Here is a 72,089-nt window from a genome sequence, read left to right on the forward strand (position 1 = left end):
TTCTCATTAGTCCATGTGCATTCTGGATCAGATCTCCAAAGACACTAAACACTGAGGAACAGGAAGAAAAGAGTTCAAACTGGACTGAATTTAATACAGACATTTCAGGTTGGACACATTTGTTCAGGTTAGTCACATTTTATTGGTACAGGAGAGTTTGGAAATGGAAAGAGTTTCAGAATTTAATGTGATTTTTTGCACTAAAATTTGAAGTTGTCATTATTTACAGGCATAATGTTAGGTGTTTTTTGGGGTGTTTTTTAGGTGGCAAAAGACAAACATTTGTAGTTGTCACTATTTACAGACATAATGTAATATTATTTGTTCCATCAAACCCAGTAGTAAATCTGCAGTCCTTCTTTTGTGTGGGTTCTTCTGCTGTTATTATTGGACTGTAGATCAGATTGGTCTGGATGTGGAACCCACACTAACATGAGTTCCACAGCCTGGACTGTGGAATTTAGACACTTTGGAAATTCATCCCAGGGGTGGGACTGGAACCTTTGGGGGGACGCATGTTTGACAGCCCTGGTTTAAATAGTTTGTCTCGGTTCAACTGGACTAGTTTAGCTTTTCTAAACCAGGTTCGACTGGACTGATCTGGTCCTGATCTGGACCTCTAATCTACCCTCTAATCTGTCAGTTCAGTCTCAAACCCAGTTGGATCCACCTGACTAACTCAGACCACCTGAACATGGAACTACCATCCACCTGGGGCTGGGGCCTGGACTCATGAGCGTCACAATAAGGGTCCGTGTGAAACACAAGAGTGGAACCAATGTCTAACAGCACAGACATGAAGGAAAGCAAGGTTCACCTGAGGACACATGGAATGGAAGGAAAACTAAAATAAAATTAAAGCTGCAAGCAGCATTGGGTGGGACCTTGCACTGGGCGATCCGCCTCCCCCGCAATCCGCCTCCCGTGACCGTTGACATCTCAGCTCCACTCACACCTCTCCGTCCCCATACCAGTTCCCACCCTTTAGTGTCTGTCCTCCTTACATCTGTACAGAACACCAGCGACCCTCTGCTGAAACCACCATCACCTTTAAATGAGACTTTTATTTTGGAAACCCTACTGTGTGTATGTGCATTTGTTTTGTATGTGAGAGAAAGAATCAGTTTGAAAAATGAATTGAAAGTGTATGAATAACTGAGCATAAAAGTGATGATTTATCACATTTAAGGCTTTTATTTTGGAAAAACCTTATTGTGTGAGCATGTGTGTCTGTGAGAAAGAGTACTTTTGAATGAAGAAACATTGTACAAACAGTTGAGCGTTTGGTCAGAAAAATGAAAAGAAGTTATGTAATAGACATTATGTATTATTTTTAATAGGGGTTTTATTTTGAAAAAATGTACTCCGTGTACTTTGTAATGTGTGCAAAATGTCCAATATCCACAATACAATGCAGTAAAACCTGTTTTAAAATGTGAGGGGGGAAAAAAAAAAAAAACAGTCCTTGCCCAGGGTTTGAACCCAGGTCCTTCTGTCCAATAGACCACAGCTCCAACCACTGGACCATTGTCAGATACACAAATAGCTGTGCTACTCAGCCTTATATAGGGATTTTGTCATTGTAAAAAGTGAAATTAAACATACTCTTCAAAAAATTGCAATTATTCCATAACCATAGGTCGTATCTGAAAAACTCTTTCACTTTTGGATTCTGCAGACATGTGGGAATTTAATGAGGTATAACTTTTTTGTTAAAAGTCTGAAATGAATAAGCAGTAATTGCAGAAACATAGAGTAACTTTCAAAGGCAGATTGCCAACTTCCTGTTGGAGTTAGCTCATGAGTGTCAGTGTATGATTTGTCGGGCTCAATCAGACCAACATTTTGGCATTTGTTTCATGTTTCTGTGACATTCCTACTGGCCGCTAGGGCAGATTTTGTGTGTTTTTTAGTACATAGGTGGCGCTACAGAGTCCATTTTGGCACCCAAGGGGTTAAATTTGATATTGAATCAAAGTGTTCACCAGCCATGACATACATAGCAAATTTGGTGAGTTTTGGAGCATGTTAAGGGGGTCAAATGGCAGTCTAAAGTGGAAAAAGTATGAAAATAAACAAATTGTTATAAATCAATAACCGTACATCCTATCTCAAAAATTTTTGCATGTGAGAGTTGTGCTGAGTCCCGTGAACAGATAGATATGTCACATGTGGGGAAAAACTCCAAAGTGAAAAATGAGTTCCAGACATCGCAACTTTGCGGGCTTCTAAAAAAAAACTAAGACAGTTATGGAAAAAGTACGAGACCACTTTTTTGACGAGGGTTCACTACCTTTTGGTGCTATTTAGAAGTCAATACAACAAACGGTGTCATCGGAGTTAGTTTTAAAATTTTTTATTTTGAAAGGCATATTGCGAACTTCCTGTTGGAGTTAGGTCATAACTGTCAGTGTATCATTTGTAGTGCTTCATCCAACAAAGTTTTTGGCACTGGTTCCACGTCTCTATGACATTCCTACTGGCCACTAGGGCCATTATGGTGTTTTTTCACATAGGTGGCGCTAGAGAGCACTTATGGGGTTAATTTTTTCATTTGATCGAATTTTTCACCAGGCCTGACATGTGTGCCAAATTTGGTGAGTTTTTGAGCATGTTTAGGGGGTCAAAATCCAGTTCAAAGTGACGATAGTATAATAAAAACGAACGAAAAACAATAGGGCCTTGCTTGTAGGCAAAGCCTCTCACTGTGTGAGAGGGCCTTACCTTTCGGCTCGGTCCCTAATGACTGGACTGGACTGGACTAGAGTGGAGTGGACTGGACTAGAGTGGACTGGACTGTCTTCATCTGTGGACCCTTTCAGGTCTACGGTGGACTGGACTGGACTGTCTTGGACCTCCTCCTCCTCATCAGGTCCAGGTGCTCCAGGTCCACATCAGCTGTGTGTTGTCCGTCCTTCGTCCATTGACTGTTTCTTCTGGTTTGTTTTTTTCCATGTGTCTCTTGTATCTTTTCCTGTGGTTTGTCCAGAAGCTTAAACTTATGCAGAAAGTGTTTTCACACTGTATACGAACCGAACCGAACCAGGCTGTGAAGGGATAATTGTGCCTGTAGTTAACTAGTGTGTCCTGTTAGACTGAACACACACCGATCAATAACCCATTAGAACTGATCTGTGTGTCATTAATATTTGAACAGCTACAGTGGAAAAGACACAAACACAACTAATGACTGAGCAGACGCCGGACAGGAGAAGAAAACTAACACCAAAAAAACACACAAAAAAATAACAAAAAACAACAATAGACACCAAAAAACACAAAAAAAAACACCAAAAAAACACCAAAAAACACCAAAAAAACACCAAAAAACACAAAAAAACCCACCAAAAAAAACACCAAAAAACACAAAAAAAACACACAAAAAATAACAAAAAACAACAATAGACACCAAAAAACACAAAAAAACACCAAAAAACACAAAAAAAACCAAAAAACACCAAAAAACAAAAAAAAACACCAAAAAAAAAAAAACACCAAAAAACCCCCACCAAAAAACACCAAAAAACAAAAAACCCCACCAAAAAACACACAAAAAAACCCCCACCAAAAAACACCAGAAGTAGTTCTATCAGTATTAGTAATAGTATCAGTAACAGTAATAGTATCAGTAATAGTATCAGTAATAGTAATAGTATCAGTAATAGTATCAGTAATAGTAATAGTATCAGTACTATTGGAGTCCTTCTGTTCCTCTGATATTTGAACAGTGGGTTCATTGTGTGTGTATATGTGTGTGTGTGTGTGTGTGTGTGTATGTGTGTGTGTGTGTGTGTGTGTGTGTGTACATTCCACCCACACCTACACACACTCATGACCTTTGTGACCCTACCCTGACCCTCTGGCCAACACACACACACACACACACACACACACACACACACACACACACACACACTGACCTATATATGGACAGTAGCATCAGTTGTAGGTCAGAGTAAATGTGAACACCATGACAACCCTACTGTCCTACTGTCCTACTGTCCCCACTCTGGACACACTGTCCTACTGTCCCCACCCTGGACACACTGTCCTACTGTCCCCACTCTGACTGTCCTACTGTCCCCACCCTGGACACACTGTCCTACTGTCCCCACCCTGGACACACTGTCCTACTGTCCCCACTCTGGACACACTGTCCTACTGTCCCCACCCTGGACACACTGTCCTACTGTCCCCACTCTGGACACACTGTCCTACTGTCCCCACTCTGGACACACTGTCCTACTGTCCCCACCCTGGACACACTGTCCTACTGTCCCCACCCTGGACACACTGTCCTACTGTCCCCACCCTGGACACACTGTCCTACTGTCCCCACCCTGGACACACTGTCCTACTGTCCCCACTCTGGACACACTGTCCTACTGTCCCCACCCTGGACACACTGTCCTACTGTCCCCACTCTGGACACACTGTCCTACTGTCCCCACTCTGGACACACTGTCCTACTGTCCCCACCCTGGACACACTGTCCTACTGTCCCCACTCTGGACACACTGTCCTACTGTCCCCACTCTGGACACACTGTCCTACTGTCCCCACCCTGGACACACTGTCCTACTGTCATTGAACACAACCCAAAAACCCAAAACTCCCACTGTCAGTGAACACAACCCTAAACTCCCACTGTCTATATTTTATTTATTATTATTTATTGAACTCCAATCCTGTTCTGATGTTAGTTGTGAACTAATAGAATCTGAACATTTGAACAGGATCTGAAACTGGAATGTCTGTAAAACAGAATTTCAGTTTGAACTCAGGAACATTTTGATAGAATGTTAGATCCTGTTGGGATCAAATACAAATGTGTTTAGGATTTGTGCACATTTCTGCTGGAATTCAGTTCTTCCAGGAAATAATCATTTAAAAAAAAGGAACAAAACAAATTAAAAATTGCCTTTTTAACAGTATCACGATATATTGTATGGTGTTCCTAGTATTGTGATTTGAATGGTATCACCAGATAGTTACTAGTCCACAGTCCTGACCTGTACTGTATCAGAGCCAGTGTGTCCAGGACCTGAGCCCTTCAGGACAGAGCCTCTGACATCACATCCTGTTTACTGTCAATATTCACTCTGTTCAGCCACAGGAACAGCTGCTCACATTTCCATGACACAGGAGTACTACCGTGTAAAAGCAGATCATTCCTCCTAAAATATGGATGTTTCAGTGTTTTACAGCAGCGCAGACCCAGTAGACCAGATCCACATCAATGAGTCCAGTCCAGATCCAGTCAAGTCCAGTCCAGTCCAGTCCAGAACTCACATCAGTGAAACAAATGAGCAGAACATGGAGCAGCGTAAAAAGGTTCTAAACCAGGGCTGTCAAACATGCGCCCCCCAGAGGTTCCAGTCCCACCCCTGGGATGAATTTACACAGTGTCTAAATTCCACAGTCCAGGCTGTGGACCTCATGTTAGTGTGGGTTCCACATCCAGACCAATCTGATCTACAGTCCAATAAGAACAGCAGAAGAACCCACACAAAAGAACCACTGCAGATTTACTACTGGGTTTGATGGAACAAATAATGTGACATTATGTCTGTAAATAATAACAACTGTAAATGTTTAACTTTGTTTTAGTGAAAAAAATCACATTAAATTATGAAAATATTTACATTCACAAACCATTCTGTAACAATAAAATGTGAATAATCTGAACAAATGTGCCCAACCTGAAATGTCTTTAAAGAAGCAAATGTCAGTTTAACAATATTCTGCTCGTTACTAAATGTTTTGTGTATTTGTAATTATCGTGTAAATTGTAATGTACATGTGTGAATGATAAACTCAGACAGAATATTGTTAAAATTGCACTTATTCTTCTTAAGTTGCACTTCATTATTTTTTGTAGGTTATTCTTCTGTTTAGGGATGTAATGATTGCTGGTATAATGATAAACGGCAGTAAAATCACAGACGGTTAGTATTACCATTTAAATTCTAATTCTCATGATAACTGTGTTTGATTCACTTTAGGGGAAAAAAACCCTATGGAAAGATCTGCTCTAATGTCAAATATTTGAGTATAGTTTGAATTTATTACAATTTTAATTTTCTGCACCTAATGTTTGAACCAATATTCACTTTTAAAGTCTGTGAAAAGGTTCGTTAAACATCTGTGTGTTATTTATGCAATAAATTATATACATTTTTCAAATCGGATTTTATTTTTTGTGTGTGTTTTCTGTCCTTTTGTGTTTTTATAGTAGGTTAAAGTGAAAAAATAACAGACAGATGATCTAGATGAAGTTGTGCTGAAAAAACAGATCCCAAACATGGGTATAGTAAACATTTGTTTCTATAGTATATAAAGGCCAAATCAAAAGGACTGAAAAACAGACAGAATAGACTCAGACCACTAAGGGTTAATATGGGAATGTTTCTGACACAGAAGGGACATTGGGACTATTATTTTATTTTATTTTATTTTTATTTATTTATTTATTTATTTCGAATACAGCTTGGTTAAATTATTTCAGTGTGTGTATTAGTACTTTTTGAACATTTTGAGCACATGGAAATGGAAATATTTACAGAATTTAATGTTATTTTTTTCACTAAAACAAAGACAAACATTTGTAGTTGTCATTATTTATAGACATAATGTCATATTATTTGTTCCATCCAACCCAGTAGTAAATCTGCAGTGGTTCTTTTGTGTGGGTTCTTCTGCTGTTCTTATTGGACTGTAGATCAGATTGGTCTGGATGTGGAACCCACACTAACATGAGTTCCACAGCCTGGACTGTGGAATTCCGACACTTTGGAAATTCATCCCAGGGGTGGGACTGGAACCTTTGGGGGGTGCATGTTTGACAGGCCTGGGTTAGGGTCTTCCAGAGGCATTTTCAGGACAGATTGGACACAGATCATGTCTCAGATATGAAGGAGCAGTTTCAGACAAACGGCCTCTGTCTGTATGATGTCACAGCTTCACCGAGGTCAAAGGTCAAGCATGAGAAACTATGTGACTGTTGGATTCAACCCCCCCCCCCCAAACAGACACAAAGCTCACACACATGCACATGCACACAGTCATCACCATAGAGTCATTTATGTCCAGGCCACCATTATGGGATGTCCAACCGCTGACGTCATGGACACGGACATCAGTTTGTCATTAGTGTGTAGAATGAACGATGAGACGGCTGGACAAAGGCCACACACACACACACACACACACACACACATACACATACACATACATACACATACATACAGACGTATACATACATGCACACACATACATACATATACACACACACATACATACACATACATGTACACATATACATACACACACACATACATACACACATATACATACACACATACAAATACACATACACATACATGCAGACGTATACATACATGCACACACACATACATACATATACACACACATACATACACATACACACACACATACATACACATATACATACACACATACAAATACACATACATGCAGACATATACATACATGCACACACACATGCAGACATACATGCATATACACACATACACACACACACGAATATACACACATATACACACACACGCACGCACATACACGTACATACACATACATGCAGACGTATACATACATGCACATACACACACACATACATACACATACATGTACACATATACATACACACACACATACATACACCCATATACATACACATACACAAATACACATACATGCAGACATATACATACATGCACACACACATGCAGAAATACATGCATATACACACATACACACATATACACACATACATACACACGCACACACACTCACACACACACACACAGTTATCCCTGTGGCTTATATTTTGTCATATACAGGTGGTTCTGTTGGGTTCATGTCCATCACAGATGTTAAACATGTGGCCCGTGGGCCAAATCCAGCCCACCAAATGTTCCAGTCCAGCCCACTTTGGTGGACCCTGAGCCTGCCCCGGTGAACATGTTCTGTCCGGGCCTTGAACCTGAACACATGGACCCACTGGGCTGAAGGGGGGACACACTTCTACACATTCAACACAAATCACAGTCTGTTAATGACCAATAAAATGAAACCACAACACATTTAAACGAGTGTCAGTAAACGCCACAGTCTGAGTGTGTGTGTGTGTGTGTGTGTGTGTGTGTGTGTGTGTGTGTGTCTAATACTCTACTGCACAGGTGTCAAACATGCGTCCCGGGGGCCAAAACCGTCCCGCCAAAGTTTACAATCTGGCCCGCGGGATGAATTTGCAAAGTGCAAGTTAGGGCATCAAACTCAAAAGTAATATCATAACACCAATTTTTACCTCCAGCAAGGAGGTTCTGTTTTTGCCAGGGTTTGTTTGTCTGTCTGTTTGTCTGTCCGTTAGTGTGCAACATAACTCAAAAAGTTATGGACAGATTTGGATGAAATTTTCAGGGTTTGTTGGAAATGGGATAAGGAAGAAATGATTAAATTTTGGTGGTGATCGGGGGTGGGGGGGCCCACGGGGGGGGCCACTGATCAGCCTTGGCGGAGGTCTGCGCTCTCCAAGTGCTTCTAGTTTCTCTTTGATTTAGTGCAAAAAACATTAAATTATGAAAACAGTTGCATTAAGAAACTATCCTTTAACAATAAAATGTGAATAACCTGTACAAATATGAACAACCTGAAATGTCTGAAGAAAATTAAGTGCAATTTTAACACTATTCTGGCTGTTACTAAATGTTTTGTGTCTTTGTAGATCTGATCTGTAATGCATATGTACAAATGATGAGTCAAGGCAGAATATTGATAAAAGTGTACTTATATTTCTTAACAAATTTCATTTTTTTCAGGTTATTCACATCCTTTTTGTTTGGATAGTTTGTAAATGTAAATATTGGTATAATTTAATGTTATTTTTTGCACTAAAACATTTTGCAGTTGTCATTATTTATTAGCTGTCATGCTGTTATTGTACTGGTCTGGCCCACTTCAGGTAAAATTGGACTGAATGTGGCCCCCAGAAGAAAATGAGCTTGACACCCCTGCTCTACTGGATCATGTACAGTGACCTTTGACCTCAACCCTGACAACTGCATTAGTAAATGTGGACGAAGCCCAGCACTGATGGAGGTTCTGAGGAGAACCAGAACACACACACACACACACACACATATACATATACATATACATGCACATACACACACACGCACACACACACACATACATATACATGCACATACACACACATATACACACACACACATATCCTGTTGCAGTCTCTTATATTCACTCATATCACACAGGTTTGGTCCAGACTTGTATCCACTCAGTTCTAGTGCATTTGTAAACCCACAGCAGACTGTGGTGGGTCTGCTTCTACAGATCCAGGCTCAGTTAGTCCAGAACCACAGCACCAACACCAACAGGGTCAGGTTCAGATCCACAACTCAGCCCATGCACAGGGAAGGACCTACCTGGGCCTGGGGCACCCCCTGTAGGCAGCCAAACATTCTACACAACACCTGCAGGACGGGGAGGGGGAGGGGGACAGGGACAGGGACAGGGAGGGAGGGGGATGGGGGCGGGGAAGGGGAGGGACCACAGGACAAACAGCACTGGGATGAGCCCATGGAACTCTGGGAAATGTGTGTGTGTACAATAGTGTATATGTGTGACTATGTTGTGAATGACTTGATCTGAAAATGTTCACACAAACTCCACTCTGACTTGTCCAACTACTGTTTCTCACACTCAAAAACACCTCAGGAATCAACAGAATTGATAAGGAATTGGATTGTTAAGCAGAACTGCTAATGGCACTGATATTATTGAATTTCCACCTCTGGTGCAGATATGTCTTATATCCATAAGGTTCCACCTTTAATGCACATTTGTATGTTTGATGTTTACATGTTCATATTTGAATGTTTCTGTAACAGACAGTACATTGTGCATGTTACTTTAGTAGTTTTTTTTTTTTAAACTACTACTTGGTTATATTCTTTCAGTGTGTGTATCAGTACTTTTTGAACATTTTGAACACATTACAACAACACCGTGATAATAATAATAACGATAAGTGTAATAATTTTGGTCACAATAACCGTGATAGGACATTTTCATATGGTTTCCTCCTTAGTGTGTACAGGTGCATGAGGACAGGTGTGGGGACATGAGCGGGTTCCCTGAACGTCACACACACACAGCAGCATCAGCAGGAACCAGAGGAGGGTTACCATGGCAACCCAGCCCCAAGAGCCAGTGCATCAGTCTGGACTGATCTAGATCTGCTGATAACACATGTAGAGGACACACACACACAGACACACACTCACAAACGCACACAGACACACACACACACAGCAGACCAGCTGACACCCCAACGCTCCTCCCTTCCACATGAGTGTGTGTTTGACGGTAACTGTCCTGTTTCCAACGTTCCATCGGTGTTCTCTCCGTTCTTTCAGACACACACACACACGCACACACACAGATCTCATAAAACAGTGTTGGATGTCACTCCAGTTCTTATGGCCGTTGCTGTGTTATACCTACACATTTTCCACCTGTTGTGTGTTATTATTAACACCTTTGGATCATGTGTTCACTTACACCAGGGTCTCCTGTTCACATAACCCTAACCCTCAGCATGTGACATTTAACACATCGATTCAGGTCGGACAGGGGGCGAATAACGGCGTGAACATCCACACAGAAAGCTCATAATGCGCACAGATAACAGTTTGTTCAGCAGGTTAACCCTGCTGTCCCGGCTCCAGAAAACCTTGAAGTCCAGTCCAGGTTTTCCCTGCACTAACTGTGAAACCGTGGCAGCGACTGCATTTAAGACACTCACTGAAACTGACACGACAGCGCCAACCAGAGGACGGGCTGCACGTCTTTACTGTCTGTCATTTGGACGGACAGGGCCGTAAAAATTCTGTCATAACACATTATTATCTGTCATTTCAAATGTAGTTTTTTAAAGACAGGGTGACATGTTTAGTAGGATTTAATGTTCAAAACCATGTGTATGATGCACCAACTGTAGGTGCTGATGAACCAACCAATCAGGACTCCCATTAATACACACACCACTTTGAATTAGTGTGTTATCTGTAGCATTAGAAACTCTGCACATGTATGTTCACACTGTGTCCAATAGCACACACTGAGGGATAGGGTTAGGGTTAGGGTCAGGGTTAGGGTCAGGGTCAGGGTTAGGGTCAGGGTTAGGGTCAGGGTCAGGGTCAGGGTCAGGGTCAGGGTTAGGGTCAGGGTCAGGGTTAGGGTTAGGGTCAGGGTTAGGGTCAGGGTCAGGGTCAGGTTCAGGTTCAGGGTCAGGGTCAGGGTTAGGGTCAGGGTCAGGGTCAGGGTTAGGGTCAGGTTCAGGGTCAGGTTCAGGTTCAGGTTCAGGGTCAGGGTTAGGGTCAGGGTCAGGTTCAGGGTCAGGGTTAGGGTCAGGGTCAGGTTCAGGGTCAGGTTCAGGTTCAGGTTCAGGGTCAGGGTCAGGGTTAGGGTCAGGGTCAGGGTCAGGGTTAGGGTCAGGGTCAGGGTCAGGGTTAGGGTCAGGTTCAGGGTCAGGGTCAGGGTTAGGGTTAGGGTCAGGGTCAGGTTCTTGCCCATACACAGCTGTAGTGATGAAGTCTACAGGCAGTACCAGGTAACCAAACCGCTGCCACTGTCTGAAAAATGAAGGACCTACAGTCTGACCCTCAGGCCTGGAGGGAAACTGACCCCTGGACAAACCACGTCTGGAGGAACCACATCAACCCTGTTCTGTGAACATGCAGGAGGGCCCCCCCCCCCCGGTCCTCCAGAGGCTCCTGTGTGTTTTTCTAGGCCGTCAGAAGTGGAGTAGGCTAATGAGCATCCAGCCTGATTCTGCTCCAGCGTCCAGTGGGCGGGGCTACGCACTCAGCTGACTAGGGCTGTGTATCAACAACAATCTGACGATACGATCCACATCACATCACAATACTAGGATCACCATACAATATATCACAATATACAATGATACTATTAAAAAGGCAATATTTACCTCCACCAAGGAGGTTATGTTTTTGCCAGCGTTGGTTTGTCTGTGTGTGTGTGTGCGTGTGTGTGTGTGTGTGTGTGCGTGTGTGTGTGTGTGTGTGTGTGCGTGTGTGTGTGCAAGATAACTCAAAAATGTACGGACAAATTTGGATGAAAATTTCAGGAAATGTTGATACTGGCACAAGGAAGAAATGATTAAATGTTGGTGGTGATCGGGGGTGGGGGGGCCACAGGGGCCCACTGATCTGCCTTGGCGGAGGTCTGCGACCTCCAAGTGCTTCTAGTTTTCATTTGTTTTGTTTTTTTTTTTTTTAATGATTAATTCCTGGAAGAATTGAATTCCAGCAGAAATCTGCACAAATCCTAAACACATTTGTATTTGATCCCAACAGGATCTAATGTTCTATCACCAAATGTTCCAACTGTGTTCAAACTGAAATTCTGTTTTCCAGACATTCCAGTTTCAGATCCTGTTCAAATGTTCAGATTCTATTAGTTCACAACGAACATCAGAACAGGATTGGAGTTCAATCCCAACAAAGGAACCAACATCTGCCTCTCAGACAGTAAAAAGTATGGTGGCCCAGAGGTGCAACAGCCCAAAAAATTATCCACTCTCCAGCGACACTTGACTGTTCACAATACGTTGTGTTTTTACTTCAGTAAAAGGTTTTTTATGCCATTGGTGTGGTTGACTGTACTGAAACTGTAGCGGACCTACAGGACACAGGCTTTATTTCTGTCTGCGTTACATCATCACAGCAGGAGTAACGGTGGGAGACGACGGTAACATGAGGCGGAAGAATCCTGACCTGGTTTTACTGCCACGGTCCTCCAGACAGGACCAGGATGGGTCTGACAGACAGACGGCCCCCCCAAAACAGATGGACCAACACAGGCCTACACAAACACCCCCCCCACTCTGACAGACAGACCGACACAGGCCTACACAAACACCCCCCACCCCCAAACAGACGGACCAACACAGGCCTACACAACCCCCCCCCCCCCCCCCCCAACAGAAAGACCGACACAGGCCTACACAAACACCCCCCCCCCCCCCAAACAGACGGACCAACACAGGCCTACACAAACACCCCCCACCCCCAAACAGACGGACCAACACAGGCCTACACAAACACACACCCCCCAAAACAGACGGACCGACACAGGCCTACACAACCCCCCCACCCCACCCCCCAACAGAAAGACCGACACAGGCCTACACAAACACCCCCCCCCCCAAAACAGATGGACCGACACAGGCCTACACAACCCCCCCACCCCACCCCCCAACAGAAAGACCAACACAGGCCTACACAAACACCCCCCCCCCCCAAAACAGACGGACCGACACAGGCCTACACAACCCCCCCACCCCACCCCCCAACAGACGGACCGACACAGGCCTACACAAACACCCCCCTCCACCTGGTCCTCCATTTCTGTTGAAGACACTGGTGCACATGAGTGTAAATCTGTTTTATCAGGGTGACGTTGTGGATTTCCAATCAGTCAACCTTCTATTGGCCTGAACACACACACACACAGACACACACACACACACAGGCTGATGTGCAGTCCTATTACTGGAGCAGTCAGCAGGAAATGTGTGTTAAAAGCTTCTCTCAGCACAAACTCTTGGTGGATGGTTACTGCAGATTTTCACATCACACACTCTGGACACACAACTACCTGGGTTTACACACACACACACACACAACAGGCGATATATGGAATATATATGGAGTCATATTCAGTTCATCTGCACTAACACTGTACTGTACAGGAAACACTGCATCAGTTATCACAAAACAACATTTAATGCACTATGGAATACTAACACTACTACTAATAATAATACTAACACTACTACTAATAATAATAATACTAATAATACTAATAATAATGCAGTAATAATGCAGTAAATATCATGTATAGTATATCCTGTGTAGTACGCAGTATGTAGTATCCAGTATGTAGTGTGTGTGTAGTGTGTGTGTAGTATGTGTATAGTATGTAGTATCCAGTCAGTGAGACAGAGGGTGAAAACATCGGAGGGGGGTACAGTCCGTGCACCGCCCCGTTCCCCTATTGTATTATAAGTAGGACAGAAAGTGACACACGTGTGCAGTTACCACCCAACACACATGCATCCCCTGGCTGAACTGCACGCGTGCGGACGAGTACCCCCTACACGCACCAACAAAACGGACGCGCGTGCACCCCCCCATCCCACACCACCACACCAACAGATGAATTCCACAGGAAACACTGACTGTATCCAATGGATCAATAAATCAATCATTAAGGAATATGACATGGTTTTATCATTAAGTGTATAAACAGTATTTAGCTTTTATTCTTACAGACCGTACTGAAAAAGAAACTCAGGTTCTCAGGAAAATCGCCGCTTATCAATTAATCGTCAATCGATCGATAAGATCAACCAACTAATGATTAATGGATTAATCAATAATTTGCATCCCTAGTCACAGCACGTCCAAACATCCTTACAATGATGCTAAAACCACAACACACACACACACACCAGGATGCCTATATGTGAGGGACACAGGTCTCTGGTTGCCCCTGGCAACTCCCTGCTGAGAACAAGAGGAGGGAGAGGAAATTGAGATGCAAGGTGTGTGTGTGTGTGTGTGTGTGTGTGTGTGTGTGTGTGTGTGTGTGTGTGTGTGTGTGTGTGTGTCAGTGCTTCCATCTCTGTGCAGTGATGATTAATCTGGAGCTGAAGGCTCCAGCGCCGTCACATAAACATCCATAATCCTGCACTGATCACAGCCTGAACATTCACCTAGAAACACACACACACACACACACACACACACACACACACACACACACACACACCTGTATTCATACATGAATGAATGGACGTGGAAACACTTTGGACTGTATTAAATATTCAAACTGAATTCATGTCTTCATGTGTCCATTTACAGCTGAGCAGGACGAACACACTCCTGCATAACAAACACTTCACCTGACCCCCCCCCACACACACACACACACACACAGACACACACACACATAACATCATACCATCCAAGCAGAGGCTGAGGACAGAGCAGCAGAAGGCCACGCCTCAGCAGCAGAAGGCCACGCCTCCTACACTGAGAACCAAACAAACCCATGTGTGTCCTGGCCACGCCTCCTCCTGTGTCAGACCTGGGTTTGATGTGTGATCATCAAACACACACGCACGCGCGCACACACACACACACACACACACACACACACACACACACACACACACACACACACACACACACACACACTAGCGTTGTTTACACACATGGCTCAAACGCACCAGCAGGGATCATGGGAAACAGTTGCCACAGTGACCAGGGCTGACGCCGGCTCAGCATTCCCTGGTGATGATGTCATTAATGATGTCATCAAGAGCCAGATACGCCCACCGGGCACCGCAGGGAACCGTTTAGAGCAGGGGCGTCAAACTCATGTTAGTTCAGTCCCACATTCACACTAACACCATCTGAAGTGGACCAGACCAGTACAATAATATCAATAATAGGATCAGAACTTGACAAAAAAAAAAGTAAAAAAAGTAAATTCCGTGATGAAAATGTTTACATCTACATAATATGAACAAATATGAACAACCTGAAAATTCTTTAGTAAAATCAGTGAAACGTTAACAATATTAAATTAAATTATTTCCCCAAAGACAATAATGAGACAGAAGAAGGGGACACAGTCCCAGCCTCATGTCTCAGACTGTGGCTCCAACAGCTGCTGACGTCTGTCCTCAGCTGAGTCACAGACCACATCATGAGGACCACCAGTGTCATCAGTGAGTGTCTGGACACACTTGGAAATGTTCCCACAGACATGAATATGACATTAAATACATTCATCTACCAGTGAACTCTGTCTCCTTGTTTCTTTATGTGGTTGAAATCACATCCTGTTCAGATGGTAGGACTGGCATTGATGGGTCCAGGGTCTGGTTCTGGTTGGTTCTGCTGGTTCTGGTTCTGGTGGATGTGCTGCTGTGGCAGTAGGATGGTGTGTGGGTGTGTTCATGGTTCTTCTGTGTACCTCTGATGTGTTCCTCACTCTGTGGAATGACTTTTTCCACATTATTAACAGTTTCTCAGGATCTCCTCTAATGCTGCATTTCCACTGCATGGACCCGACTTGACTCAACTCGGCCTTTTTGCATTTCCATCACGAAAAAGGACCTGGAATCTGGTACCTGGTCCTAGTTTTTTAGAATCTGGTACCTGGTCCTAGTTCTTTGGAATCTGGTACCTGGTCCTAGTTTTTTAGAATCTGGTACCTGGTCCTAGTTCTTTGGAATCTGGTACCTGGTCCTAGTTTTTTAGAATCTGGTACCTGGTCCTAGTTTTTTGGTACCTCCTCCTCTGAGGTTCCAGGACTGGGGACCAGGTACTGAAGGTGACACTGTGTAAACACTGCAGACCTCTGATTGGTCAGAGTGGTGTGTGTGCCCCGCCCTTTTCCAGTAAATCTGTCAGTAGGTGAATCCACATGATGACAGTCTGTAAAACTACACCATGGTTTGTCCAGGAGGTTCAGACGCAAACATTCAGCAGGAGTTTGACCAGACAACAGGCAACCAGTGAGTTTATCAGCAACTGTGAGCAGAGCACACAGAAGGAACGCACCGCATCGCTATGACGACCAGGGACTGGAAAGAGGGAGGATCTGGAATGGAAAGGGTCTGGAATAGGACCTGGTACCAGAGTGGAAAGGGTCTGGAATAGGACCTGGTACCAGAGTGGAAAGGGTCTGGAATAGGACCTGGTACCAGAGTGGAAAGGGTCTGGAGTAGGACCTGGTACCAATCTGATCTACAGTCCAATAATAACAGCAGAAGAACCCACACAAAAGAACCACTGCAGATTTAGTACTGAGTTTGATGGAAAAATAATATTACATTATGTCTGTAAATAATGACAACTGCAAATGTTTGTCTTTGTTTTAGTGAAAAAAATCACATTAAATTGTGAAACTCTTTCCATTTCCAAACTCTCCTGTACCAATAAAATGTGACTAACCTGAACAAATGTGTCCAACCTGAAATGTCTGTATTAAATTCAGTCCAGTTTGAACTCTTTTCTTCCTGTTCCTCAGTGTTTAGTGTCTTTGGAGATCTGATCCAGAATGCACATGGACTAAAGAGAAGTGGAGGAAGAAGACTGAGAAAATTACACTGATTTTACTGAAGAAATGTCCGTTTTTTCAGGTTATTCACATCTGTTTTATTTGGATAGTTTATAAAACTAAGTATTTTCACAATTTAATGGGTTTTTTTTCCACTCAAACACAGACATAAATGTGCAGTTGTCCTTATTTCTGGGTTCTTCTGTTCTTCTTTGACTGCAGATCAGATCAGACTGAATGTGGAACCTGTAGAACAGGACTTGGACAGTCCTGGTGCAGATCAGATCAGCTCTTAAAGGGTTAAACAGTCCAACCCAGTCACACAAACACATTTCAACACCATACCCTGAAGATACAGATGAGACACAAGCACAGGAATGTGATGAAGAACAACACAACAAGAGCTGTCAAGACCACAACACACACACACAGATACACACACACACCCTCACACAGAGACACACACACACAGATACACACACACACAAGCACAGATACACACACACACACACACCCTCACACAGAGACACACACACACAGATACACACACACACAAGCACAGATACACACACACACACAAACACACACAGACACACACACACAAACACACACAGACAAACACACACACACACACTGACAGTGGACACAGCTATTCTGGGCAGGACTGGCTTCAACACATAGCTGATGTGTGTGTGTGTAGATGTGTGTGTGTGTGTGTGTGTGTGTGTGTGTGTGTTTGTATGTGTGTTTGTGTGTGGTAACCCTAACCCATGATGAACACACACTCCCCCCCCCCCATCACTGGAACAGTCCCATAAAATGGAAGGTTTAGGGAGTCTCGTGCACCATACAGCAGCTAGCATGAACATGCTAACATGCTACCATGCTACCATGCTAGCAGGGCTGGACAGTGGACATGTCCCGTCCTCAGTGGGTGTGGACTGTCGGCCTGTCCCACACACACGGACGACACACGGCTCCGATGAACGACCGAAAGACACGACAACCAGCCCGACTCTGAGCCGAGCCGAGCCGAGCCGGAGCGGACGTACTTACGGGCACAGACATGTTGTCTGCTGTTGGGTCCAGATGCTGCGGCTGTCTACGGCTCCCCCAGGCCGGCTCCTGCTCCACCCATGTCCCCGTCAGCTCCTCTGCGTGGAGCCGGGCTGAGTGCGGGCTGTGGGGGTGAGGGGGGGCTGTGGGGGTGAGGGGCGGCTGTGGTGCCTCCACCTCCGGCTCTGCTCCTACTGCTGCTGCTGCTGCTTCTTCTTCTTCGTTCCAGATGTGGAACACACTCCCTCACATTCACCGGATAATCCTCCGAACACTCGTCCGTTCACGGAGTGTCGTTCCGTTAACGGCTGTGCGGTGTCAGTGAGCCGAGCCGAGCCGAGCCGAGCCGAGCCGAGCCGAGCCGAGCCCCGCCTCCGCCGGGCTGTCCTTCCTTCCACAGGGACAGACCGTCCGGCCTTAAAGGGACCGGACCACCCTGTCCCCTTACACCAGGGCTGTCAAACAAGCGGCCCGGGCCCAAAGCCCCCCCCCCCCCCCCCCCCCCAAGGCTCCAGTCTGGTCTGTGGGATGTTTTTGCAAAGTCAGAACTTCCACAGTCGGCCCTAAACCACCAAAAGGTCCAGGAACTTATTTACCAGGAACTTTTTGGGGTAAAAAAGTTCCTGGTAACTGCGTTTCCACCGCACCCAAAAGTTCAGGGTAACTTATTCAAATCAGGCTGATGAAGTATGAGGAGCAGAACCAGAACCTGTAGTCCAGTTCATGTATGAGGAGCAGAACCAGAACCTGTAGTCCAGTTCATGTATGAGCAGAACCAGAACCTGTAGTCCAGTTCATGTATGAGGAGCAGAACCAGAACCTGTAGTCCAGTTCATGTATAAGCAGAACCAGAACCTGTAGTCCAGTTCATGTATGAGCAGAACCAGAACCTGTAGTCCAGTTCATGTATGAGGAGCAGAACCTGTAGTCCAGTTCATGTATGAGGAGCAGAACCAGAACCTGTAGTCCAGTTCATGTATGAGGAGAACCAGAACCTGTAGTCCAGTTCATGTATGAGGAGCAGAACCAGAACCTGTAGTCCAGTTCATGTATGAGGAGAACCAGAACCTGTAGTCCAGTTCATGTATAAGCAGAACCAGAACCTGTAGTCCAGTTCATGTATGAGGAGCAGAACCAGAACCTGTAGTCCAGTTCATGTATGAGCAGAACCAGAACCTGTAGTCCAGTTCATGTATGAGGAGAACCAGAACCTGTAGTCCAGTTCATGTATGAGCAGAACCAGAACCTGTAGTCCAGTTCACGTATGAGCAGAACCAGAACCTGTAGTCCAGTTCATGTATGAGGAGCAGAACCAGAACCTGTAGTCCAGTTCATGTCCATTCACAAACCTCTAGTTCAATAAAATGACCCAGAACTGAAGTGGACAGGCTGGGTTTCATGTTTTACTGGCTGTTGAATGATTGAATCCATCTGGAATCCATTTAAATGAAGTTCACCATCATTCCAGATCCTTAGTCTGTATTTAAAAATGGTAGAACATGTATTTTCCACTTCTCATTCCTTAAACTAAATCACATTTAACTTACAGTGTGATGGATGGTTCTGTTTCATTTCTGTTGTTTTACAGATTTAGTCCAGGTTCAACCTGAAGTCACACACATTTACTCAAATACCTGCATTTAATTCAACTGCAGATTACTGATAAAAGTACTGATACTCATATTCTGATGCCTGGTACATGAACAGACAGGATTAGGGTAGATTTTTTATTTTTTTATTAAAAATTGAAACAAAACAAACGGTGCAAAAAAACAAGGTGCCTGGAGATTAATAGGGAAATAACCATGTGAAAGGTTCAGGCTTCTGGACCAGGGTCTGGACCAGCTGGTCCAGGACAGCCGGTCTGGAACTCCATGGTCCTGGTCCTTTTTCTCTTTCCTACATAAACAGTCATACAAATGCATAAATGGATACCAGAACACATGAGGACAGAGTCCTACCAGTGTCATGTGACCTGTCTGACCTGGGCCGTTAGGGTCAGGGGTCACATGTCTGTCAGGGTCAGGGGTCACATGTCTGACCTGCGCCGTTAGGGTCAGGGGTCACATGTCTGACCTGGGCCGTTAGGGTTAGGGGTCACATGTCTGACCTGGGCCGTTAGGGTCAGGGGTCACATGTCTGACCTGGGCCGTTAGGGTCAGGGGTCACATGTCTGACCTGGGCCGTTAGGGTCAGGGGTCACATGTCTGACCTGGGCCATTAGGGTTAGGGTCAGGGGTCACATGTCTGACCTGGGCCGTTAGGGTTAGGGTCAGGGGTCACATGTCTGACCTGGGCCGTTAGGGTTAGGGGTCACATGTCTGACCTGGGCCGTTAGGGTCAGGGGTCACATGTCTGACCTGGGCCGTTAGGGTTAGGGGTCACATGTCTGACCTGGGCCATTAGGGTTAGGGTCAGGGGTCACATGTCTGACCTGGGCCGTTAGGGTCAGGGGTCACATGTCTGACCTGGGCCGTTGTAAACAGTAGATGTTGGACCAGGACACAAACGAGCCCCAGGTTCAGAAAAAGAGGCGAGTCGGTCCGCTCCAGTTCAGGTGGAAATCCCAAACATACAGAATAAACCAGTGTTCAGCTCACAGTGACAACATGAATCCATCCAGTTCTGATTTAGGTTTAGTGTCAGACTGTTGACCAGTTAGCATTAGCATTAGCATTAGGTTAACTGGACTTCACTTTGGACCAAACAGCTGATGTTCCGCTGATACTGTTACACATGGAATGAACATAACAGTGAATATTTGTGTCCTATTCAGACCGTTGGTTTGTTCCACAGTCAGATCCACTGTGACCGTTGTGCTCCTTTAGTTTCTTTTAATCTTGCAGAAGTTTCTTCTTCTTTTCTCGTATTTCTTTAGGCTTGTGTCTTATATTTGGCTCCGACAGCTTTTACTCGAACCTAGCTCGTTTCATGTCGGCGATTCACAGTCCGTCTGAATTTCCTGGTCGTCCGTCCACTTGTTGTAGTTTCTCTTCTGGTTCATTTTCTGAATTATCCAAACCCAAAGCTTGTGGAAATGAAATGAATGAGTTAAATATTAGCGGTGAACAGAATGTGTAAACACTGTCAGTCTGGTCCACCACTCAGCCTTCTGCAGCACACAGCTCAACCCCTTAAAGTTCCTGGTAATCTGGACAGTACTACCTCTGGACCAGGAACTTCTTTGGGGTAAATTCGGGGCCAGGGGAGGGTCAGTTACCAGGGGAATTTAGATGGAAACGCACCAGGAACTTTGAAAGTTCAGGGGAATACAGAAAGTTCCTGCAAAAGTTCCTGCGGTGGGAACGGGCCTTTTGAGAACCCTGCCTTAGATGAACAGTCCAGTGCCTGTGTCCAGAGGAGTGCCACAGGGAGGGGCTTAAGGACCCCTTTTATTTACTGTTTATATTAACCCAGGGCTGTCAAACTTACTTCACTTCGGGTCCACATTCAGCTGAATCTGATCTGCAGTGGACCGAACCAGGAAAAGAACAGAATAATATAGAAATAATGACAACTGCAAACTTTTCTGTTTTAGACCTAAAAAAGTAAATTTACATTATGAAAAGGTTCACATCTACAAAGTATCCTTTCACAAGATGTGAATGACATGAACAAACTGAAAAACTCAGTGTAATTTGAACACTATTCTGCCTCAGTTTATCATTTCCACATGTACATTAGAACGTACAGATCACAGTGGATCTACAAACACAAAACATTTAAGAACAGACAGAATATTGGTACAGTTGTATTTACTTCTCTGAGGACATTTCAGGTTATTCACATTTTTTACAAAATTATACTTTGTTTCAGTGTAAATACATGAAAATATTTACATTTACAAAGAGAAAAAACAGGAGTTGTCATTATGTCTGTTATTCTGATCATATTTGACTGAATCCTGTCCACTGCAGACTGAACTGGTCTGAATGTGGAACCTGAACTCAAAGGACTGGTCACACTTTAGTGCAAGTTTTGCATTTCACAAATTCATCCCCAGGGCCGGACTGGACCCTTTGGTGGGTCGGACCGGACCCTTTGGTGGGCCGGACCGGACCCTTTGGTGGGTCGGACCGGACCCTTTGGTGGGTCGGACCGGACCCTTTGGTGGGCCGGACCGGACCCTTTGGTGGGTTGGACTGGACCCTTTGGTGGGCCGGACTGGACCCTTTGGTGGGTTGGACTGGACCCTTTGGTGGGTTGGACTGGACCCTTTGGTGGGCCGGACTGGACCCTTTGGTGGGTTGGACTGGACCCTTTGGTGGGTCGGACCGGACCCTTTGGTGGGCCGGATTTGGCCCCTGGACCGCATGTTTGACACCTGTGCATTAACCCATAAAGACCCAAACATCCACCAAAACCCTGGACTGATGGAGCCGTCTAAAACCTGTCCAGCCAACAAACCAGGCTGGCCAAACGTCCACTTCTGTCTGGACATGTCCTCTTTGGACTTTGGACGGTTTTTATACATGAACATGAACACTGACCCCCCCACCCCCCACCAGGACACAAGTGCATTTTCTGATGGATTCTGTTTAATGATGATGGAGTCATGGGGCGGGGGGGGGGGGGGGGGTTTATCCTCCTGCTGATGTAAAACCTGTTTCAGATTTAACACTCCCCCACCCACACACACACACACACACACACACACACACACACACACCTGCAGCCACGATAAGCTGCATGTGAACATGTGTGAGATAATCTGTCAAACACCAGCACAGAAACACAACTGTGTGTATGTACGTGTGTGTAGATGTGTGTGTGTGTATATAAATCTCTCTCTCTATATATATATATATATATATATATATTTATACACACACACACACACATATATATATATACATATATATATATGTGTGTGTGTGTGTGTGTGTGTTCTAACTGGATCACATACAGGTTCCTTTCATTGTTTTGGTTTTTATTTGATTTTTTTTTACATTTACTTCTTGGATTTATTTTTGCCACATATGAGTAAGGAACCAAATCTGGTAACTTCATTGACCTAGATTTTCTACATGACAATAACCCACAGACCCAGACCCAGATCCACAGACCAACAGACCCACACCCACAGACCCACACCCACAGACCCACAGACCCAGACCCACAGACCCACAGACTCAGACCCACAGACCCAGACCCAGACCCACAGACCCACAGACCCAGACCCAGACCCACAGACCCACAGACCCAGACCCAGACCCACAGACCCACAGACCCAGACCCACAGACCCAGACCCACAGACCCAGACCCACAGACCCACAGACCCACAGACCCAGACCCACAGACCCAGACCCACAGACCCACAGACCCAGACCCAGACCCACAGACCCACAGACCCAGACCCACAGACCCAGACCCACAGACCCAGACCCACAGACCCACAGACCCAGACCCACAGACCCACAGACCCAGACCCACAGACCCAGACCCACAGACCCACAGACCCACAGACCCAGACCCACAGACCCAGACCCACAGACCCAGACCCACAGACCCACAGACCCAGACCCACAGACCCACAGACCCAGACCCACAGACCCACAGACCCAGACCCACAGACCCAGACCCACAGACCCAGACCCACAGACCCACAGACCCAGACCCACAGACCCACAGACTCAGACCCACAGACCCAGACCCACAGACCCACAGACCCAGACCAACAGACCCAGACCCAGACCCACAGACCCAGATCCACAGACCCAGATCCAGACCCACAGACCCAGATCCAGACCCACAGATCCACAGACCCAGATCCAGAGTCCAGTCCAGGTCTTGGTGTGCAGGTTCAGGGGTGTGTGCAGACCAGATTCAGCTGAATGTGGACCTGAACTGACCTGAGTCTGTCAGACCTGTTTTATTCACTCATGGTGCAGTTCAACTCCATCTGTGTCCACGGAGGCGTGGCTGCACCAAACAGCCCCTCCCACCAAATATTCATACACATGTGACACTGGAGGCAAAGAGGCTGAAGTATCTGACCCAAGGACTGGGACAGAGCGGGATTTGAACCAACAACCCTTCAGTGATTGGGCGACCCACTCGACCTCCTGAACCCCAGTTTGAGAATAAAGCCACAGTTAAAAAAAAACAACTCATAATTTAACGAAAAAAAAAAGTCATACATTTATGAGATGAAAGAAGTAATATTAGAATAAAGCTGTCGTTAAAAAAACAAACTCATAATTTAACAAAAAAAGTCATATATTTGGGATTAAAGTTGTGATATTTTGAAAATAAATTTGCAATAGTGCGATTAAAAAAGATCATAATATACCACCGACAGCCGTGCAGTCGACCGCTTAGTCCTCCTCCACTACAGACAGACGTCACTTCCTCCAAATCTGTTCAGTTCTTACAATGAAACAAACCCAAACATGTGCCAACTGTCTTCACAGTCCTACGACTAACGCTAATGTGTTGATGGTGGGCGGGGCTAATAGGCTCAATATTCGAATGTCATGTCTTTTGTCTGTTCAGTGTCTGTCGGTGTTTTAATCTATTTTAATGGATTTTATTGCATTTTACATGGTTTTAGAAGTAATACTGCACAAACTTTTGAGGGCTGTGGACTTTATATCTGATTTTGGTCAAACTATATCTGCTTTGAGCTGGGCCTCCCAGCCTGAACCTGCTACATCTGACTGGGGCTTGGGCTACACAACCTGAACCTGCTACATCTGACTGGGGCTTGGGCTACACAACCTGAACCTGCTACATCTGACTGGGGCTTGGGCTACACAACCTGAACCTGCTACATCTGACTGGGGCTTGGGCTACACAACCTGAACCTGCTACATCTTTACTTTCCAACTCTGAGGTCTGCTCTGTTTATTGTTATCCATCTCTGTCATTGCTTTTGAATGTTGAAAGCTGCGAACAATGGCATTTCTCACAACTGTATTATGTCTAATGGCTGTTTGGAACCTAGGAATAAGTGATAGTTCATGGGGAAACACTTCTAACCATCAGTTCAGGATGTGGGGCATCTGCAACAGTGGCTCTGCTTCTCTTGTTACTGTGCTCTGTCAGCGATCACCTGCTCAGCCGGGTCAGGACACTAGTTTATCTGTCCTGCCCAAGGAACTACCTAATCTTCAAAGTTTTCTTGCTTTATATAATCTTAATTTGTCCTTCAAGGAAAGGCTATGCTCCACTTTAACATCTCAGAGGACAGGCTCAAAATGCAACCTAAAAAAAAGATTGTTAATTCTCTTACTTTTACTTTCGTCGGACACTGTGCAGCCAAACCCTGGCCCTGGGCTACAGTGTACCCAGACTCCCTCTGACTTTAAATCAATGTCGGGTCTCAAATTTATTCATCTTAACGTCCGCAGTTTGTTATCCAAGATGGATATGGTCAGGATTTGGGTCAAATCAACAGATGCAGATATTGTTATAATTTCTGAAACTTGGTTGACTAAATCTGTTACAAATGAAGACATTAACATAGCTGGATACAATATTTATCGTACTGATAGGCCCAAGAAAGGTGGCGGTGTGGCTATTTTTGTTAAATCAAGATTTGATGCTTCAGTTGTTCTTTCTGAATCTATTTGTAAACAATTGGAACTGCTAGCTTTGAATGTGGTAATTGCAAACTGCCTCTCAGTAACTGTTGTTGGGTGTTCCAGGCCCCCATCAGCCTCCAAGGAGGCATTACAGTCCTTAAAGCAGCTTTTGTCTAGATTAAATTACAATGAGCTGTTTATGGCTGCAGATTTGAACTGGGACTGGCTAAATACAGATTCTGATGAATTTAAATTTTTTTGTGACTCCATTAATCTCACCCAGTTGGTCAACCTACCCACTAGACCAAATCTTAAAAGTCCTGATAAGTCTTCTTTGATTGATTTAATTTTAACAAACGTGCCTCATAAATTCTCATCGATGGATGTCTTCTGCAGTGACTTCAGTGAACACTGTGTTATTGCTGCTTGTAGAAACACTAAGATCCCCAAAAGTAACCACGCATTGTTTGTTGGCGAAATCTTAAACATTTTAATAAACAAGCTTTTCATCATGACCTGTCTGAAGTTGATTGGAGTAATATTGAACTAGTGCCAGATGTAGAGCTAATGTGGACATTCTTTAGGGAAAGTTTCATGCAAATTGTAAACAAACATGCTCCCTTAAGGAAATACAGGGTGAAGGGGTGGGACAACCCTTGGTTCTTTCCAGAGTTATCAGATATTATCCATGAGCGAAACGTGGCATGGGCCAAGGCAAGAAAAACTGACTCTCCCATCGATTGGTCAGTTTTCCGACAGCTACGAAACAAAGCCACTTCTTCTATTAAAAAGGCCAAATCAGATTTTTATTTGTGTGTCACCACTGAGAATCTTAATAATCCTCAAAAATTCTGGAAAGCGATTAAATCTGAGTGTAAATAAAAGTTTTCAGTCTCTCCCTACATTTGTTTTAGAAGATTCTGTCCCAGTCTATGATAGAACTGCGGTTTTAAATTGTTTTAACAAACATTTTAGATCATCTAGTTCTTTATTTGAAACATCAAAAATGGTCTCAGTGAATTATTGCTCAAATCCCCCAAAGTTCATAGGAGACCCTTTTAATTTTGTGCCTTTTACCGTCCAGGAAGTTCATCAAGCCCTCAAAGTTTTAGATCACAGAAAACCCCCTGGACCAGATCTAATAGAGCCTTACTGTTGGAAAATGGCGGCTGACTTTGTGGCAGAGCCTCTTACAACTCTTTTTAATCTTTCAATTGAAAACAAAGAAGTTCCTTCAACCTGGAAATCAGCTTTTGTTCTCCCTCTATTAAAAGGAGGGAACCCGGCAGTCTTAACAAACTATAGGCCAATTTCAAATGTATGCGTCTTGGCCAAAATTATTGAGTCTCTAGTGTGTGATCAGTTCAAAGACTTTTTGTGCTCAAATGACATCTTCTCTAAATGTCAGTCAGGCTTTAGACAGAAGCACAGCACCATCACAGCAGCTATGAAGGTAGGAAATGACATTACTGTTGCACTTGATAAAAAACAATGTTGTGCTTCACTTTTTATTGACCTGGCAAAAGCATTTGACACCGTCCATCCTGCAGTTTTAAAGAGCAGACTTCTGTGTTTAGGATTGTCGGGGCCTGCAGTTGTTTGGTTCACAAACTACCTCAGTGACAGGACTCAGTGCATTAAATATGATGGACTGTGTTCAGAATATGTTACTGTCCACAAGGGTGTGCCACAGGGCTCTATACTAGGACCCCTCCTTTTTATTATGTATATGTTAGGGTAGAGACTGCGATCTGGTAGGATCGGCGATTCTACCAGTAGAAACTCCGATCAGAGTCTCTACCAGTAGAAACTCCGATCCTGCCAGTAGAAGGGTTAGGGTTAGGGTTAGGGGTTAGGGTTAGGGTTCGGATCGGAGTTTCTGCCAGTAGAGACTCTGATCGGAGTTTCTACTGGTAGAGACTACGATCGGAGTCTCTACTGGTAGAATCGCCGATCCTACCAGATCGCAGTCTCTACCCTGACATATATAAATGACTTGGGGCACAATGTGTCTAATGCTGATATGCATTTTTATGCTGATGACACAATTATTTACTGCTGTGGATCAACTCTTAGAGAAGCCATAGAACACTTGCAGAAAGCTTTTGATGCTGTCCAGCACTCACTTCTTCAGTTCAAACTTATTCTCAATACTGAAAAGACTAAGATGATGCTCTTCGCAAACTCCAAGAAGTTGCCTGAATCTATCCCAGTAGTGACTACTTCAGAGGGAAATGTCCTAGAGGTGGTTCATGTGTAGAAGGATCTTGGTGTCTTCATTGATGACTCCCTCACTTTCAGGCCCCACATTGAAAACCTGCTGAAGAAGTTAAAGCTTAAACTGGGCTTTTACTTTACAAATAAGTTGTGTTTTTCTTTTGATGTAAAAAAGCGCCTAGTCACTGCCACTTTTTTATCGGTGTTAGACTATGGGGATGTGCTTTATATGAATGCATCCTCCAAATATCTTCAGATGGTTGACACAGTTTCTCCTGCTGCTCTGAGGTTTAGTACTAATTCTAAACCAGGACACATCAGTGTGAGTTGTACTCCAGAGTGGGTTGGCCTGCCCTGTCCACTAGGAGGCTGGGACACTTTTATTTCCAAGGCCATACTTGGGCTACTGCCTCCCTACATCTGCAGTTTAATAACAAGAAGAAATATTGAATCCTATTGTCTGAGATCAAACGAACATTTGTTCCTCTTTGTGCCATTGGCTCGTACAGAGCTGGGAAAAGTCCATTTGTGTACTCTGCTCCTTACTCATGGAATCTGCTGCTAAGAGACTGGAAACTGACTGAACTGATCTGTCTGAATGCTGTTAAATCCAAACTCAGAGTGTTAGAGAATATCTCAATGACATGCATGTGTTTTACGTAGGTGGACTGGTCTGGTAAATGACTGTATGTTGTCACTGTATAATGTAACTGTATGTTGTAACTCTGTGTTGTGCTGCCTCTTGGCCAGGACTCCCTTGGAAAAGAGGTTCTTAAACTCAATGGGATTTTCTTCCTGGTTAAATAAAGGTTAAATAAAAATAAATAAAAAAATTAGATGGGCAGGGCTAATAGGCTCAGTGTTTGGTGGGCGGGGCTAATAGTCTCAGTATTTGGTGGGCGGGGCTAATAGGTTCAGTATATGGTGGGCAGGGCTAATAGTCTCAGTATTTGGTGGGCGGGGCTAACAGGTAAGTATATGGTGGGCGGGGTTAATAGGCTCAGTATTTGGTAGGCGGGGCTAACAGTCTCAGTATTTGGTGGGCGGGGCTAATAGGTTCAGTATATGGTGGGCGGGGTTAATAGGCTCAGTATTTGATAGGCGGGGCTAATAGTCTCAGTATTTGGTGGGCAGGGCTAGTAGGTTCAGTATATGGTGGGCGGGGCTAATAGGCTCAGTATTTGGTAGGTGGGGCTAATAGTCTCAGTATTTGGTGGGCAGGGCTAATAGGTTCAGTATATGGTGGGCGGGGCTAATAGGTTCAGAATATGGTGGGCGGGGTTAATAGGCTCAGTATTTGGTAGGCGGGGCTAATAGTCTCAGTATATGGTGGGCGGGGCTAATAGGTTCAGTATATGGTGGGCGGGGCTAATAGGTTCAGTATTTGGTGGGCGGGGTTAATAGTCTCAGTATTTGGTAGGCGGGGTTAATAGTCTCAGTATTTGGTGGGTGGGGCTAATAGGTTCAGTATATGGTGGGCGGGGTTAATAGTCTCAGTATTTGGTGGGCGGGGCTAATAGTCTCAGTATTTGTCGTTTGTGTTTAAATCCTAAATGAAAGTGGAACCTCAGAATGTTCCAGTTCTTCATGATCAGATCAGTGCGTACGACTGGATTCTGGAAACCAGGATATGTTTCCACCTGTTTTTAAATTATGACGTTATTCTCATACTATTGTGACTTCATTCTTGTAAAATTCCGACTCTTCCTGTATTTGACTTCATTCTCATAAAATTCGGGGTTTTATCTCTGAATTTTGCGACTTTCTTCTGGTAGTGACAGGTGATCGGAATACGCCGTGGTACTAAACCGAACTATTTCTGACTGGTTTAAATTAGAATGATCCAAAGTGTGGAGTCTGATACTGTCAAAGGGAAATGTTTAATAAGCCTCAATAATTCAGGTCAAATACAACTAATCATCTTTACTGTTCGCTCAGTTTTCTCTGTTGAACATGAACATCTACACGATCACAGAATTAAATATAAAAAAACAGGATTTACACTGAAAAAAAATGCACCATACGCAGAATAATGTTGGAATAAATGGAGGAAAGTCAGTTGAACCAGGACCAGAACACACACTGGTTTAATCTGACTGGAGTCCAGTCTGAACAGCAGAGGACCGACAGAGTGGACGTCCAGTCAGTGTCCAGAACAAACAAACAAACAAACAAAATAAACAAACACTCAGTATCAAAGCAGGGCAGAAAAGGACCGCCGTGAGCCCCAAAACCACAACCAGACTGGACCAGGGTGATGTGGGTCAACCAGGACGTCAGCGCTGTGGTTCCAGACCCAGATCCAGATCCAGATCCAGATCCAGGTGGTGGTTCCAGACCCAGACCCAGGTCCAGGTGTTGGTTCCAGGTCCAGACCCAGACCCAGGTCCAGGTGTTGGTTCCAGACCCAGGTCCAGGTGGTAGTTCCAGACCCAGACCCAGGTGGTGGTTCCAGACCCAGACCCAGGTCCAGGTGGTGGTTCCAGACCCAGACCCAGGTCCAGGTGTTGGTTCCAGACCCAGGTCCAGGTGGTGGTTCCAGTCAGCTGTGTGTCACTGTTTCATGTTGCTCAGTCGTACTGACTTCTCTAACTCAAACTGTCGATGGTCGACTCGCTCCAAGAAGTTCTTCCGCTCCACATACCTGAAAATACACACACACACACACACACATTATATATATATATATATATATATATATATATATATATATACACACGCACACACACACACATATATACGCACACACACACACAAAACTTCAAAATCACAGCCCTCCAGCACAGGAAACAACTGTACAACTTTTACTGTGTTGTTGGTGTGTTTACACACACACACACACACACACACACACACACACATACATATATGTATGTATATATATATATATATATATATATATATATATATATATATATATATATACACACACAGACACACACACACATATATATATATATATATAGAGAGAGAGAGAGAGAGATGTGTGTGTGTTTGTTTACAGTTTTGTCCTGTTTGTTTAAAGTTTCTTTACAGTTTATTTCCTGTTTGTTTACAGTTTATTTCCTGTTTGTTTACTGTTTGTTTACTGTTCGTTTACAGATTGTTGACAGTTTATTTCCTGTTTACAATTTGTTTCCTGTTTGTTTCCTGTTTGTTTACAGTTTATTTCCTGTTTGTTTACAGATTGTTTACAGTTTATTTCCTGTTTACAGTTTGTTTATAGTTTGTTTCCAGTTTGCTTACAGTTTGTTTCCTGTTTGTTTACAGTTTGATTACAGTTTGTTTCCTGTTTGTTTCCTGTTTGTTTCCTGTTTGTTTACTGTTCGTTTACAGATTGTTGACAGTTTATTTCCTGTTTACAATTTGTTTCCTGTTTGTTTCCTGTTTGTTTACAGTTTATTTCCTGTTTGTTTACAGATTGTTTACAGTTTATTTCCTGTTTACAGTTTGTTTATAGTTTGTTTCCAGTTTGCTTACAGTTTGTTTCCTGTTTGTTTACAGTTTGATTACAGTTTGTTTCCTGTCTGTTTACAGTTTGTTTTCTGTTTGTTTACAGTTTATTTCCTGTTTGTTTGCAGTTTATTTCCTGTTAACAGTTTGTTTACAGTTTACTTCCTGTTTGTTTACAGTTTGTTGACAGTTTATTTCCTGTTTGTTTACAGTTTGCTTACAGTTTGTTTCCTGTTTACAGTTGATTTCCTGTTTGTTTACAGTTTCTTTACAGTTTATTTCCTGTTTACAGTTTGTTTACAGTTGATTTCCTGTTTGTTTACAGTTCATTTCCTGTTTGTTTACAGTTGTCAATCTCCCAGACCTACACCCATTTATTAACAGAAATTGCCATTTTGCTCAATAGCGCCCCCTACAGACGTCCTTCTACACAAATGTGTTCAGTTCGGACATACGAACACTGATTTGGCTCAAATTTGAGTCAGTTGTTAATCTCCCAGGCCTACACCCACTCATCAGAACACATAAAATGTGGTGCTAGAGCGCCACCTGCTGAACGATGGACATACTTGTACTGGACGTGCCCGTGGTGACGGCCTTTAGATGCCGCTTGCAGCTTTAATTATTATTATTATTACTCTCCTTATTCCCCTGGGTCCTGCCCCTGCCTCCCCCCTCACCCGTCTCGTCCTCTGTTGTGGATGGCCAGCTCCTCCTCCCTCTCCCCCCCCCCCTCACCCGTCTCGTCCTCTGTTGTGGATGGCCAGCTCCTCCTCCCTCCCCCCCCCCCCCTCACCCGTCTCGTCCTCTGTTGTGGATGGCCAGCTCCTCGCTGATGCCCTCCTCGGTCTTGAAGGCGTCCCAGTCCATCTTGGACTTCTCCAGTGTGCTCATCTTCTGCTTCTTCCCTCCGATGTGGCTGAGGACGCCGGACACGCCCACCGGCCTTTTACTGCGGAAAACAGAAGAGGACACGCCCACTGAGCCACATATGGAGAGGACACACCCACTGAGCCACATTTGGAGAGGACACACCCACTGAGCCACAATATGGAGAAGACACGCCCACTAAGCCACATATGGAGAGGACATGCCCACTGAGCCACATATGGAGAGGACACGCCCACTGAGCCACATATGGAGAGGACACGCCCACTGAGCCACATATGGACCACACACACACACCACAGTCCTGAGCCCACACCAACCCACAACCACAGCTGGTCTAAGGTCTGGACTAGAACAGACCCACAGAGGACCACAACAGACCCACAGAACCCAACACAGGGTTCCATGACATGGACCCGAGTCCCACACAGACCACAAGGACCCACTAATGGACCAGTCTGTGGACCCACTGGATCCAGGTGGTTCTGTTCTAACAGGGCTCTGAGATCCAAAACTATAAGGACTAAAGTCAGAATAGAGTTTATATTATGGGATAGATATCAGCGCATTGGTTACCCCCCCCCCCCCCGTCCAACCTGAATCTATGCGTCAAATACCACACACACACACACACACACACACACACACACACACACACACACACACACACACACACAGGGTTCTGTGCACTGGAGACCTGAACCTAAAGTCACATGTGATCAAATGCTGTTGAAAAACACTGACAGGTTGAAACTGTGTACGTAAAACAAACCACATGTCATCAGAACTAGTGTACCGTACACCACCGTTTATTCAGATCAGTGGTGAAGGCTTCATTCAAACCAGGCAGAGGACATGTGGACATAAATCTGAGCGTACGGCTCATCCAGTCAGTGCGTTAACTCGTCTGCTCAGCGTCCAGTCACACTTCACTACTGCTTCTATTTTTAGAACACAGTGAAAACATCTTCCATTTGTGTCGTTCAGACGCCTACAGTTCCTGTCGTCAGTGAACGTGTGCCAGAGGGAAGTGACTGCTACTGTACCAAGCATCAGTTAGACAAAACAACCACAGACAGCTTCATTTTCAGCTTCAGACCTGGACCCAGACCTCCTCAGTTACACTGAACCAGGGGTCCTACAGGTTTGGACCAGTTCCATTTAAGACTTTTAACAGTACTTACTGGGCCTGGAACAGTCCACATACTGAACCGAACACAGCTGTACTGAAACAACACACTATGAGAAAAAGAAAACGGAGTGAAAGACGCTGTTCGATGCAGAACCTTAAATCCACGCAAGTTCCACACGGACATTTTAAAGGAGCGCACATTGACCCGAAATACGAAATAACAGCTGATATAAGGAAAAAAAAAACAACAACAAATCTGATGTGAACCTGGAAGGACCAGACGGCAGACCCTCCACCATCAGTCCAGTCCAGTTTGCACCAGTTCAGTCCAGTCCAGTTTGGACCAGTTCAGTCCAGTCCAGTTTGCACCAGTTCAGTCCAGTCCAGTTTGGATCAGTTCAGTCCAGTCCAGTTTGGATCAGTTCAGTCCAGTCCAGTCTGGATCAGTTCAGTCCAGTCCAGTTTGCACCAGTTCAGTCCAGTCCAGTTTGCACCAGTTCAGTCCAGTCCAGTTCGGACCAGTTCAGTCCAGTCCAGTTTGGATCAGTTCAGTCCAGTCCAGTTTGGATCAGTTCAGTCCAGTCCAGTCTGGATCAGTTCAGTCCAGTCCAGTTTGCACCAGTTCAGTCCAGTCCAGTTTGGATCAGTTCAGTCCAGTCCAGTTTGGATCAGTTCAGTCCAGTCCAGTCTGGACCAGTTCAGTCCAGTCCAGTTTGCACCAGTTCAGTCCAGTCCAGTTTGGATCAGTTCAGTCCAGTCCAGTTTGCACCAGTTCAGTCCAGTCCAGTTTGGATCAGTTCAGTCCAGTCCAGTTTGGATCAGTTCAGTCCAGTCCAGTCTGGACCAGCTCAGTCCAGTCCAGTTTGCACCAGTTCAGTCCAGTCCAGTTTGCACCAGTTCAGTCCAGTCCAGTTTGCACCAGTTCAGTCCAGTCCAGTCTGGACCAGTTCAGTCCAGTCCAGTTTGCACCAGTTCAGTCCAGTCCAGTTTGGATCAGTTCAGTCCAGTCCAGTTTGGATCAGTTCAGTCCAGTCCAGTCTGGACCAGCTCAGTCCAGTCCAGTCTGGATCAGTTCAGTCCAGTCCAGTTTGCACCAGTTCAGTCCAGTCCAGTTTGCACCAGTTCAGGTTCAGGTGAAAGAAAACAACAAGGAAAGAAACATTAATAAGACAGACAGTGTTTACCACCCACACCCCCTGGCTCCAACTAAAAAAACACAACAGCCCCTCCTCCCCTCTGTGTTTTTGACAAACTGCACCCTGCACACATGTGCGCACACTTAAAGTGTCCTAAACAGTTTGTTCTCTGTCCTAAAGTAAATCCTGTTTCATTGTGTTCAGTGTTTCTCTTCAGTTTGTTTCAACAGAACACCAGTTTACCCTCTGCTTAATGTTGCCTCTTTTTATTTTTCTGCAGAATGTGAACTGACAGAACTGGGATTAGATTTGTGTTTTTTATTCAAAACTAACTTTCAGTGAAAAGTGTAATACTAATGTTTAAAACACGTTTAGTAATATTTGATTTATTTTATTTTCTATTTGATTTATAGCAGCAGAATTATATTATTCCTGTTTTTCTATATTCTATTGTCTCCAAAAATTGGGGGTAAAATGTTCCAAAATTCAGAATAAATATATTAAAGACATTTTGAGGGGCTTTCTTTCTTCCCATAATGAACCGAAATAAAACTGAACCATGGGTTTGAAAACCAAAAACATACAGAACCGAAAATGCTGTGTACTGTTACAGGCCTAATAATAATAATAGCGATAATAATAGTGATAATAATAGCGATAATGATAATAATAATAGCAATAATAATAACAGCAATAATAATAATAATAATAATAGCAATAGCAATAATAATAATAGCGATAATAATAATAATAGCAATAGCAATAATAATAACAATAATAATAGCGATAATAATAATAGCAATAGCAATAATAATAATAATAGCGATAATAATAATAATAATAATTCCAATAATGATAATAGCCATAATAATAGCCATAATAATGAAAATAATAATTCCAATAATGATAATAGCCATAATAATAGCCATAATAATAATAATAATAATAATAATAATAATAATTCCAATAATGATAATAGCCATAATAATAATAATAATTCCAATAATAATAATAATAATAATAATAATAATAATAATAATAATGATAATAATAATAATTCCAATAATGATAATAGCCATAATAATAATAATAATTCCAATAATAATAATAATAATAATAATAATAATAATGATAATAGAAGCTGCTGTTCTCTGGTAGGACATGTGTCGTGTCAATCACAGTCAGCCCGCCCACTGCTGTTATACTGTTATATGTTACATCACACTGTGTCATCATGTCAGTCTGTAACAAACAAACACCCCAGCAGAGAGAGAGAGAGAGACACACACACACACACACACACACACACACACACACACACACAGTGGACTATGATAAGGAGGAAATGGCTTATGAATACACTGTACTTCCTGTCTGCTGGAAGATGATTTCCTGTTTCCTCTCTGGGGTTTTGGAGGGAAGAGGCACATCCAAGGATTCGTTACCGTGGTAACACACAGAAAGGAAAGTTCCATTAGTCTGGATTTAAAATGGAGGCAAAAGCACAAAACTCAAATAAATAACCTTCAGTTGAACCCTTTGGGCTCCACGCTCACGGCTCCCTGACTCAATCACATGACATTTTCAACACGTCGTAGCGTCAGAAGTCGGTCCTGTAGACCACTGGGAAAGAGCGGACTGGAAACACTCCACCAGTTTTTATTTGATGTTGATAGAGCAAATACAACCGGAGATATGACGGTTTAAACCTGGAGCAAACAAGTGATACAGCGTTATTATAGTGATAGAAAGTACGAGTTCGACTTCTGACATTCTGTGTCTTTTTTACAAATGGAAAAAACTGGTTGAATCTGTGGAATGTAATCCACAGACTGCATTAGTATTACAGGTAAGAGTGAGGATGACCCCCACCTGAACCAGATGAGGAAACCAGGAGGACCGGGGGTGGGGGGGTGCATGCATTAATGTTAAATATTTGAGTTTTAATTTAGTACCATTTTAATAGTATATCCCTAATATTTGGAACCAATATTCACTTTTAAAGTCTGTGAAAAGGTTCGTTAAACATCTGTGTGTTATTTATGCAATAAATTATATACATTTTTCAAATTGGATTTTATATATTTTGTGTGTTTTCTGTCCTTTTGTGTTTTTATAGTAGGTTAAAGTGAAAAAATAATAGACAGATGATCTAGATGAAGTTGTGCTGAAAAAACAGATCCCAAACGTGGGTATAGTAAACATTTGTTTCTATAGTATATAAAGGCCAAATCAAAAGGACTGAAAAACAGACAGAATAGACTCAGACCACTAAGGGTTAAGCAGGTTCTAGATCCAATCAGACCACAGTGAAGACCTGTTTGAGTCTACAGGTGGATAATCCTACGATCATGGACGATCTGTGCGTCTTTGTCCCATCGCTGTTTCACCACAGGAGGGCGTTTGTACAGGTTTTCCTCAGCCTTCACAGGCCCCATCACCACCAAACTCACCAAATGAATACAAACATGACCTGAACATCTACTAGACACCATTTTATGTCCCTATTCAAATGTTGTGAGGCATTCTGGACGATTTTATCCATCCTGACTCGCTCAGCCAGGCACGAGAGATGTGACGTTCACGGACAAGTCGAGTCTTTTGAACGGCTCTTATAGAATAGAATAGAATAGAATAGAATAGAACAGAATAAAATAGAATAGAACAGAATAGAATAAAATAGAATAGAACAGAATAGAATAAAATAGAATAGAACAGAATAGAATAAAATAGAATAGAACAGAATAGAACAGAACATACCTGAATAGAAGCTTTATTGTCATTGCCTCATAAATACAACAAAATTGCACATGGCTCCCACATAAAAAAACCCCCAAAAAACATTCATACGACACTCTTCCCACTCATAAATACATTCAACAAACACACCAAACACATCAGTATTAAAACACTTCTATATAAAAGTGCAATTATATATAAAAGTGCATCTGTATGAAAGTCCCCTGGCTGGGATCTGAATGTGCTGTGACTGTGGTGTACGTTGGTGGTTTAGGGAGGAGATGGCTTCTGGAACAATAAGAACCGATTCGTTGTGAGTCGTTGGTTAACGAGTCGTTCTTCTATTCAGATTCCCCACACTGCCTTCATGTTTCACCTGTGTGTCCATGAGTCTGGACTGTCCACGCCCCCCTCACCTGAACCACTAATGACATCTGTGAGTCTGAGTTGAACCAGCACAACACAGGCACCTGAATGCAGCAACATGTGCAGTTAAACTTAGGGGAGGAGTTATCAGCTCATTTAGGGGAGGAGTTATCAGCTCATTTAGAGGAGGAGTTATCAGCTCATTTAGGGGAGGAGTTATCAGCTCATTTAGGGGAGGAGTTATCAGCTCATTTAGAGGAGGAGTTATCAGCTCATTTAGAGGAGGAGTTATCAGCTCATTTAGGGGAGGAGTTATCAGCTCATTTAGGGGAGGAGTTATCAGCTCATTTAGGGGCGGAGTTATCCGTGACAGACTGACTGGACTGCAGACATTTCCTGCTGTATCAGGAGGAGTGACTGAAAAAAGTGCACATGTGGATGAACTGGAGGAGCATCTTAATGGTTTAATAATAATGGATTAGATTTCTATAGTGCTTTTCTATGAACACATACTCAAAGCACCATTCTTCATTCACTCTCACATTCTCCCTCTGGTGGTGGTAAACTACATCTGCATCCACAGCTGTCCTGGGGCAGACTGACAGAAGCATGGCTGTCAATCTGCACCTACGGCCCCTCCCACCACCACTGAACATTCATACACCAGTGTGAGTAGCAGCACTGGAGGCAGGGGGTGAAGTGTCTGCCCAAGGACACAACAGCACATGGACTGAGCGGGATTCAAACCACCAACCCTTTGGTTAGTGGACAACCCACTCTACCATCTGAACCATGGCTGCCCCATGCTCTGACCCCAGCCTGGCCCCGGTGGACCCCAGCCTGGCCCCGGTGGACCCCAGCCTGGCCCCGGTGGACCACAGCCGGGCCCCGGTGGACCACAGCCGGGCCCCGGTGGACCACAGCCGGGCCCCGGTGGACCCCCTCCTCCCCACAGTCCTGGTCTTCAGTCCCTGTCTGCTGTTCCACTCTATAACTGACCTGTGAAACAGGTTCAAAAATCTGTTTCCTTTCACATATTTGAAAGTTTTTCAAAAAGTAACACAATGATTACTTTTCCTGGTAACTAATTACATTTATGAAGGAGTAATTCTGTTACTAATTCAATTACTTTTTTTGGAAAAGTAATTAGTAACTATAACTAATTACTTTTTCAAAGTCATTTGTCCATCACTGGTGGTTCTGCTGCTGTTCATGACAGTTCTCCTACCAGACCATGTTCCACTGAAGGCTACAGTTTACTACCGCTGGAGGAATGGATCATACTGGACAGAACACACATCCATGCTCTTCCCTTCATGCCTCACATGTTGGCTCAGATTATTACCTGCACAGTGCATGAGTAAATGGTACTTTACAAATGGATAGTGGTGGAAGACAACTTCTACTGATCATGCTATCGTACAATGGCAGCACGGGTACAATGGAACTAGTAGTAATAATAATAATAATAATAATAATAATAATAAAATAATAATAAGAAGAACTATGATGATGATGATGATGATGATTATTATTATTATTATTATTATTATTATTATTATTATTATTATTAGTGCGTGAGCATTTCATATGGAAATACACATTATTACAGATGCACACTTTGTCAGTGAACACATGTATGTGTTTCTTTGTGTAGATTTTGTTGCTGAACCATATTCTCATTAAAACTCATTAAACTGTTCTCCATGTTTGTGAAATGTTGTGGACCGTCCCATTTAAAACCATAATAAACATTCATCTGGTTTCAGAGGAACTCAAACTGTACTCACCTTTGAATGGAAACAAGAACTAAACAAACCCTAACCCTAACCCTAACCCTAACCCTACTGATCCTAACTCTAACCCTTCATCTACAGGTGAACCCTCTGGATCCATGAGCCCATCTGTGTGTGTGTGTGTTCACCTGGGTCCAGGTAGGGGACGTGGGCTGTGTGTGTGTGTGTGTTCACCTGGGTCCAGGTAGGGGACGTGGGCTGTGTGTTGAATGCTCTTCGTCCTCCTTCTGTTGATGAATCTGACTCTTCAGGAAACTTTTGGCTTCCCTGGAGTCTGATGATACTTCTTTGTTCATTCTGACACAAAGACACAAACACACACTAATTGTAAAAGACAGATGGACGTAGTTCAGTGAAGTTAGTGAACATTCAAACTGAGCTGTGTAGCTCATCTGACCACATGGTCCACCTCCACCCCTGGACCCAGGCCTGTCCAGCTGATCAGACCAACGGCACACTTCCATCACTACCTGCATTTTGTGCTGAACATTTACAGTCAAAGTCTGTTCAACAAAAACTATTAAATACACAACATTTAAAATCAGCAAGAGAATGAACTTTTTTCCTTAAACAAAAGTGCAGGACATCCCTAACGACGACTAAATGTAGTCATCGACTGTTAGTTGCCCGGTGGTTTCAGCTCTACTTTGTATATTTCACTCTTTGTAAAATCAGATAGTTGTTCTTAGATCTGTCATGTGCAGTTGGTGTTGGCCAAGCCTCATCAGTTTTTATTCAGGAATCCCAGTGTTTACTGAAAAAAAACAGCACATTTCAACTTTCACTCAGGACCAAAAATCTGACTTTAAACATTTACATTTTTTATTTATTTTACTGCTCTCTCTTATTTTCTAATACTTCATCTGTGTCACTAATACTTGAATACCGGTCCGTCTGTGTCACTAATACTTGAGTACTGGTCCGTCTGTGTCACTAATACTTGAGTACCGGTCGGTCTGTGTCACTAATACTTGAGTACCGGTCCGTCTGTGTCACTAATACTTGAGTACCGGTCCGTCTGTGTCACTAATACTTGAATACCGGTCCGTCTGTGTCACTAATACTTGAATACCGGTCGGTCTGTGTCACTAATACTTGAATACCGGTCGGTCTGTGTTGGTGTTTGTGTTCAGTCTCCGTCGGCCCCTGGGCTCAGACTATTATGGGATGCACAGCTCCCTCCTCTGGGAACACCAGCTCTGTCCCTGTTATGGATACTAATTATATGCAGCCATAATTACAGTGTGGATGATGACAGACAGTGTTTGGAGAAGGCGTTTGTTTGGTGTCACACAGATCAGTCTGAGCTCCAGAAGGTCCCACCCCGTCCTCTGACCCCTGTAGAGTCCACACTTCTACATTCAGACCAACAGCAGCTTTTCCTGGGGTTCTGGGGACACTGTACATTTGTGTCATTATGGCCTCATGGAAGACCAAGGACATGACTTGGACCACAGGTGTCAAACATGTGTCCCGGGGGCCAAATCCGGCCCGCCAAAGGGTCCAGTCTGGCCCCTGGGATGAATTTGTGAAATACAAAAATTACACTGAAGAAATGAACTATCAAGGACGTTCCAATCATTTTAGGTCATCTCAGTCTAAAGTGGATCAGAACCAGTCAAATACTATCATAATAAACTATAAATAATGGAAACTGTAAATTTGTCTCTTTGTTTCAGTGTAAAAAAAGTCAAATTACACAAAAATGTTTACATTTACAGACTAGCCTTTTACAAAAAATGTGAATATCAGAAATGTCTTTACAGAGGTATGTGGAATTTTAATAATATTCTGCTTGTTATTAAATGTTTAGTGTATTTGTAGATCCATTGTGATCTGTAAGTTGTGCTTTACATGAATAAACAATAAACTAAGGCCTAATATTGTGAATGTTGCACTTATTTTACTAAAGAATTTTCAGGTTGTTCATATTTTTGTTCACGTTGTGTTCAAGTACAATTCGTAGGTGTAAACATTTTCATTACAGAATTTACTTTTTTTTTTTAAGTTTTTTATTTTTTTTCAAGTTCTTATCCTATTATTTATATTATTTTACTGGTCCAGCCCACTTTAGATCATATTAGGCTTAATGTGGAACTGAACTAGCATGAGTTTGACGTTCCTGACTTGGATCAGGACCAGGACATGTACCAGTCCAACCACTAACATGGAAGACCAAGGACAGGACTGAGACCAGGGCTGTCAAACTCATTTTAGTTCAGTTCCAAATTCAGCTAAATTTGACCTGCAGTGGGCTGGACCAGTGAAATAATAGCATAATAATATATAAATAATGTCAACATCAAACTTTTCTCTCTGTTTAAGAGTGAAAAAGTAAATTTACATTATGAAAAGGTTCACATCTACAAACTATCCGTTCAAACAATGTGAATAAGATGAACAAACTGAAAAAAATCAGTGTAATTTTAACAATATTCTGCATCAGTTTATCATTTACACATGTTCATTACAACTTCCAGATCCCAGTGGATCTACAAATACACAAAACATTTAATAACAGACAGAATATTATTAAAATTGTACTTATTTCTCTGAAGAAGTTCATATTTGTTCAGGTTATTCACATTTTATGCAAAATTATACTTAGCTTTAGTGTAAATACATGAAAATATTTACATTTACAAAGAAAAATATTTGGAGTTGTCATTATTTACATGTTATTATGATAGTATTTTACTGATTTGACCCACTTGAGATTGAATTGCCCGAATGTGGAACCTGAACTAAAAGGATTGTTCATATTTTAGTGTAATTTTTGTATTTCACAAATTCATCCCAGGGCCTGACTGGACCCTTTGGTGGGCCAGATTTGGCCCCCGGGCCGCATGTTTGACACCTGTGCCTTAGACCAGTACCAGGACATGTACCAGTCCAACCACTAACATGTAAACATCTGGGTGTGGCCTTCCTGACACCACACAAGTATCAGGGTTTATGTTGGTTTGTGTGTGTTTGTGTACATTTGTGTGTGTTTGTGTGCGCTTGTATGTGTGTTTGTTTGTCCCTCTGTCCCATTCCCACCTGTCCCTCTGTCCCATCAGATTTGTGTACATCCAAACTGATCATTTCCTCATTTTGATCTAACATTGATCCCAGTTGTAGTTTTCCATCAGATCTACAGTCCTGTGTTTCATTTCAGATCCATTTCTGATGAGAACAGCATGTTTTAGACATCTGAATAAGGTCAATAAAATCAGGTTCAGTTTCAGTCTCTGTGTCTCGCAGCAGGAGTTTCAGTATTTTGACCTTAAATGTTCTTTGTGTCAGTTTGTCCATGTGTTCATGTGACAGTACTGACTCAGACCTGTTCAGACGTGCATTAAACAGATCAGTTCTTGAGTTTAAACACAGACACTATTGGACTGAACATGGGTCCATGTGGTACTGCTGGATCTGGACCTACAGTTTAATTATCCAGGTTTTTTGTTTTTTTAATCCAGGTCTGTTTTTATGCTTCTAATCTATTCTGCCTGGTGTGTTTGTTCTATGGTTCTTTTTTTCACCGTCTCATGCAGCTGGAATCCATCTGTCAGATGGATGGACAGACAGGCAGACACTCCTGGTCTGACTACATGATACTTGTTTGATTAGGTTATATATTTATTCTATAATAATATCTATATTTAATAAGTATCTGACCTGTTCTGAATCCCATAAAAGAGGTTGATCCCTCACTTATTCCACAGTAGTCTGGTTAATATGAGTCTGTGACTAATATCTGTGTTCCTTATTTATTTATTTATTATTATTTTCATCATTATTATTGTCAATTATCTTTTCTTTTTTTATGGTGCAACAGGGTGGGAATGTTCATGGGTTTGGGTGTAAAAAACAAAAAACAATGACTGTATTATGCCTTTCTGTGACTCAATATGTAATAAAAACCCACTGAACAAAAACCTAAGTCTTAGTATTATTAGTTGATGGGCTGACTGGGATGGCGTGGCGCTGTGGGCAGTTGAACTTTACTGTCTGAGCTCCGGTTAGATCTGAGAGGGAACAGAAACCCTGGGCCAAGGAAAAGTAGTCATTTATATGAAGGGGAACTGGACCCACATGATTTCATTAGTGAACCAAAATCGAACCACTTCCTGATTCAGCCTTAGACTGACAGGGTTTTTACTTTCATTCTTAGACCGCCTTCCAGGCCTCACCTGCACCATGTGGTGAGAACAGTCCAACAGCCTCCAAAGACGATTCAACACAAACAAACGGGCACTGACTGGGCACACATGCACCTTTACCTGACCCACTGATGATGCTTACCTCTGCTAGGGCTGGGTATCACAGCCAGTTTCCTTAATCAATTCAATTTTGATTCATAAGGTTCTGAATCGATTAATTGTGATTCGATTCAGTATTAATGGACTGATTCAGATTAATTTAGTGACACCAAAGTACAATTTTGAGTTGTAAATTGATTATTTGAGTACTGCAGCCACGCAACACAGAATCAATATTAATATTAGAAAGAAAATAAATCTGACATTTCATCAGTAAACAGATGAATCTGCTCTGAAATAATGAACAGACACAAACATGTCCATGTTTAATGAACAGACACAAACATGTCCATGTTTAATGAACAGACACAAACATGTCCATGTTTAATGAACAGACACAAACATGTCCATGTTTAATGAACAGACACAAACATGTCCATGTTTAATGAACAGACACAAACATGTCCATGTTTAATGAACAGACACAAACATGTCCATGTTTCTACAGTGGATCTGAACAGACGACTTCTTCATCTTTATTGGGTCATTCCATGGCAATTCAACCAATGGTCCCCACATGACCCCCTCAGAAAATTCTGAAAAAAATCACACTTGTTCACCTACCAGATAAACGAACACATCAAAAATTTGAATGTCATATCTGTAATAATTTAGCAGATACAGCCCTTTGAAAATTAATGTTTTTTTTAATTTTGCAAATTTGCTTTTGGTCCAACTCTGAGCAGCTCCATGTCCTCAGGTATTCCGTCCACACTGAAACTGAACCTGACTGCTGGGGCTGAAACCCCCTGAACAGAGCAGACTGTGCATCAGAATAACTGTGTGCTCCTTCATGTTTGGTCCATGAGGCCTTGAAATCAGGCCCAAAGGCTCATTCTTCAAATGTCCTCTGTCTTCAGACTGTCACTGGGACAGAATGGATGAACGGACACACCTCATTTTTTTACATGGATTCTTCTGGTCCAGATGCAACAATCGACTGAAAAAGACCACATTTAATGAAAAGTGTTGATGTGAGGACATGAAGAAAATGGGTTGATTTCAATTTTTCACAAAAATACTCCTTATTTGAGCACCCAAATGACCATGAGGACAGTTCAGGAACATTTTGAAATTTTTACCATGTCTTCACATATGTTTACAGATGTTGTGCACAAAAATTTAGCTTTGGGTTTCTGATTCTACTGTATTTCTCATTTTTTTTACTGCAAGACTATATTTTCTTCCAATTGTACCAAATGTAGGTGTAAATGGCATTTTTAACAGTAGAATGGCATTGATTATTGCACAAGTTCTGATAATACTGCAGATATTTGAACTAGGCTGTGGAACTGCATGATGGTTCAGATAGAAGAATTCTAGATTTCCCAGAACTGGCTCAGGTTGATGCCTGTAGTAGAGACTTCTGGGAAATTGGATGGAGCTGGTCAGCTGACCCAGTTTCACCAGGGTCAATGACAGAAATGGAGCTAAGATTGGCCCCCCTGAAACAGACTCATGTTGGGCCCTTGGTACAATAAACTCACTGGAGGGGGAGGGTGGGCGGAGCTTCGTGATTTGCACTTTACTATTCCTCTAACTCCGCCCTCAGCCACAGGTGATCCAAGTTAATATTTCTAGAACGACTGGCTTCTGCGACCCACCTCCACCGGCCAGTTCCTCTGCACTGTGGGTTCCAGTTTGAGGCTGGAGGACCTCCCAGACTCTGTGAGGGGCTCGTGAGACGGAGCCGGCCGCGCTTCAGCGTCGGCGGTTTCCAGGTCATTTACTCATGGTCTGGCTCTGAAAAATCGATCTCATCCACCATTAATCGATGATGCAAAATTAAAAAGTAATCGATCCAAACGATTTTTGTACCCAGCCCTAACCTCTTCGTTACCATATAGTCTTGATGTGCTGATAGAGAACCCTGTGGTTAAAGTGTCTTTAAAGGTTATGGTTACAGTTTAGGAACACGCTGGTCTGGAACAGGCCAGCTGTTCTTTTCCCATCACTAACAACCCTTTTTTCCCAGTGTCTCTTTTAGATAATAGATTTCAATGTTGGCATAGAGATGGTCTGTGTTTTTCTGCAATATACTGTACTTTTCGGGCTACAAGATGCACCTGACTATAAGCTGCAGGTGTCCACGATGTAACACTTTCTATTTCCACAGACAGATGATTTAAATATTTATTTCCATCCCTTCACTGCTTTTTTCCAAACAGTGGCTGTAACACAGCAGTAAAATGGCAGGAACACGGCCGGTTCCAAAACCCAGAAAAGTCTTAGCCTGTTTCGTTGGATAAGACTGGAAGGACTTGGGAGGCAGACCTGGAGGTAGACCTGGGAGGAAGACCTGGGAGGCAGACCTGGGAGAAGACCTGGGTCTGGGTATTCCCATGGGGACAGGGCCTGGTGCACATCCACACCTCTGCACTGTGTTCACATCACAGTTTGAGTCCACTGGCCCTTTTCCACCGCAGGAACGTTTGCGGGAACTTAGAGTGTTACCCTGAACGTTGTCAAACCCTGGGGCGGGGCTGTGTGCTGGACAGAGCTGACTGGTGGACTACACTCACAGTGTTCTGCATTCCGTTCACCCGCCACCGTTTCATTCATTCTCTTTCTCATTTCCACAAGCTTTGCATTTTGATCATTTGGAAAATGGACCAAAAGAGAAGCTACGACAAGTGGACGAATGACGAGGTCCGGGCTCTTTTGAGCGTTTTTGAAGAGGAGGAAATTCAATTCACAGTTTTTGTGTGAAAGGATAGTTTGTTAATGTAAACAGTTTCATGTAATTTTACTTTTTTAACGCTAAAACAAAGAGAAATATTTGTACTTGTCCTTATCGACGGTATTCTGTTCTTATTTTCCTGGTTCTGATCCGCTTTAGATCATACTGGTCTGAATGTGGAACCTGGACTATAATGACTTGAGGAGGATGGAGCCTTACCTGACTTCTTCTCCGGCAAAGTCAAACACTTTAGTGATGGTGACTTTGGCAGGTTCTGCTGGTTTTCTTTGTATTTGTGTCGTCAAAGGGCTGGCCTTCGATACCGATGAGTCCGTCTGTGACAGAAACAGACAAAGAGTTGAGACAAAAGCAGGTCGGAGGGTTAGCGGTGTCAGGAGTCAGACCTGAAGGCTCATACAGTCAGACCAAGCTTCAGTCTGTGCATGAATGGGACCCACATCCAAGGACTGAACAGGCTTAGCTTTGGTTCAACCACACAGTCACAAATACACACAGCTACAGTTTACACACTTATGTATATTTACCTATTTAACATATTGATAATATATTGTGTACTACATATGGTACAAATTGCTGTTCTACTTTTGTGTCTTAGTAGAACATTTTAATTACATTTATATATTTATTTATGTTTGTATATTTACAGCTTCATAGATATATACACTGAACAAAAATATAAATGCAACACTTTTGTTGTTGCTCCCATTTTTCATGAGCTGAACTCAAAGATCCAAAACTTTTCTGTGTTCACACAAGGTTTATCTCTCTCAAATATTGTTCATAAATCTGTATAAATGTGTGTTAGTGAGCACTTGTCCTTTGTCCTTTGCTGAGATAATCCCTCCTCCTCACAGCTGTGGCAGATCCAGATGCTGATTCAACAGCAGGATTATTGCACAGGTGGGCCTTAGGCTGGACACAATAAAAGGAAGGCCACTCTAAAATGTGCATTTTTCTCACACAGCACAATGCCACAGATGTCACAAGTTTGGAGGGAATATGTACTGGTCATGTGACTTCAAGAATGTCCAGCAGAGCTTCTGCCTGTGAACTGAATGTTCATTTCTGTACCATCAGCCATCTGCAAAAGAGTTTCAGAGAATTCATGAAGCAGACTGTGTGAGGAAAATGGTGCTCACACCAAATACTGACTGGTTTTATCTGACCCCCCTGGACCAGCCAGTACAGTCAAAGTGCCCATTTTAGAGTGGCCTTCCTTTTATTGTGTCCAGCCTAAGGCCCACCTGTGCAATAATCCTGCTGTCTAATCAGCATCTGGATCTGCCACAGCTGTGAGGAGGAGGGATTATCTCAGCAAAGGACAAGTGTTCACTAACACACATTTAGACACATTTATGAACAATATTGGAGAGAAAAGGGCCTTTTGTGTACAGAGAAAAAGCTTTAGATCTTTGAGTTCAGCTCATGAAAAATGGGAGTAAAAATTTAAGTGTTGCATTTATATTTTTTTTCGGTGTATATATTTATCTATATTTCTTTTTCTGTAGTATTGATCATTTCTTTCCTGCTACTTTTTATTCTACTTGAATGGAGTGACTGGAACAGCCAATAATATGCTCCTGGTAGGGCTGCACGATTCATCCATTTTAAATTGAAATCAGAATATTTTATTAGGACGACATTTAAAAAAGGGTAATCAATAAATCGAATTTCATCTCTCTTGTGTCTCCTGGCTGCCATAGGCTCCTCCTCCGTTTCTGGAAGTTTCCACTGCAGACCAAGCCGTTTGTGTCTGTAAACTCAGTCAAAGACAGCAGCACTTACTTCAGCTCCAAAAACAGCAGCAGATGCCAGAGTGGGAGCAGTGCGGTGCATTGTGGGTAGCACATGAAAACAGCATGACAACTAAACCACCACCACCAGCCCGAGGAATAAAGGCAGGAAAAGAAGGGGGGAGAAAAAAAAAATCAGGATTTTGTTTTTGGCCAAAATCGTGCAGCCCCACCCCCTGGGATTAAAAACATATTCTGATTCTGAGGTCACTGGTCTATCAGTCAAACACTTCCAGAATAAAACGCCCCATTTCCACTGTGTGGTACCGGCTCCACTCGACTCGGCCTTTTTGCGTTTCCATTACGCAAAAGGACCTGGAATCTGGACAGTAAATCTGTGGGTCCATTAATCCACATGATAACAGCCCAAAACTACACCATGGTCAGTCCAGGAGATTCAGTCTTTGGTGGACGACGTAAAAATTCAGACAAGAAAACACGCAATGACCGAGTTTATCAGCAACTCTGAGCAGACGACACGGAAATAACGCGCCGCATCGCAATGACGACCAGGTACTGTAAAGTCAGTAGTATCCTGTAATGGAAACGGTCTGCAGGAATACCGAGTCCAGTCGAGTTGAGCTGGTTCCACGTAGTGGAAACGCGGCAAAAGTAGTGAAAGTGGACCAGGTGTGGGCCTGTGGTCCAGACTAATCCAGTCCTAAATGCTGCTGGTTGTAGTTTCACAGATACAGTCTGGACTCCAAATGGGAAACTGTAGAATTAACGATAGAATGGGTTTAAGTCCAGATGAATATTAGTGTCAGATGGACCAGATCGACTGCAAACACTGTCTGCACATGACAATACATGGACTGGACAGGTTCTACCAGTAGAACATTTATACATCTGTTTATAAATGGACACAAACCATTTGGGGGAAGTGGAAAATGAATCCCATTTTCTTTTGTATTGTCGTTTATATGATGACCTGAGAGCCTCTGTGTTTGATGACATGTTTATCTGAGATTCTGACCTGTTCTGGAACAAATGATGATGACCAGATGAAATGGTTGTTTAGTTTAAATTAGGGATGCTCCGATACCGATACCAGTATCAGGCATCAGCTCTGATACTCAGTGTGTGTACTCGTACTCGTAAAGGATATCCAATACAAATGCACCGATACCACTTACGGCTGTGTGCCATTCCCAGTTCAGTGCAGCAGGTACGAGGAGGAGGAATAATGTGTGTGAGTGTGAAGAGTGTGGAGACTGAACCAAAGAAATGATCAGAGTAAGGCTGACTGACAGTAGCGTTCCAGACACAGACAGATACAGACACAGCGTTCTGTCCGTCCTCTGAGTACATTCATCTGTTTTCCAGCTGATGGAGGATGAGTACCCAGACAGAGAATACCAGTGGGAGTACGGAGCGGTGCGGACCGCCACCAGTGGAAGTGCAAACCAAACCTGTCACTCATTTGTCTTTTCTCTTCCTGCTGAAGCTAAACTTTTAAACCTTACCAGAGAAAACGCTGCAGCATTAGTATCACAGTAGTGTTCCCTCTGTCGTCTACAGGTTTGTTATTACTGACTTTCTTCTTCTTCTTCATTAAACTTTCCTCTTTGTAAGTAAGTAAAGCTTTATTTATATAGCACTTTTTAAAACAACATGTTACAAAGTGCTTCACACAAAGGAGAAATAGATCAAATCAAATCAAATTTCGTGGTATTTGTCCAGTATGGTTAATTCAGAGCGGCGCCCCCTGGTGGATTAATTGACAAACACTCATTCCAACACATTAAATGTCAGTAGCAGCACTTTGTTCCAGTCAGACTAATGACAACGACAATAAAGCACATTTACAAAAGGAACTAACAAATGGAATGGGATTATTAAGTACTAGTATCAGTACTCAGTATCGGCAAGTACTCAAATGGAAGTACTCGTACTCGGTCTGGAAAAAAGTGGTATTGGTGCATCCCTAGTTCAAATGTATATAAATTAGCATTATTTGCTTGTAAAGCCTGGAAAAGGTGGCAGATGTGTCTGTTTAAATAGGTCAGTACATTGTTTTGTTCATATCTGTTGTGTCTGGTATTTGATCTTTGGTTTGTATTTTTGGTGTCTTATAAGCCCATGGAAGGGCTGGGCAGGTTTATATGCAGGACACAGTAAAAAAAACATTCATTCATTCAACAAACATATATGTGGAAGAACACACCATCCCTTTCATTAAAGGTCAGACTATAGAGCAAGTGCAAACATACAAGTACCCTGGGACTATAATCGATGAAAAACTGAGTTTTAATGAAAACTGCAGATGTGTGTGTAAACAGGGCCACCAGCGCCTCCACTGCCTTAGAACACTGGAACACTTCCACATGGACTGAACCATCTGGAACACTTCCACATGGACTGAACCATCTGGAACACTTCCACATGGACTGAACCATCTGGACTGAACCATCTGGAACACTTCCACATGGACTGAACCATCTGGAACACTTCCACATGGACTGAACCATCTGGAACACTTCCACATGGACTGAACCATCTGGAACACTTCCACATGGACTGAACCATTTGAACTTTGTTTGATCGTTCCTTTATTGAGTCGGTTTTCTCTTTTTGTCTGGTGTCGTGGTTCACTCAGACCTAAGCTGCAGAAAAACTCACTGAATCAAACAGTCAGATGGTCCGGTCGTCTGATTGGTCAGTCCCAGTCTGGTCCCGCCTCCCTGTCCACTAAACAGGTCCACAGGATGGTTCCATCAGTTCTGAATAATGACTCCCATCCTTTACCAGCTGAATTTCAGCTCCTTTCCTCTGGACTTTGGAGGTTTTTAGTCCGTAGGTTCAGGACACAGCGTCTATAAAAACAGTTTTGTTCCTGTCGCCTTCACTGAGCTCAAGACGAAACAGTGACATTGCACTTATTTACTTATTGTAGTTATTTATTCTATTTCTTTGCTCTATTTATTATTATTATTATGACATCTAATTTTTTAATGTTATGTTCTTATCCTGTTTTTTTTTTTTATCCCAGACTGTTTTTATCTTCTCTGGGTTTTTATTGTGTTTTATTGCATCTTGTTTTTATTTATTTGATCTTATTTATTTCTTTTATTCTTTTCCTTATCCATGCTGCTGTACTGATGAGTGGTGGAACACTAAACACTTTTTGTCCTGTCTGTAAACTCGATCCAGCACCTGTCTAACACGTTCAATGTATGTCTTGCTGTAATGCCAAAGCAATCACCTCGACTGCAAAACAAATCTACCCACAGGTAGAAATAAAGGAACCTCAAACCTTATCATATACCTGGAAAACAGCAGCGAACCAACACTGTGGTCATTAGTTTAACAATTAATCTGATTCAAATACGGGACATTCAGCAGATTTCATGTCTGAGGGGGATCATTTCTAATAAATTGTCCACCAGTGTTACCTACTTTTTGTGCAGTGTCTTTGGGTCTGGAGCCGACGTCCGACAGGAAACTGGCCCAAAGGTCATCGGCCTTTTTCTTCTGTCTTTCTTCATCATCTCGTTCACTGGGTTCTTCTTCCTCCTGTTGCTGTCTACTCTCTTCTTCGTCTTCAGCTTTGCCCTCCTCCTTCTCTACTTTCAGAACTCCTTTTTTTCTTTTTCTGTGGGTTTAAATAACTCCAGATAAATACCGTATGATTAAACGCCCACACGCAAGGCAGACAAAAATGCGTTGGTAAATTAAGACAAGAAAGTACAAGTAATTAGTAGAACATTGGAGGTTTTTATGCTGCGCGTGAGAAGAACACTATCACATTCACTACAAGTCCATCCCAGTGTCTGTGGTCAAGTTCAGACCTGCATGAACAAGCATCCTGATTAAATCTAGGGATGTAATGATTATCGGTATAATGATAAATGGTGGTAAAAATCGCAGACGGTTAGTATTACCATTTAAAGTCTAATTCTCATGATAACCGTGCTTGATTAACGCACTTTTAGGGGAAAAAACCCTATGTAAAGATCTGCTCTTATGTCAAATATTTGAGTATAGTTTGAATTTATTACAATTTAAACTTTCTATACCTAATATTTGGAACCAATATTCACTTTTAAAGTCTTTGAAAAGGTTTGTTAAACATCTGTGTGTTATTTATGCAATAAATTATATACATTCTTCAAATTGGATTTTATATTTTTTTGTCTGTTTTCTGTCCTTTTGTGTTTTTATAGTAGGTTAAAGTGAAAAAAATAGTAGACAGATGATATAGATGAAGTTGTGCTGAAAAAACAGATCCCAAACATGGGTATAGTAAACATTTGTTTCTATAGTATATAAAGGCCAAATCAAAAGGACTGAAAAATGAACAAAATAGACTCAGACCACTAAGGGTTAATATTTGAATGTTTCTGCAACAGAAGGGACATTGTACCTATTATTTTATTTGTTTTGGTTTGTTTTTAATACAACTTGGTTAAATTATTTCAGTGTGTTTATTAGTACTTTTTAAACATTTTGAGCTCAATTTCAATAATACTGCAATAATAATAAGCGTGATAATTTTGGTCAAAATAACCATGATATGAAATTTTCATATGGTTACATCCCTAATTAAATCCAATTACAAATGCTCAGTTTTAGTCAAAGATGTGAATGCACTCAAGAAGCAGTGAGCGTAGATGAGCCTGGATGTGACTGTGGGATGCATATGTCCACCAGGGGGCAGCATTCAGCAGAGCCATGGTCTGTCATATGAACTGGGAGAACAACAAGACATCTGCACGCCTGACAGTACATTTAGTCTTTAAAAAAAAAAAAAAAAAAAAAAAAAAAAAAAAAAATGTATATATATATATACACACATTTACATATTTTACAAAAGCCATTAGAATAATGTGATGCACACATGATGTTTTCTGCTTGACGTTCTAAAGCAGGGTTCTCAAACTCATGTTCTTCCAGGTTCCACATTCAGTCTGATTTGATCTGCAGTGGACCCAACCAGTAAAATAAGAACAGAATAAACTAGAAGCACTCGGAGAGCACAGACCTCCACCAAGGCAGATCCGTGGGCCCCCATGGCCCCCCCACCCTGATCACCACCAAAATTTAATCATTTGTTCCTTGTGCCAGTATCAACATTTCCTGAAATTTTCATCCAAGTCCGTCCATAACTTTTTGAGTTATCCTGCACACAAACAGACAGACAGACCAACCAACGCAGACAAAAACATAATCTCCTTGGCGGAGGTAACAAACCAGGTGTCATTATTTATAGGTTCTTCTGTTCTTATTTTACTGGTTCGGTCCACTGCAGATCAAATCAGGCTGAATGTGGAACCTGAAAGAACAGGAGTTTGAGAGCCCTGCTGTAATGTGTGTGTTCTGTGATAGTGCAGTAGGTCGATCCAAGTACTGCAGAAAATGAAGGAATTCCCTCATGTCAAATCAGAATGTCTCCTCTGTGGCGCAGCTTCCTCACCTCACACTGATATCTGTCTTCGTCTTCTTCTTCTTGGTGACGCCGTCAGGATGTGGCACGTCATCGTTTTCATGCAGGGGATCCTCCTTTTCACACTCATTAATGTCATCTTCACTCAGGTTATCATCTGAACACAGAAACACAGCGAGGGAATGTGACAGTGAGCGGAACTGAAAGGAACAGATACGGTCCAACACCAGCCACAAATACAATGATTTATCTGTGTTGAGCTCAATAATGATCGCAATAAATGTTTGTTTAAAACAGGGGAGTCAAACATGCATCCCAGGGCCACATGCAGCCCACCAAAAGTTCTAACCCGGCCCCTGGGATGAATTTGCAAAGTGCAAAAATTCCACAGTCACGGCTGGGGAACTCATTTTAGTTCAGGTTCAAGTCAAATAATAACAGCATGATAGCCTACAAAAAAGAATGAGCCCATATTTTCTTCTCGGTTTGACGTGAAAAACAAAAAAATATTACACTATGCCTATAAAATAATGACAACTACAAATGTTTGTCTTTGTTTTAGTGCAAAAAATCACATTAAATTGTGAAACTCCATTTCCAAACTCTCCTGTACCAATAAAATGTGACTAACCTGAACAAATGTGTCCAACCTGAAATGTCTGTATTAAATTCAGTCCAGTTTGAACTCTTTTCTTCCTGTTCCTCAGTGTTTAGTGTCTTTGGAGATCTGATCCAGAATGCACATGGACTAATGAGAAGTGGAGGAAGAAGACTGAGAAAATTACACTGATTTTACTGAAGAAATGTCCGTTTTTTCAGGTTATTCACATCTTTTTTGTTTGGATAGTTTATGAAAAAGTATTTTCGTCATTTAATGGGGTTTTTTGGCACTAAAACAGACAAAAATCTGCAGTTGTCATTATTTGTAGGTTCTTCTGTTCTTCTTTTACTGCAGATCAGATCAGTCTGAATGTGGAACCTAAAGAACAGGAGTTTGAGAACCCTGGTTTAGATGAGCAGATGTTAGAACTTTAAGGTGTGTTTACGTCCTTAGAAGTCTGTCATGTAGCATTTAGCTCCGGTGTGGTCCTCCGGCTGGATAATGTGTGTGTGTGTGTGTGTGTGTGTGTGTGTGTGTGTGTGTGTGTGTGTGTGTGTGTGTGTGTTCTCACCTGAGGGGACATAGTCTGCGTCTTCATTAGAGGAGTATCCGTCAGAGTCATAGTCGGAGTAGTTCATCTTTTAGAGGGAAAAGCTCCGTGGGCGTTAGCTTCCTGTTAGCTTCTTTAGCTTTCTGTTAGCTTCCTGTTAGCTGCTTTAGCTTATACAAAGCTTCAGGGTGCTGCGAACCTTCCCGTCACTGAAGCCGGAGACCAGGGACTATCCCACAGTTTATCAGTGCAGTGTGGTAGACTTCTGTGGAGTCAAACGTGTGGGACACACTTCTATTGTTTGTAAAGGATCTGATGAGAATCAACCGGAAAAAGCGAAGAATCCACTTCCGGTATAAATACGGCAGCCGCAAAGGTTCAACACTCATCACAACAAAACAAACGTGAATTTCTACGTGTCTTTCTCGTGTTGTAATTCGTTTACATTCATGTCCCCGTCATTTGTGTCATATTTGTGTGACTCGGTTGTGGTAATTTTTGGTGTGTAATCCAACCAAAGGGTCAAACTGAGCAGGTCTTCACTTCCAGGCGGCATCACTGCCCTCTACCGGTCTGGAGGGTTATGTACATGACTGCAATTCATTTAAATAACAAACAAACAAACAAACAAACAAACAAACAAAAACAGTTGTGACTCATTTCAGAAAGTGAATTTGACTGTTTGGTAGACAGAGAAACAAACAAAATGAATCAAGTCATCATCTTTACCTCCGCCAGGAGGTATTGTGATCACTTTGCTTTGCTTTGTTTGTTTGTTTGTTTGTTTGTTAGCAAGATAACTCAAAAAGTTATGGATGGATTTTCATGAACTTTTCAGGAAATGTTGATACTGGCACAAGGAAGACATGATGAAATTTTGGTGGTGATTGCGGAGGGGGGATCTGTGTTGGTGGAGGTCTGCACTCTCAGTGCTTTTCTTGTTTTAAAATGTATTTATTTGCATCTTTAAATGTACAAAACTCTCAATGGGAGACGTACAAATTATGTCAATATCAGCATTTCCTGAAAATTTCATGAAAATCCGTCCATAACTTTTTGAGTTATCTTGCTAACAAACAAACAAACAAAGCAAAGTGATTGCAATACCTCTTGGTGGAGGTAAAGTAAAAAGGGGGAAAAGGAACTAGCCAGGCTACTTATGTACTAATTACCTCTGCCAGGAGGTATTGTGATTTCCTTTGTTTGTTTGTTTTCATCTTCAGTGTAAAACTCTTCCCCCCATCTTTCCCAGATCTTCCCCACAGATAGGCCTAGGCCCTGGGACCAACCCAGTCCATTTTGGTCCCAGTAGGACAAAGTTCAAGGTCACAGCAAGGTCACAACATCTACAGTTTTCCATCTGTCATCACTGAGACATTTTCCAAAATTCATCAAAAATTCAAAACGACTCCGATTCTCCTCCAGTTGGATCCACCTGTAGCTTAGAACAATCTCTTGTATGTGGAACTAAATTGTCCACATCCACTGTGGAATGTGGACTCTGTGGACATTTACACTGAACATTGAAAATCCCATTTCCCACACATTTAAAATTAGAACTCAACTAATATTGATGTGAATTGAATCTAATTGGACAGACACATGACTGGGACCAGATTCAACTGTTTCTGCTGTATGGAACAACCTGGAAACTGTTGGATTTACACAGACAGAGTGGATCCACACATGCACAGAGTTCAGGCTGAAGGAGGAGCTCTGAGTTCTGAACACTGGTTCAATATGTACGACACTGAATGAGAGAGAAATGAAACCACACAGAAGTGCATGTTTTTAACTCTTTCATGCATGAATTATGAGAACCTTAAACATGATTTTTTCCCTGTTTTTTTTTTTTAGCCCCCCCCCCCAGAGGACAACTTCATTTTAATTATACAGGGGTTATTTTCTTTCGTTCAGAACCAAAGAAAATATCCCCTGCATCATTAAGATAAGAAGACATGATGAAAATTCTTGAACTATTTCTTTTTAATTACAGCTTGTATTTAAGTAACAGTCTCAGACTTTCTGTTCTTATGTTCATCCATTCCTTACTCGTATACACATACATAGAGGGAGGGCTCATACAGATGAAAGTGTACAGGGACAGGATGAGACCAGACTGTGGTTCCTCTTGGGCAGGAAAAAAAACTATGCGATTGACATGTTTTTAATGAACCTATTTTCATGGAGTTGCAAAAATGTCCACTCAGATGGACACCATGCATTTAATTTTTGAAGCCAAGAAACCTGCATTTACTGATATACAGTGTAAAAACTATGAATTAAAAATGTTTTGAATGCTGCTAATCTGATGTTTTCTCATATTTAAACACACTCTAATATTAGTTCTTACTCACTTCGCGGAGATAATATAAAAAATAAACATTTTGTGGAAGAAAAACTGCCATATATTAGCTGGTTCTACTTCCATGTATGTTACATTTTCATTTCCATCCAGTTTACTGCGTCTTTCCAAAAATCATTTGTAACTGAACAGAAACATAAGTGATCAATAGTTTCCTGTTTGTGAGCAGAATCCACACGACTCCACCTCCAAACACAACTAGGTCACTACTGGGTCACGACTGGGTCACAACTGAGTCACGACTGAGTCACGACTGGGTCACCACTAGGTCACAACTGGGTCACTACTGGGTCACGACTGGGTCACTACTGGGTCACAACTGAGTCACGACTGGGTCACGACTGGGTCACGACTGAGTCACGACTGAGTCACGACTGGGTCACGACTGAGTCACCACTGGGTCACCACTGGGTCACGACTGGGTCACGACTGGGTCACTACTGGGTCACCACTGGGTCACGACTGAGTCACGACTGGGTCACGACTGGGTCACTACTGGGTCACTACTGGGTCACGACTGAGTCACGACTGGGTCACGACTGGGTCACGACTGAGTCACGACTGAGTCACTACTGGGTCACGACTGAGTCACGACTGAGTCACGACTGGGTCACGACTGGGTCACGACTGAGTCACGACTGGGTCACGACTGAGTCACGACTGGGTCACTACTGGGTCACGACTGGGTCACGACTGGGTCACAACTGGGTCACTACTGGGTCACGACTGAGTCACGACTGGGTCACTACTGGGTCACTACTGGGTCACGACTGAGTCACGACTGAGTCACGACTGGGTCACTACTGGGTCACGACTGAGTCACGACTGAGTCACGACTGGGTCACTACTGGGTCACGACTGAGTCACGACTGGGTCAGGACTGGGTCACGACTGGGTCACGACTGAGTGACGACTGAGTCACCACTGGGTCACCACTGGGTCACGACTGAGTCACTACTGGGTCACGACTGGGTCACCACTGGGTCACGACTGGGTCACGACTGGGTCACGACTGAGTCACGACTGGGTCACTACTGGGTCACTACTGGGTCACACCCCTTTATGATGTTGAATTGGATTTCTTTCCCTTTGGGGGGTAGAGGCCACTGGGGTCGGAGGGGTAGCGGTCCACTTACTGTTCCTGTAACTGTCTGGGCCCACTCCACTGCTGTATGCCCCCCCCCCCCTTTCCTGTGGCCCAGGCTGCAGGCACCAGCGTTAACACTGATATGTCAGGACTGCCTGTGTAAATGTGCTGTTGGTGTTTTAACTGGACTGTTTGACTGCGCTGTTTTCCAAAATGACGAACACGTCTGAACAGATGGATCCCATCATCATGGAAACATATTTACAGTGGAGACGACAGGGAACTGTAGGAACCAGACTGGAGTCTGGATCAAAAGGACATGAATGTACCGATGACACACACACACACACACACACACACACACACACACTCTCTCTCTCTCTCATACACACACACACACACACAAACAGGTGATGAGACAGACAGATGGGGGGGTGGGGGGGTGCATTGTCTTGATTCTCCTCAATTTCGCAGAAATGTGTCCAGCTGTTCATACCTGGACTCGTTCACAGTTCCGTTCACATGTTCGTCTCTTTTCCACCACAACACATTCCTGTTCAGTCTAAACTGTAAATTCTGAAACTTTCAGCTGCCAAAGTTCAGTTGCACATCAAAAAGGCAATGTTTATGCCTTTTTTAAAATTAATTAATGCCTTATATGTTTGATACTTACAAAAAATACTAAGTTGAAAGTAATGAAATTTTATTTATTTTTATTTGTATTTATAATTGCCTCTGAAAATGTCTCTAGTCAAGAAAATACATTTTGTTGCATATGCACAATATGAATGGAACAAATAAAACTGTTAATTATCAAAAAAATAAAAGGAAACCAATTGGTCCTTCATTATTCAGTGAAATACCTTATTTCCTCTTGTGTATTTATAATTGCTCTTTAACCGCTAAAGCCTCATTTAATTAGGGCGCTCTACCAGACTTTGACCTGTTGTCATTTGTGCAGGAAATCTGAGTCGATCACCTGTGACACAAATCAACAGCAGGTGCATTTGTTAGCTGGAGCTAACACGTTAGCGCTCGTTCTTTGCGATGTTGGTAAATCAGGCCCTATGACTGAACAGTGAATGGAGGACAGAAAACTGTGGTCCACTCAAAGCTCCAAAAACTCTGCTTCATGTTGGACCTGATGAGATGGAACCTCATCTGGATGAGGCTTTGGAGATCTGACACATTTACCCACAATTCAACTGTCCAATGAACCATGGACGGAGGTTTGGGATCACACCCAGGGAATCCAAGTCTCATTTTGACCCAGAAAAAGTCCGATTTAGTCTAAATGTTGTTCTGCTGTTTTAATAAAAGCATCAATACACTGAGCGCAGAAGTGTGGACTACTGTGAGTCCAAAGTCTTTTCCAAACAAACCAGAATCTGATCAGAATGAAGCCGTATTTACATGTGTACAAACTGTGAAGAGAAGCTGAGACGCCCATGGATCATGAAGCGTCCGAACACAATGAAGGCGTCGATCGGTTCAGCCGTCAAACTGTCGGTCCCGTCCAAATATCAGCCGGACTCACACTGAACCGCTGGACTATTATGGGATGTTTCTTCCAGAACTCTCATCTCGTTGGTCTCCGCCTTCGTCCGGATCCGCCTCACGTAGACCTGGAACAAACATGGCAGCAGACACGTCCAGTTCAGACTCCTGTGTGTGACTCAGTCTGAAGTCCAGTGGATCCACTGAGGACAGATGCACTGGAAGAACACACTGTGGATTTACTCCCAGACTGGAACTACAATGGACTCCAATGAGTTCACTTGGATTCCATTACTGGAACATGTTCACTCTGTTCCACTCATTTGTAGACACAGTTGAAAGTACCAAACAGTTTCAGCTGAATGGATTTAAATCCCTCAGTTTCAGTCCTGACCACACCTTCTGCTGTGTGCAGTGCATTGTGGGTATTGTTGCTGTAGTTGTAAATGTGTTGTTTTTCTGTGCAGGGTTCAGTGGGTTGTGCTGTTAGTGTTCATTTGGACTGAATGTGTGTGTGTCAGTGTTTATTGGCCTTTTTGGGTTGGTTTGTGCATTTGTGTCCAGCTGCACCAGGAGTCAGAGCCTGAGGAACAACTATGGATTTACTGTTCAGAGAAGACTGGTCCTGTACACTGGAAATATTCATGCCTCGCCAAATTAAAAGCACTTCCTGTACGGGCATATGACACTGAGTTAACTTCCATCCTCACTACTACACTGTAAAAAATGATACGTTGGCTCAATGTAAAAAACTGATGGAACAGTTTCCATTCCTCTTTTTCAGTTAGTTCCACTTGTCCATAATTGCTTAAATGCCTCCAGACTTCTCTAGTTCAGTAAACTCTGTTACTTTAGTACAAACAACAGGATTTGCTTTTTACTCTACAAGCTTAATTAAGTCCAACCAACTGAATTTTAATTGTGTAAAAACTACTCCATGTAGTTAAACTGACTTATTGTTTTCCTTTTATTCTACTCATAAATGTCCATACCAGTAGTTCCCTTCATTTTTTCAGTTGGTCTAACTTATTTCTGTTCATCAGAACTAATTCCACATAGAAATTCCAGTTCTATGATCAAACTGCTTATTTCTCTCTGCATCTTAATTACTTGATCTGTCTTCATGTTAATATCACAACTGTACACAATGCTGCTGTCTCCATGCTATTCCAAACAGTTAATTCTATGAGTCAAACACTGAGGAGTTGAATTGAACAGAATATGTGTCATCAATAATAAACAGTAAAGGCCTGGTTTGGCCTCTGGCTCTGACTCCTGCTGCAGTTCAATACAAATACACAAAGAAACACAGAAAGGACCAGAAACATTAGCATGCACACATGAACTCCAAATGAACAGCAACACCACAACCCTGAACCCCTGCACAGAAAACAACACATTTACAACAATACACCCAATACCCACAATGCAATGCAGCAAACACACCACAGTATAAACGACAATTTTCAATTAGAAAGGAGCTAAATGAGTTTTATTCAGTTCATGAAGAATTCAAACTACTGCTGCACAAACAAAGCTCAATTCTATCAAGTCTTAAAGTTTAGTTCAGTTCTGTGGAAAATCAGGTTTTTCTCCTTTTTTTTCTGTTTCCCTCCATTTGTTGTGGTGGGCGTGGTCTGTCAGTCAAACCTGTCCAGGTACGTCAGCTTTGAACTCAGCTTTAAGAGGAAGATTACAAGAGTTTTAAGATGAACTAACTTAATCTACTTCTATGTTCAGTTAAAGGCACAAATGTCTGTTCAAAATCAACATGTTATTAAGTTCACACTGTTTTCCTTGTTTTTCATTCAGACCAACTGAATAAAAGAACTGATCAGCTGATTTAAATGTGTACGTGGAACAAACTGAATGTTTTAAGCAGAGAAAGCTCTGGATTTTAAGATGAATTTACTAACCCCATGAATCATTTTTTAGAGTGTATATATTAAGTTGAATAATTAAATAAATCACTTTATATCGCAAAACATTTTAATTTAAATCAACTTGGAATTGAGTAAAATGAACTGATGATATTCAGTCTAATTATTATGTAAAGCAACTGACAAATCTGAAGTTAAATTAACTTGGCATTTAGTGTGTTGGACTTAAAATAGTAATTCCATTCAAATCAAACATTACAGTTTAATCCACTCAAGTTTTCATTACTCATTACTGAAAGTTTTTAAGGTAAAAAGTTACCTGAGATACGTAAGTAAGTAAACTCAACTTATCCAGTCTAACAGTCATTGAACATACCTTATAGAAGAAGAAGAGGCAAATATCAAATATGAGCAGAGCCGGGACCAGGACCAGGACCCTGATGATCAGATTTGTGACCGAGTCTGAAACAGAATAGAAACAACCTTTAAAACAACAACCAAGGAACATGTGTTTGAAGACAACGAAGAAGGAAAGAAGGAAGGAAAGAAGGAAGGAAGGAAGGAAGGAAGGAAGGACACCTGGACAAGTTCCCACAGAAGTCAGCCCAGAGCACAGGGCAGGACTCCAGAGGCAGAACACTCTCGTCCACACCTGGACAGATTTTCACTAGAACTCTATCAGAGGATCAGAGCAGCAGCAGAGGACCAGCTGGGTTCAACCAGGCTGGATTTGACCAGAACAGGTCAGGTGTTGATCAGAGCCTGACCGATTAATCGGGCCGATTATAGCGTTTCACCAGTTAATCAACATCGGCCAATATGTAGCCGATACATGAACTTTTTTTGCTGTGTGGACATTCTGTCGCTCACTGCTCCTGAGTGTGTGTGTGTGTGTGTGTATGTATGTGTGTGTGCGTGTGCGTGTGTGTGTGTGTGTGTGTGTGTGGGTGTGTGTGTGTGTGCCCGGAGGATGAGAGGAAGTTTAAAGTGACTTAGTTTCACTTTCACTCCTGCTTGCATGCTCTGACAAGGATGGACTGCCCGCCCCTGGCGAAAATCACAGACTGCTCCCGTGTGCTCTTACGAGGATGGACCGCTTAAACCCCCCCCCCCGCGCGCTCCGAAAATCATGGACTCACGGACCCCCCCGACCCCTGTCCTATGAAGTATTCACCCCCACACACACCCATGTCCGTGCACTTCCTGTCTCCCTCACAGTTTCATTCTGCAGACAGGCCTGGGTGTTAATAGTGTAGGGGAGACCGGGGACAGTTGGAACACAGGTCAGTTGTAACTCTTGCAGTTGCTCCAATCAGGAAACAACTTAGGACTCACCTGATTCCCTCTGCACATGCTCAGTTTAGTCCTTAGTCCACATGGGCAGTTGTAGTGCCGTGAGGCAGACACATCCACGTTTGTGAGTGAAAACAGAATTGTGTGGTAAGAAATATTTTTTGCTGTAATTATTTTTGTGATTGCATCGTTTGCATTTGAAAGTTGTGTCAATTACATTTGTGAGATAAAGATTTATGCAACTGTTAATGCACCTGTCCACAATTATCTAATATAAGATTATTATGTCCTGTGTAGATCAGTGTTCTGATTTCATATATCGGCCAATATATCGGATATCGGCCAATATATCGGATATCGGCCAATATATTGGATATCGGCTTTTTTTTAATTTCTGATTGAAATCAGGACTCTTGAGGACTGGCGATGAGCACAGGAAGGATTTTAAGGTGCAGAAAGCTGTCTCACACTCTTCTGACCAAGCAACTGGATTTTTCTGGTCTTTGCTGGTGAGTGCTGTGAGTGGGGCTGCAATGGTGGCAAACTGCGGCACAAACCTCCTGTACCAGCCAGCCAACCCGAGGAAAGACCGCACCTCCTTCTTGGTGCGAGGACAAGGGCAATTGCGGATAGCTTCCACCTTATCCACTTGTGGACGCACCTCTCCTCAGCCCAGTTGGTAACCCAGGTACCTCGTCTCTTGCTGTGCCCACCCACACTTGGCTGGGTCCAGCTTGCCATTAGGCAAGGAAGGCAGCTGCTTGGGGCCCCAAAGCCAGCAGGGGCCCCCAAAGGACCAACAGACTTGACACAAACAGTCTAAAGAATAAGTTCACTACACAGCGGCAGTGAGAAGTTGCAGTAACAACTAGCTGTCTCAAATTCTCTGAAGGGAACCCCTGAGTCCAAATTGCCCCTCCCTCACTTGTCTGTCTCTGTCAGAGTGAGAAAAAAAAAAAATTATATATATATATATATATATATATATATATATATATATATATATATATATATATATATATAGCTTGGGGCCCAAGGGGACCCTTTCTGCGACACTGGTTAAGGGTTAACCCCGCCTGCTGAATCTTCCCCAGGACCAGGGACAGGTGTCTCAGGTGATCCTCCCAGGTGTGACTGAAGATCACCACATCATCCAGATAAGCAGCACTGCAGTGCCCACAGTCCTGGAGAATTTTGTCCATCAGCCTCTGGAAGGTGGTGGGTGCCCCATGGAGACCAAACGGCATCACAGTAAACTGGAAAAGGCCAGCTGGTGTTCGGAAGGCTGTGTATGGTCGGCTTGACTCCTCCAGTGGTACCTGCCAGTACCCTTTACACAAGTCCAGTGTGGTGATGTATTTGGCGGCTCCAATCTTCTCCAGGAGGTCATCAATCCTCGGCATCAGGTAGGCATCAAACTCAGAGATGGAGTTGAGTTTTCTGAAATCAATGCAGATGCGCAGAGACCCATTCTTTTTGAAGACGATGACCACCGGACTGTATCACTCAGAGTTAGATGGTTCGATGTCCCCCAACTTCAGCATTTCCTCCACTTCCTGCTGCAGCTTGACCACAAGCTGTTGTGGAACCCTGTAGGGACGTTGGCGAATTGGTCGTCCATCTTTAAGCCTGATGACGTGCTCCACTACTGTGGTTTTCCCTGGGCTGGCAGCAAAGAGCGATGGTGCCTCCTGGAAAACCTTGAGCAGCTGAGCTTTTTGTTCTGGAGCCAGATGCGTCAGGACAAGAGTTTCAGAAACCAGCTGGGTTTCTGGGCCAGCATCCTCTTCCTCCTCCAGGTTCACCTTCCTCACCAGTAGAGCCGGTACTGCAGGTTGCCTGTCCTTCCACTCTTTCAGCAGGTTCACATGGTATGTTTGTTTCTGTCTTTTCTTTTCTGGATGATGGACCTCATAGGTAACTGGGCCCATCTTGCGAGTGATGCGGTAAGGACCTTGCCACTTGGCCAGGAGCTTGCTGTTGGAGGAAGGGAGAAGCAGCAGGACTTTCTGGCCAGGTTGGAACTCTCACTGACGAGCTTGTTGATCATACCAGGTCTTTTGATTTCTCTGGGCCTCCTGTAGGTTGACCTCTGCCTCCTCCTGGTACCTGACCAGCCGCTCTCTCATCTCCAGCACAAACTGCACAATCCCTCTGTCCCCTGGAGTGGTGGATGGAGCTTCCCAACCTTTTCAGAGCAGATCTAGTGGGCCCTGGACATCCCAGCCATACAGGAGCTCGAAGGGAGAGAACCCTGTAGAAGCCTGTGGAACCTCCCGGTAGGCAAACAGCAGAAAAGGCAGCCAGCGGTCCCAGTCTCTTTCTGTGTCATCCACAAACTTCTGGAGCATCTTTTATGAGTCTGGTTGAACCTTTCCACCAGTCCATCAGTCTGTGGGTGATAAGGTGTGGTTTTGAGTGCGGTGACTCCAAGTTGTCCGTACAGGAGCTGCATCAGCCTGGATTTGAAGTTCGTTCCTTGGTCAGTGAGGATTTCGTCTGGTATCCCCACCCTGGAGAACAGCTGTACCAGTGCTCGTACTACCGCTGGTGCAGTGATGGTGCGGAGAGGGAAGGGCTCAGGAAACCATGTAGTGTAGTCACAGACCACCAAGATGCACTGATGACCTCCACTGCTCTTTACCAGAGGGCCGACAATGTCCATGGTGATTCTGCGGAAAGGTGTGGAAATAACAGGCACTGGCTGCAAGTAAGCACGGTCAGATTTACGTGTGTTGGATGTTTTCTGACATGTGAGGCATGTGGTGCAATATTTCTGAATGTCAGTGTACATAGAGGGCCAATAAAAATGGGAACTGACGCGCATGTAAGTTTTGTGGCGACCCAGGTGCCCAGCCCAGGGAAGTGTGTGTGCCAAGTGCATGACAAGGGCTCTACAGCTAGCGGGGATCACAAGATGCTTAGCATCATTACCAACACAGTACAACACATCATTTTCAACAATAAACTGTTCCTGCCCCCCACAATTCCCACTGGGTTCCGTTACCACCTTAGAAAACAAAGGATTCAAATTAGCATCTGCCCTCTGCAACACAGAAATATTGTCAGGAACATCCCACATTTTGTCACACAGCATGCGGTCTCGTTTTGTTAGCATTAGCTGTTTTTCAAATCGACGCTGATGCCGAGATTTTCTGGGGCCCTTAGTACCACCCTCACACAGACTAATATCAAAATTTGGAAGAGGTTCGACACCAGCTTTTACTTGGGCTCTGGTAACTACAGGACAAGAAACATTCACATCACCTTCCCCCATTTTCCCCATTTTCTCAGAGTCATTTTTTGCAGATAGTTCATGTCCATGCAACAAGTCCATCAACACAGGTAAGTCCCATCCCAGAACTGCATCCACAGGTAAGTTCTCAACCACACCAACAGTCACAAGGTATGGTTGTTTGTCCACTGTGATGGTTAAGTCTGCTTTAGGGTAGGGATGTTTGTCACCATGCACACACAAAATGTGCGCCTGTTGGCTGAAGTCCACACAGCCCACAGGCACCAGGCTGGGTTTCACCAGGGACATAAAACTACCAGTGTCCAGCAGTGCAGTAACCTGATGTCCGTTAATAGTCACAGTTTTGCGCCTGGCCTTCACCAGTTCATCCTTTAGCCCTGTTCCAAAACGAGGTGGGTAGCATGCGCCGGAGACCTTAGCTTTGCGTACTGGCACACAGAAGCTTTATGGCCTGGCTGCTGAGAGTAAAAACAGACAAAGTCCTTACCAGAACCTCGTTGGTTTGGGGCAGTACTCGTGTCACCTGCTGGTCCTGGGTTGGTCTCTCCCCTCTCCAGCCTCGCCTGGGGTCACTGGAACACAGGTCGGTGGGATGTGTTGGTGCTGTGTGGAGCTGGTCCTCCTCAGTGTGCATTCAGGTACTGCAGGGCCAGCTTGGCAGCTGCGTGACCCTCCTTGGGCTCATGTTCTTTTACCCAGGTCCCGACGTCCGCCGGAAGCACTCGGAGTAGCTGCTCCAGGATGATGGTCTCCCCGATCTCCCCCTTGGTACGCTGCTCGGGCTGGATCCAGCGTCGGTAGAGTCCTTTCAGCCGATGGTAGGTCTCAGTGGGTTCTCACCAGGTGGCACAGTGGTGGCTCGGAACTGCTGTCGGTACGTCTCAGGTGCAAAGTCAAACTTTAGAAGCAGAGCAGCCCTCAGGTCTGCATAACAGTGGGTCCTTTCTTCATCCATGGCGCTGTATGCCTCCAACGCCTTACCAGTCAATAATGGGACTAAACGACATGCCCACTCACTTTCAGGCCATTTCCAGGTTTTAGCAATACGTTCAAACCTGAGTAAATAATTCTCAGTGTCCTCACCCATCTGGTACTGGGGAATCTTTGGGTCTTGGTAGGGCCTCCATTCTGACCCAAGCTGGTCAGGTCTGCTGTCGCCACCATGGTGCTGGAAGGACGGGACCTCTGGGGTTGACTCCTGACGTCCTCGCCGGGGTGCTGGTGTAGGCAGATCGAGCCTCAGACCGCTTGCAGTGACGGTGGTTGGAGTAGCAGGGGCCTGGCGGGGCCGGGGCACAGGTGGCGGGAGCTGCCCAGTCTGGGGGAGAGAAGCTCTGAGGCCTCGAAGTTCTGCCAGCAGTCCTTCCTCTCTTTGTTGCTGTGCCACCAGGAAATCCCTCATAAGGTTCACCAGTTCTCCCTCTGATCCACCTCTGGCTGCTGGGGCTTTGGAAGCGGCTGCACGCCGGCTGGGCCCGGGCTGTGGCTCCTCCTCCTCTGATGATGATGATGATGATGTCTGCTCCATCACCCATGCTGGATCCTCCTGGGACGTCGTTGCTTTGGACTGAGAGCGCAGTCCTGTACGCTGCCTTTGGGGCCGTAAACTCTTTCGACTTGCCACCGTGGTGTTATCCCACTTCTGACACCATATGTTGTGGGGTTCTTTCCCACAAAAAATCTCACAGAGGTTAAACCATCCACAGCACAGTTGCCAGCTCTGTAACTCAGGCAAGACTGAGTACTAGGACTTCTGCAGCCTTCTTTTAAACCCTCAGCCCCTCCTCCTGGGCCGGTCAATTAAAGATTTTTTTACAAAACATGTTTTTAACAGAGTTTTCAAACTTAATTATTCACCCCAGGAATAAACATACAACACTTAATAATTCAATAGGTTTTCTAATTAATTACCAAACCCGAATACCTCCTTCCTTGAAATAAAAATACATAAAAAACCAAAAACACTACATTATCAAATCACGAAATGTGAAAATCATGCGAGATTTCAGCTATAATATTGCCCCGGAAATGACCCCTCATTCTTTTCACTCAAATGGCGTGGCGGGCATGACAGAACGCCAAGTCAACACGGACACAGGTAAGTGATTGAAACTGCTGTAGATATGCATGCAATTACCTGGAAAATGCTGCCGAGTGTGCACCCTCAGCTGTGCTATAGTTCGGACGGGGAGGAGAGTGTGAGTGGAGAACTAATGAATGAGTGCAAACACGGACGGGGAGAGACTGTGTGACCTGTGTGTGTGTGTGTGTGTGTGTGTGCATGTGCCGGGTCACGTGTGCTCCACTCATAGCAGGAGACAGCGGACACTCAGTGACAAGGTCACGCCGTCACAATCGTATATCGGCCAATATATTGGATATCGGCTTTTTTTAGCCCCCAATATCGGCATCAGCCCCAAAAATCCCATATCAGTCGGGCTCTAGTGTTGATCCCAGAGCACCCAGCGGATCATGGTGGAACAGTTTGTAGAGTGGAACCTGCCTGCATTAGTCCACTTCAACCACTGTCAAAAAGCATTTAATCGCAGAAACCGCTCCAACACTCTGGAAACTCAGGAGACACTATGGAATATTGGGTCTGCACATGATGTCACTGTGGCTCCGCCCACTGAGTGTCAGACAGAGGCAGATGAGTGACAGTGTTGGCTTCAATCCTGTCTAAACTGAAGAACAATATTGAATCCAAAATGGGGCAGAGCTGTTGTTCATTGATTGTATTTTCAGGTTCTTAAAGCAGTGGGAGCTATCGTTTTACAGACACCAAAAGACAAAGAAAAGAGAAGCAGATGGATCCACAAATCCAGGAAACCAAACCTAGATCTGTGGATCCTGTTTGGTGTCAGCTAACATTCACTGATGCTGTATTTTTGGCTCCAATCAGACCTGAAATGACCTATTGTTTTGGCTAACGGTCCTTCTTAGTGCAGCTCTGGGTTTCATGATCAGACCTTTCCTGGTTTTTGTCTTCAGTTTGTGATTGTGAACCTTGTGCTCCTACATGATTAGTAAACTAACTGAAAGTGAGGCCAACCTAGTTTTACAAATACGGAGGAACTGGAGAATAAAGCTACGACGGAGTATTAGGACCACAGAAGAAAAGAAAAACACTGGGCACTACCAGAAGAAAGTCATAAAATATGGAGATAAAACCTGGAATTTAATGAGAATAAAGTCAAATTCAAAAAGAATCACAATGTTATGAGAATAAAGTCATAGTTTAAAAAAACTCATAATTTAACAAAAATGTCATTGGTTTATGAGATTAAAGTCGTCATATTCTGACAATAAAGCCATAATATGATCAGAATAATGTGTTCATTTAAACCAGGTGGTGTAAATCTGCTAATTTCCCAGAATGCAGTGGTGCCCTGCTGGTCCACAGCAGTAGTATCTGTGTTGGATAAAGGACTGGATCTGAACTAGACTCAGTAAATCTGCTCAGTCCCAGTAGATCATGCATATATTCACTGGGGTCAGTCCACGGTCTACTGGAAATGACCTTTGGATCAGCTGGTCCTGGTCCTAGTTTTGGACCCTGGTTGTCAGTCCTGATGAAACCATGTATATTTGTTTCAGGTCCAAATAGCGCTGACCCCCTCCCCCCTGGATCAGGTCTGGATCCTCCATTTGTGTCCACATGTCAGTGTTCATGGACCACTTGTTCTTTGGTAGCTCGTACAGATCCATGTCCAGTCCAACTGTCCTTCATTTCATTTCAGATTTCCCATGGTCCTTTTCTCTGGCTGTGTTTACTGCTATACTCCGTCATGTTGAGCAGGTTGGTTTAAGACACTCAGTCTGACTGAGAGGGGCGTGGCCTGGGGGGGCAGTGACGGATGTGCAGACCCTCTATACCAGAGAAACTAGTCAACGTTGTGAAGTCCATGGACCAGGAACCAAGTGCACAGAAAGGACAACTGTCCCAACCTGGCAGCTGATTGGATCATGAAGGAACCGACCAAAGGAAGACCACATGGACTCCAGTGGACACTGGAGACAAATGGATGACCTAGACTTTGTGGACGGTCTGGGCCGACTGTCTCCTACACATGTACAGATGCAAACACAGACAGATGAACTGAAGCTACAGCCCACACATACATCCAGGAAAGTCCAAAGTTCTTCAGTTCCACAAAATATCAAGTAATCCTGTCACAGCGGAGAAAAGATCCCTGGAAGACTCCAACCTTTGGAGGATCATGGACAAACAAGGCAGAGCAGAAGCTGAAAGAAAAGCAAGAATCAGTAAAAAAAGAACAGCATTCAGCCACTGGACACAAGTTTGGACAGACACAAAGACCTGACAACGCACACACATACAGCTGTAAACTCCAATGTGAAACCAGGTCTGTTCTGTGGCTGTGAAACATGGAAGACACAAAGACAGTCCAGACCACGTCCAGACTGTCACCAACCCATGCATGACAACAATCCTGAAGATCACATGGAAACAAGGAGACAAATGAAGAAGTGTGGGACACAAGTGGACCCAATCCAACAGAAGAAGAAATCCAACTACGGAAACAGACATGGACTGGACAGACCCTCAGAAACCCAGGAAATGACATCACAAGACCAGCACTAGAGTGGAACCTACAGGGAACAGGAGGCAGAGGAAGACCAGGACCAACCTGGAACCGCTGTGTAGAAAACCACATACGCACAAGGAAGATCTAGAGCAGGGGTGTCAAACTCAGATCCTCAAGGGCCGGTATCCTGCAGGTTTTAGATGTTTCCCTCTTCCAACACACCTGATTCAAATGATGAGCCTATCATCCAACTGTGCAGAAGCCTGAGAACGACCGTCAGGTGAGCTGGAAGAGGAAACATCTGAAACATGCAGGATACCGGCCCTCGAGGACCGGAGTCTGACACCTGTGTTCTAGAGGAAGGAGCTCACAAGGACTGACCAAGATAAAGGTGGAGGTCACTTGTGCGAGGCCTGTACCCTGTACCCTATACCTTGTACCCTATACCCTGTACCCTGTACCCTGTACCCTATACCCTGTACCCTGTACCCTGTACCCTGTACCCTATACCCTGCACCCTGTACCCTATACCCTGTACCCTGTACCCTGTACCCTGTACCCTCTACCCTGTACCCTGTACCCTGTACCTTATACCCTGTACCCTGTACACTGTACCCTATACCCTGTACCCTATACCCTGTACCCTGTACCCTGTACCCTATACCCTGTACCCTGTACCCTATACCCTGTACCCTGTACCCTATACCCTGTACCCTGTACCCTGTACCCTATACCCTGTACCCTGTACCCTCTACCCTCTACCCTGTACCCTGTACCTTATACCCTGTACCCTGTACCCTGTACCCTGTACCCTGTACCCTATACCCTGTACCCTGTACCCTATACCCTGTACCCTATACCCTATACCCTGTACCCTGTACCCTATACCCTGTACCCTGTACCCTCTACCCTGTACCCTGTACCCTGTACCTTATACCCTGTACCCTATACCCTGTACCCTGTACCCTATACCCTGTACCCTATACCCTATACCCTGTACCCTATACCCTGTACCCTGTACCCTATACCCTATACCCTGTACCCTTTACCCTGTACCCTGTACCCTATACCCTGTACCCTGTACCCTATACCCTATACCCTGTACCCTATACCCTATACCCTATACCCTGTACCCTGTACCCTCTACCCTGTACCCTGTACCCTGTACCTTATACCCTGTACCCTGTACCCTGTACCCTGTACCCTATACCCTGTACCCTGTACCCTATACCCTGTACCCTATACCCTATACCCTGTACCCTGTACCCTGTACCCTGTACCCTATACCCTGTACCC

General features: G+C 43.6%; 1 protein-coding gene across 3 annotated transcripts; it reads right to left on the reverse strand.

Annotated features, from left to right (window-relative positions):
* Positions 1-29,589: 29,589 nt before the first annotated feature.
* Positions 29,590-55,187, reverse strand: cfdp1 (craniofacial development protein 1). Of its 3 annotated transcripts, none has more exons than XM_030129973.1 (7): positions 54,887-55,186; positions 53,745-53,871; positions 51,728-51,923; positions 46,734-46,849; positions 39,705-39,827; positions 32,270-32,425; positions 29,864-30,664 (listed from the first exon to the last, which is right to left on the reverse strand). In XM_030129973.1, the coding sequence occupies exons 1-7, from the start codon at positions 54,951-54,953 to the stop codon at positions 30,574-30,576; spliced, it is 876 nt and encodes a 291-aa protein (XP_029985833.1). In that variant the 5' UTR covers positions 54,954-55,186; the 3' UTR covers positions 29,864-30,573. The 3 variants fall into 3 exon arrangements, with proteins under 3 accessions (XP_029985834.1, XP_029985833.1, XP_029985832.1); XM_030129972.1 differs by having other exon boundaries at positions 32,270-32,429; positions 39,706-39,827; positions 54,887-55,185; XM_030129974.1 differs by lacking the exon at positions 32,270-32,425 and having other exon boundaries at positions 29,590-30,664; positions 54,887-55,187.
* Positions 55,188-72,089: the final 16,902 nt, after the last annotated feature.

This window comes from Sphaeramia orbicularis, unplaced genomic scaffold (genome assembly GCF_902148855.1).
Source record: "Sphaeramia orbicularis unplaced genomic scaffold, fSphaOr1.1, whole genome shotgun sequence".
NCBI classification, from domain to species: Eukaryota; Metazoa; Chordata; class Actinopteri; order Kurtiformes; family Apogonidae; genus Sphaeramia; species Sphaeramia orbicularis.

Coding starts and splice junctions, on each gene's coding strand:
- cfdp1 (XM_030129972.1), bottom strand. CDS start 54,953: ATGAACTACTCCGACTATGACTCTGACGGATACTCCTCTAATGAAGAC. Junction 51,924..53,744: donor AAGACAGATATCAGTGTGAG/GTGAGGAAGCTG, acceptor TTAAACCCACAG/AAAAAGAAAAAAAGGAGTTC. Junction 30,665..32,269: donor CACAACAGAGGACGAGACGG/GTGAGGGGGGGG, acceptor GTGTATTTTCAG/GTATGTGGAGCGGAAGAACT.